Source organism: Lathyrus oleraceus, chromosome 1 (genome assembly GCF_024323335.1).
Source record: "Lathyrus oleraceus cultivar Zhongwan6 chromosome 1, CAAS_Psat_ZW6_1.0, whole genome shotgun sequence".
In the NCBI taxonomy this organism is placed as follows: Eukaryota; Viridiplantae; Streptophyta; class Magnoliopsida; order Fabales; family Fabaceae; genus Lathyrus; species Lathyrus oleraceus.
Window position 1 is genome coordinate 460,444,243 of NC_066579.1, and position 72,089 is coordinate 460,516,331.

A 72,089-nucleotide genomic window follows, 5' to 3' on the forward strand; every position below is an offset into this window, starting at 1 on the left:
ATAAGGATAGGAAATGCCCGTAAAGACCTTGGGTCGGTATAACTCTTAATTGCTGGCTCACAACTTAAAACATTTTTTTTGCACCTCACACCTTTCAAAATGCCTTTAGAAAATCACCACTTGGTATACATTCATACTAGAATCATTACCGAGTTATATTTTCCTAAACAATTTTCAAAACTAAAACGGGATAACCACTTTGTATACATTCATACAAGAATCATTACAAAGTTAAATTCTCTTTTCAAAACAATTTTCCAAACAATTCATAAACACTTTTTTTTTTAGACAAAAATAATATAAGTGATCGAGCAATTAAGAGCTCATGGATAACCATGGATACAAAGGGTGCTAACACCTTCCCTTTGTATAATGTACCTCCCGAACCCAAAATCTAAATTAAGGTTTTTCCTGTTCTTTTCCACCTTTCCTTATTGGATAAAAGAAAAGTCGGTGGCGACTCTTGCTAACCGCGACATTGCGATTAAAACCACAAAAAGTCCAGTTCACCGTATGACAGAACTGGCGACTCTGCTGGGGACCTTAAAAAGAGAGGTTACCTTAAAAACAAGATCACTTATTCAATTTGTCTGATTTATTTTTAAGGGATTGCTTAGGTATGTTATGCTTGAGTGAAAGATCCTACACCCGGATCTAGTGTACCTTAGGTAAGTAGCAAGAGATCATCGCGACTGTCCGGCGTATACTGGAATGGTCAAAATGATGGCTACGGTTAATGTGGCACTTTGGATGTCCTGATGTTCCTCATGTTAGTTGAGGAAATATTTGGCATTCGCGTGGTGTCATAAAAGCATTAACCAGACCTTTAGAACCCTAATTGACTCATCCTGGCCATTAGAAAGTAGTGAGATAACTGGCTTCGGTTCCGACTGGAGTTGGTTGAGACTCGATACTACACTCTTTGAGATTGGACTTTAGGGAAGCTTCGGTCAACCACTTGGTGTTGCACTGAAGTGGACTTAAGGAAAGGTCAATGATTTGAGATCCTTCTAGAACCCGGTTACTATTCTAAGACAGGTTGAACCAACCAAACTTCAGTGGGGAGGGTATTTACCTATGGAACTCACGCAAGCCTTAAAACCTAGGAATGATTGTTGTGTGACTTGCTTGTGCTTGTTATTTATCTAACAACATAACATCATAACATCATAACATCATGGCATTGTACTAACCATTTCAAGGATTTAGGGATTTAACTCTGCTAAAAAAAACAAAAACAAAAGCAAAAACAAAAGAGAAAAGAAAAAAAAAAAAGCTCTTTTTGTTAGTTTATGCAAAGTTAAATCCCGAAAGTCCTTGAAAACATTTCATACATTGCATTGCATCGCATAACAGGTATTCTAAAGGATCAGTGTTCTCACGATTTTCCTATCAAACAGATTCCAGCAGATTCAAACAGATTGAACAATGGCTCTCGAACAAACTGTCAAAGATCTCCAGGCCCAGAATGCTCAATTCCAGGAAATGATGCTGAGCTTATCTAAGGGGCAGGAAGAACTGAAAGCTCTTTTGATGGAGAAGAAGAAGGACCAGAAACCTGTGGGTTATATCAACCCGGGGAGAAGGCTTAAGGGACAGGTTACAGGAGTCAAGATTAGAATTCTGAAGGATTCAGAAGAAGAGACCGAGAATGATTCGGAAGATGAGAATCCTAATCTCGTCAATTCTGAGGACGACGATGAAGATTATGAACATGAACAGTACTCTCCGAAGGATGATAAGTACAAGTTGCTGGAAGAACGTATGCTAGCTATGGAGGGGCAGAAAGTGCCCGGTCTGGATTTCGAAAACTTGGGTCTGGTCTCTGATGTGGTCATTCCCCGCAAATTCAAGGTTCCCATTTTCACTAAGTATGATGGTGCCTCTTGTCCTCAGATGCATCTAAGGGCTTATGTGAGAAAGATTCAGCCGCACACTACTGATAAGAAACTGTGGATCCATTTCTTCAAAGAGAGTCTGTCTGGCACACAGTTAGAGTGGTATTATCAGCTTGAGAGCTCTAACATCCGCACATGGACTGATTTAGCAACAGCTTTCTACAAGCACTACCAGTATAATTCTGAGTTAGCGCCTACTCGGCTACAGCTACAAAATATGACTATGGGCTCTAAAGAAAGTTTCAAAGAATATGCTCAAAAGTGGAGAGATTTGGCTGGCAGAGTCAAACCCCCTATGACTGATCGAGAGTTAGTGGACATGTTCATGGGTACACTGACTGGCCCATTCTACAGCCATCTACTGGGAAGTTCCTCGTCAGGTTTCACTGAACTTATCTTGACAGGTGAACGGGTTGAAAGCGGCATTCGAAGTGGAAAGATACAAGCAGCTACTTCTGCAAGCACCAAAAAGTCCTATCAGGGAAAGAGTGAATCAAATGCTGTGTACAGTGAGAGGAAGCATAACAAGAAGAATCGTGACCATACTGTTGGGGCAGTTACAATTGCCGCACCGCCATCTCAGAACTTCCAACACAGACAAGACAGGTCGAGAAGACAGTTTACCAAGATCAATATGACTTTAACCCAAGCACTGCAGAGTATGTTAAAGGCCAATTTGATTACCCTCAGAGGCCCTCCTGCAAATCCCAACACTACTTCTCCTCGTTATAATCCCAACGCCAGGTGTGCCTATCACTCCGATAGCCCCGGGCATGATACGAATGATTGCTGGTTGTTGAAGAACAAGATTCAGGATATGATCGACGCTGGAGAAATTGAATTTGATCCTCCGGCGACCCCCAATGTCATCACAGCACCTATGCCTAATCATGACCAGAATGTTAATGTTGTGGACGACAATTCTCACGTTACTGACGTTGCTGATTTAGCATCTCCTCTCCTGATCGTTAAGAAGAATTTATTGCAAGCTGGTTTATTTCCAGGTTGTGCTGAAGATTGCGATCTCTGTGTACTCCGACCCAATGATTGTTTGAAGTTGAAGAACGGCATTCAACGGCTGATGGATGATCGTACAATTCTATTTGAAAGGGTTCCTAAGGTGGACAACTCTATTGAAGAGGTATCTGTGATTGCTAGGTCCAAAGCTCCAGTGAAGATTACCGCTACTAGAGTGCCTGTGAAGATTACCGCTGAGCCCAAAGTGGCTCCCCTGATTATTACCGCACCTGGCCCCGTGCCATATTCCTCCAGCAAAGCTATTCCGTGGAACTATGGAGGCGACGTTTACATCCATGGCATAAAGCAGGTTGGTAGTTCTGCTAATCCTAATGATATTGTGGGGACTAGTAAAGTTACTCGAAGTGGAAGGATCTACTCCCCAGAAATCTCACCTCCCGCTCCCGAAATTCGAGGAAAAAGACCAGTCAATCCTCCTCAGTCAGAGACATCGGTCGAAGTTACTTCTGAAGATGTTGCCAAACAGGAAATGGAAGAGATGCTGAAAATCATCCGTAAGAGCGATTTTGATGTAGTGGAACAATTGGGGCATACTCCGTCTAAAATCTCAATGTTGTCCTTGTTATTATCCTCTGAATCCCATGCCAATGCATTGATGAAATTCTTGAAGACCGCTCATGTGCCTCAAGAAACATCCGTCGATCAATTCGAACATTATGTTGCTAATTTGACTGTTGACAATGGCCTAGGCTTTTCCGATGCTGACCTGACGCCAGCAGGAAAGAATCACAATAAAGCTCTGCATATCTCCATCGAGTGTGAGGGGATCACCCTGGCTCACGTGTTGATCGACAACGGCTCTTCCTTGAATGTGCTCCCGAAAGCTGTACTCGATAAATTTGACTACAAAGGCATTGAACTGAAACCTAGTGATGTTGTGGTGCGTGCTTACGATGGTGCGAAGAGTGTTGTCTATGGTGAAGTGGTTCTCCCTATCAAGATAGGACCTCAAGTCTTCAACACTACCTTTCACGTGATGGACATTCGTCCCGCCTACTCCTGCTTGTTGGGGCGCCCTTGGATCCATGGGGCAGGTGCGGTAGCTTCGTCACTTCATCAAAAGCTGAAGTATCCAATAGCAGGCATGGTTGTCACTGTATGTGGAGAAGAAGAGTATATTGTCAGTAGTGTGCAAGCCTTCAAATACGTCGAGATGGATGGTGAATTCTTTGAGACTCCTTCTCAGTCATTTGAAGTGGTTCCTCCACCCAGTCCTGTCCTTAAGCCAACTCCCCTTGTGCCCAAGGTTGTTCGTGCTCCCCCTGTCATGATCTCTCTGAAAGATGCTCAAGCCGCGATTGAAAATGGTGATCGTGCTGGTTGGGGTCAACTGATCAATGTACCGTACAAGTCTGATAAAGCTGGCCTGGGGTTTAACTCTGGAAAGATAGTCAAAAATCAGATTAATGCTATGGAAGATGCTGATAGTGATTGCGACTTGGATAGCTGGATTTTCCCAACAATTGGTGACGGACTCAACAATTGGAAGACTGAAGACATTATCCCGATTTCCTTTAGTCAGGAGTAATTGTTATTGTTTATTCTAGAATTGCAAATTTTAATTTTCTTTTACAATCAAACTTCTTAAAGCATTGTGTCTATGCCCGAGGCACAATAGCTAATTTTTTAAGGGTTTGTCATTTTCATAAGCATATTCATATTCAATAAATCAATGGACTTTTTGCATTCAAATATTGCGCTCTTTATCTTTCCTGTCATTTTTCAAACAAGCTATGTTTCTTGTGCACACTCACGTAACAATTTGCCGATCCATATCCACTCTGGATCCTGTTGGTAATGACTCTGCTACTGTTCATTATGACTTTGAAAATCCGATCTACCAAGTCGAGGATGGAAGCGAGGAAGATTGTGAAGTCCCTGGAGAACTTGCCCGACTACTGCAAGAAGAAAAGACTATACAGCCGCATGAGGAATCAATTGAAATTGTAAATCTGGGTACTGAAATAAACAAGAAAGAAGTCAGAGGTTTCTTGGGGCACTCGAATTACATTGCCCGATTCACTCCACACTTGACTGCTATCTGCAAACCCATCTTCAAATTACTGAGACAAAATCAAGAGATGGTATGGAATGATGAATGCCAAGAAGCTTTTGACAAAATCAAGAAGTATCTCCGAGAACCTCCAATTCTGATACCACCAGTTGAAGAAAGACCTCTCATCATGTATTTGACCGTGTTAGAAAATTCAATGAGGTGTGTGTTGGGGCAACATGACGAGTCTGGTCGAAAAGAGCATGCCATATACTGCCTTAGCAAAAGGTACCGGCTGTGAAACAAGATACTCACAGCTCGAGAAAGCTTGCTGTGCTTTGGCCTGAGCTGCTCGCCGACTAAGACAGTATATGTTGAATCATACCACCTTATTGACTTCTAAGATGGATTCTATCAAATACCTATTTGAGAAACCTGCTGTCTCCTGAAAGAGTTATCACTGACAATGGTACTAATTTGAACAACAAGATGATTACTGAACTCTGCACGCAGTTCAAAATAAAACACCATAACTCTTCTCCGTACCGGCCAAAGATGAACGGCGCCGTGGGGACTGCTAACAATATCAAGAAGGTCATGCAAGAAATGACAGTAACATACAAAGACTGGCATGAGATGTTACCCTTTACTCTTTACGGTTATCGCACTTCAGTGCGCACTACGACAGGGGCAACTCCGTTCTCTTTAGTCTATGGAATGGAAGCCATCTTACTAGTGGAAGTTCAGATTCCCTCTCTAAGAATCATGAAAGAGGCGGGCTTAGATGAAGATGAATGGATTCAGACTCGACTCGATCAGATAAATCTGATTGATGAGAAGAGACTTGCGGCTGTTTGTCATGGGCAGATATATCAGAAATGCATGACCCAGGCATTTAACAAAAGAGTTAAGAGACAAGTGTACCAACTTGGCGACTTGGTGATCAAGCGTATCATTCTACCACAAGGTGATCCCAGAGGCAAATGGACTCCCACATACGAAGGGCCATTTGTGGTTAAGAAGGTATTCTCTGGTGGAGCCATGATACTTGCTACAATGGATGGCGAAGATTTCCCGCATCCCGTGAACGCGGACATAGTTAAAAAATACTACGCATGAAAGAGACCCGCTAGATCGACGTATCTAGGCAAAAGTAAGGGCATCCCGGCGAACCAAAAGGGTTCGGGCAAAAATTAGGGATATATAAAAAAAAATGTACACCCGGCAAGTCGAAAACCTGAAAAGGCGGCTTGGGCAAAAAAGGGTATCCTGGTGGACTGAAAACCTGAAAAGGCGGTCCAGGCAAAAATTAGGGATTAAAGCGTATGACTATGTCCCGTTCTCAGTCAACTTTCATCCAAGTTCGAGGGACTGACCAAGCCAATCACTTCTATCCGACAGCAAGGGATGAGATGCTCGAAGACATAATGACAGTAATAGGCTTAAAATCAATAGGACTTCTTCCACATAGCTTTCTCTTTGTTTTCGACAATTTCCTCTTACTAGGATTTCTGTCTCCTTGTACACAAATTGCCTGTTTATAGGCCTCCTTTCAAAATCAATACAACCCTCTTTCAAAAAAAAGATGCTTTTGTTTTTACTTTTCTGTTTTGGTTGCGTAAATGTCCATTGATTTAATTTGAATTAATATGTGCATTTGAATATGACTGATGTTTACCAAAAATACATGCATAGAATAGCAATAGCAATTACTACCCGACTTCAGGATCAAGGAAAAGGTCTAATCATGCTTCCAATGAATCCGCTACCAATTCTCTTCCCCAGCAAGCCTTTTTTTTCCCTCAGAAAATGGCAGTATCCCCAAGCACAGCTAGTTACTCCCCAACAGAGGTCGGCGTCACCAGACAGATTGATCATCTCATCCATCCCCAGCCAGGCTCTGTTGAATATTTCCACCATCAGACAGAAATCAAGCATCCCCAGCCGAGAAAGGGTCATCGACACAAATGTCTCAAATCAGTAGATGGGGATTTATTTTCCCCAGTAGAGTCCCTAAGCAGAACTTCTCATACGCATAACTCATTCATTACATCCTTTCACAGCATACGCATGCATACAACATTCACATTTATTTTAGCATAACACGAAACATCTCATGCATCATGACATAGCATGAAGCTAACTTTTCTTTGCAGGTTATTTATCCTCCTGATATAGTCAAAATAAAAGGTTCATTCAGACAAACACCTTTATCAATCACATTCAAGATTCAGATACATATTTCAAATACAGTTCATGGGAACATTCATTCTGACAACACTTCGATATCCTCCTAACGATGGCATCTTTAAGCCCATCCCAGACATTTATTGCAAGTACAACATATACAGGTTATCAGATACAGCCTAACGTACGGTTCATTCTGATTCAGCCCAACATATGACTCCTTCAGCAACTCCAATGCGGTCTAACGTACGACCCATTTGGACCTTCAAATCCTCAGATGCTGCCTAGCGTACGGTACATTCAGGGGTGTAGTCTAGCGTACGACTACTTTCTTTTTCAGATGCAGCCTAACGGACGGCTCATTCTACAACTCGGATACGATCTAACGTACGATCCATTCTGAACTTCAACAACCCCAACGCGGTCTAACGTACGACCCGTTTGGATCTTACAACCCTCAGATGCTACCTAACGTACGGTACATTTCTGAAGTGTAGTCTGGCGTACGACTACCGCTTTCATCATCAGATGCGGCCTAACAGACGACTCATTCTGCGACGGTCTAACGTACGACCCGTTCGGATGTCCATCCCCTCAGATGCTACCTAACATACGGTACATTTCTGAAGTGTAGTCTAACGTACGACTACCCCTTTCGTCATCAGATTCAGCCTAACGTACGGCTCATTCTGCAACTCAGATACGATCTAGCGTATGGTCCATTTTGATCCTTTATCCCCAACAGCATATGACACACTCCGACTCCCCAGCGAAGTCGGCAGCCTAATGGATGACTCATTATACGGTCTAACGTACGACCCAGTGTGGCACCCATGTCTTCAAATTGGCCTAATATACGGCGCGATCTGAAGCTTTCGTCATCAAACCTCCCGGATGGCATCTTTAAGCCCATCTCCATCAAGACCAACTGTCGATTCTCAAGTGCAAATTTTTGGGGCATTCTAGTGTTCAATAATCTTCCACCTCCAGACCACGAATGGCATACACGCCATCCTAACTCTCTCGGTTCAAGAATATTGAACAGGGGCAGCTGTCATACCCCAAAAATTACCCATCATTTTTCCTAAAAAAAAAAAAAAAAAAAAAAAAAAAAAAAACAAAAAAAAAAAAAAAAAAAGAAATTTTTTTTTTAATTAATTAATTAATTAATTAATTAATTAAATCATTAAAATAAATAAATAAATAAAATATAACAAATTATTTTGGACTTGGGTCTCCCTCATTCCAAGCCCATTACCCACGAAATTAGTCTATAAATACTGAAGTTTCAGTAGGGGAGTTACACTTGGAGTTTACACTGGGAGATTCACTGGAGAAAGAAAGAAGAGAAGCAAAACACTCTGAGGTTTCCTTGGAACAAAACCTTGAGGAAAAAGAAAGAGAGAGAACAGAGAAGGACGGATAGAAACTTTGGCATAGGAACCCTGCCTACCCGGAGAATTCAGAGTAAAGAAACCCTGAAGGCAGCCCATCTGCACCGAAGCCATCGCCGTCCAATTCCCGCTGCCTAACTTATTCCGATACTACAAGTGGTCAATCCCTTCAACCTTGAATTGGCAAACAGGTTTGCGTATCTCTATTGTTTATACTTTCAATTGGCCATATCAACATATATAATGCATCATGATTAAATGTTGATATATAATTTGCTTTCGTATGGGAATTTAAATATGCCTGAATACCCTGAATGTTTGACCATGTTATTCCTGTGATAAAATGCCATAAAATTCAAAGTTCCTAACATGGGGCTGTTTTCAAATTCAAAATCCGTGGCCTTCGCTAGGCGAGGCAGAGGCGAACGAGACAGTACCTGATTCTTCTAGTCTGTTTTTTTTATGTTTTTATCATAGCCATGCATTATTTATCCTATCCTATTTATTGTTGTGATATTTCTCCGGTGTAATCTTCGATTGCACCCTGATTTGGTGTTCTGACATGTTTCTTTTTTTGAGTTTCGTAAAGGTTCACATATCCCAGGAAAAGGTTATTGGCTAGGTATTCCACTTTATTTGTGGGATACCCTTGTGGAGTTTCACCCTAAATTAATTTTTTAATGTATTAATTTCTAATGTATTAATTTTTTAATATATTATTTTTAATAATTTTAATGTGGAGTTTCATCCTAGTTATATAATTAATTGTAAAACTTTGCCTTTGAATAAGTGATCTTGGACCTCTCTTTGTTGCCTTACGATTACGATATTACGGTCATGTCCCGCGAACGTGGGGATACCCTTAGCAAAGACCCTTCGATTAAATCATCATAAAATAAATTATAGTCCCTCGGATGTTGCCTTCGAATATACAACTTTGTCCCTCGATGACCCTCCGATGTTGCCTACGGTTAAATGATGATAGTCCCTTCGAATGTTAAGGTATCCTCATAACTGTTGCCTTCAATGACCAATCGATGACCCTACGATGACCCTTTTACATCCAAAGGATAAAACTACCTATTTCTCAATAATAAGGACAGTTTTACCCTCATAAGGATAGGAAATGCCCGTAAAGACCTTGGGTCGGTATAACTCTTAATTGCTGGCTCACAACTTAAAACATTTTTTTTGCACCTCACACCTTTCAAAATGCCTTTAGAAAATCACCACTTGGTATACATTCATACTAGAATCATTACCGAGTTATATTTTCCTAAACAATTTTCAAAACTAAAACGGGATAACCACTTTGTATACATTCATACAAGAATCATTACAAAGTTAAATTCTCTTTTCAAAACAATTTTCCAAACAATTCACAAACACTTTTTTTTTTAGACAAAAATAATATAAGTGATCGAGCAATTAAGAGCTCATGGATAACCATGGATACAAAGGGTGCTAACACCTTCCCTTTGTATAATGTACCTCCCGAACCCAAAATCTAAATTAAGGTTTTTCCTGTTCTTTTCCACCTTTCCTTATTGGATAAAAGAAAAGTCGGTGGCGACTCTTGCTAACCGCGACATTGCGATTAAAACCACAAAAAGTCCAGTTCACCGTATGACATTTACAAAGGTTAATTTTCATCATATCCCTCGAGATGAAAACTGGATGGCAGATGCTCTTGCAATGTTAACTTCCGTGATTATTGTGAATTTTTGGAATGAAGTCCCTAAGCTGACTGTGATGCACCTTGATAGGTCAGCTCATGTATTTGTTGTTGAAGAAATCAAGGATGATAAGCCATGGTACCATGATATGAAATGTTTCCTCCAAAGTCAGATTTACCCGCTTATCTTTGAAAGACAAGAAGACTTTGAGAAGACTAGCTAGCAATTTCTACCTGAATGGCGATGTGCTTTACAAGAGAAATTTCGATATGGTCTTGCTCAGATGCATGGATAGACACGAAATAGAACAATTGATGATTGAAGTCCATGAAGGTTCCTTTGGTACTCATTCCAATGGACATGTTATGGCAAAGAAGATGTTGAGAGTATGTTACCATTGGCTGATAATGGAATCTGACTGTTGCAAATATGTGGAGAAATTCCACAAATGTCAAATTTATGCGGATAAGATTCATGTTCCTTCGACACTTTTGAATGCCATTTCTTCTCCATGGCCATTCTCCATGTGGGGGAATTGATATGATTGGTATGATTGAGCCCAAAGCTTCGAACGAACATCGTTTCATTTTGGTGGCTATTGATTACTTCACGAAGTGGGTTGAAGCGGCATCGTATGCAAATGTAACCAAGCAAATTGTTGTGAGGTTTATCAAGAATCAGATCATATGCCGATATGGTGTGCCAAGTAAGATCATTACTGAAAATGGATCAAACTTGAATAACAACATGATGGAAGATCTCTGCAAAGACTTCAAGATAGCACTACATAATTCTTCTCCCTACATACCCAAGATGAATGGGGTTATTGAAGTTGCGAACAAGAATATTAAGAAGATTATCCAGAAGATGGTTGTGACGTACAAAGATTGGCATGGGATGCTCTCATTTGCTTTGCATGGGTACCGTACATCCGTCCGCACTTCGATAGGGGCAACCTTTTTCTCTGTTGTTTATGGCATGGAAGTTGTGATCCCCGTAGAGGTTGAGATCCCATCAATGCGTGTGTTGATGGAAGCCAAGTTAACCGAAGTTGAATGGTGTCAGAGCAGATATGATCAACTGAATGGTCTTGACGTGTGAAGTATGGTTGCCTTTCCCAAGCAGTGTTTGGCAGTGTTTGCTCCCCAAGCAGTTTGTTGTTATCCCCTGTAGGGTTGATGTGTTGTTCTCTTTGTAGTGCGTCATCTTTCTCCAACTGAGGCTTTCGTGAATTTTCATTCCCGGTTTGCATATTTTTGTGATTGAACCTTGGATCTTCGGTGAAACCTTTATTTGGTTTTCAGATCCCCACCACACCTTTATTTGGTTGTTGCATAGCCATGACATGGTTTCTCCCTTTGTGAGCTCCTACCGATCTGGATGACTTTTGATGCCTTAGGACTGATTTATTTCTCAATTTCAAAGAAGAGTCTTGTGACTGCTTGCTATGTTACTGATTGCATCCTCGTGCGACACATTATTTGTCCTGGTGGATTTTATTCTCCAGTGAAGTCCCCACAGAGTTGATCTTGATTGATAAAATATCCAGTTGGAGTTTGTCTTCTCACCGGTACCCCACTCAGAGTGAGGGATGCTAATACATTCTTCTTGCGTAGTCGACTCCTGAACCTGATATTGATTGCGACGACCATAATCTTAGTCGTTTTTTATGTGTTTTATTGATATTTACCGTTTTCCTCTTTGGGAATAAATAAAGTTCGGTGACGACTTAATTAGTTATTTTATGAGTGTGTTATGCGCTTCGCGATGGATGTATTTTTCAAGGTACAACAATAATTATTAAAACTAATAATTATTGTTTAGAAAAAAGAAATAAATTAATGGACTTTTTGTTGAAGATAAATATAAATTTAATTAATTGAAAATTTACAAAGTGCAATAATATGTGATATAAAATTAAAGCTATAAGTTTAGAAATAAAATTATTTTTTTCCAACTTAAATATAAAAATTATAAATAAAAAAAAAAACATTTTGATAGATGGTGATGATTGCAATAAAATGTGATTTGCCTAAATTGAAGGCTATGATAACCCATCTAAAATTAAAAGAGAAGAAGACAATCTAATTATAAGATTATTAATATATATGATTTTATTACCAACATCATAGAGTCGAAATTCATAAATTCATGGACCATCAAATTTCAAATGGAAAAATAAATAAAAATACAATTACTTGGTACCATCACAATAACTAATTGGTAAATATGGAATATTCTCTTCCTTCTCTTCATGGTGTTTGGGTTCTCTCTTGAATTTTGAAAGTCATACAATCTTTATTGCAATTTTTTAACATATGTGCATTCGTAGTAAATGCACTTCCACATTAAAGGTAATACTTTTAGACAATCAGCATCTGTTTTACATCTAAAAGATGCTGCAATGCAAAAGAGAAGAAAACAATGTTACTAAAATGAGATAAATGATTGTATGCTTAGTACAAAATAAAGTTTTTTTTTAAGGATGAAAAATAGCCTACCTTGATTATTCTTTGCAACAATAAATAGAGAAATAAATAATATCATAGCATATACAATCTTGAGAGTTTTGGCCATACTTTTTCTTTCTTTGCATGTAACAGATAAAATATGATATGATCAATTTATAGAATGTAATGTTCATGCTAACCTAAAAACAATTAAATATTTTTATTGCTTAATGACTTATGAAAAACATCTCTAAAATTATGATCATTGTTTAATGTCTCTTTAAGTAGATTTTTATTGCTTAAGGACTTATGAAAAACATCTCTAAAATTATGATCATTGTTTAATGTCTCTTAAGTAGATTAATGTGTCGTGTTTGCCTCTTTAGCATGCTTGTCATTAGAATCATTCTTTTTTTTATATAAAATTATAGGTATTAGGAGTGTATATGGGTTAGTTTAAATCGGGTTTGGCTTATCCCGTCATTCAATCCGTTCAAATTTTAATTGATTAAATTCTTCATCCGATCCACAATTTCATTGTAAAAAACGGACCTGAACCGACCAGTTTATTTATGAGTTGAGTTGGGTTGAGTTCACAGGTTGTGTTTCAAATAAAAAATATTTTTTTATAATTTTTTTAATTTAAGAAAAATTAATATAACTCAATACATTCATATTCATTTATAACACTCAAATTCGATAAAAACGCATCAGATAATACTTAATAAAAATCATCAACACGACATAACACTTGATAATAGTATAAAATTCAACAAGACAGGTTATTTATGTAAAATACATAAGTTGAGAATGATACAAAAGAAAAACATTTAATTTTAAAATTATGTAAATTTATTGGTCTAGTAATTATTATTGGAGAATAATTTTTTTTTAAAAAGATTATTATTATTAGTGAGATATTAATTTATATTTTATTTAAAATAATAATAAAATTAATAAAAAATTACTAAAATTATATCAATGAATTGGATCCACGGATCTTGATTGCAAAACTCAAACTCAATATCCAAATCAAAATTATATTGATTGTTATGAGTTGGTTTTGGAATATCCGTAAATAAATAGATTCGAGCATTTTATGAATTGATTCAATTTAAATCAGTGAATTCTTATATTCGTAGATCGAAATACATGCATAAACATCCTAGTAGAGGTTTGCCTCTTTAGCATACTTATACAATTATAACATATACTTATTCATTCTTTTTAATAAAATCATAGCATATACTTATTCATTCTTTTAATAAAATCATAATACAATCTTGAGAAGTTTAGCCATATTTTTCTTTCAGAAATAGAATATTGATATGATCAATTTATATAAAGCCTAAGATGAGCTAAAAACAATTAATTAGTTTTAGCCCTTAAGGAATTGTTAAAAAACATTCTTAAAATGATAATCATTATTTAATGTCTCTTCAAAATTTAATGTGTCGTGTATGACCCTTTAACATATGGAGTAAAGGGGTAACGTACAAAACTTCTTTTTTTTTAATAAGCAATGATATCAGAAAAAATGAACAAAATCAAGTACAAGGAGTCTTCAAAATCTATATAAACTACTGAATCAAACATTTGAAGTGGAATAAGATAGAGGAGAATAAAACCAATCAAAAAAAAATTAAGTGAAGAAGAGGTGTTATTCGCAACACGGAGCCATTCCCACGCATTAATCTTAACTCTCAACCAACACTCCTCGAACTTTCGAATAATTCCTTTGAAGATGACACCATTACGCACCATTTATATATTCTAGACAACCGCCAACCAAATAGCGCTAACCAATTTGCGAACCTCAGTCACCTTCACTAAATGGTACTTGAACAGAAACGAAGATGAATCCTCCAAAGACAACTCAAAAGCCGGACCTAACCAGGATACAATTGCTATCCAAATTTTCTGCTGAAATCACAAGAATCGAAAACATGTTGTTTTGATTCATCTACCTTAAAGCAAAGCACACAACATTTGTCTCTGTCATCATACAAAATCCTCATTTTCACGAGTTGATCTCGAGTAGGAAGCATGTTTAATATTCAACGCCAACCAAACATTAAGACGTTCGAAATGGCCAGAATTTTCCACACAAAATTTATTGCACTTCTCACCTCAACCGAAGTTGGTGCAACTGCAGACCTGAACATAAGTTCAACATAAGCAAATTTGACGGAGAAAATTTGCTCCTTATCAGGAATCCAAACAGTAACATCATCGACATCCTGAATCGACTTGAAACTCGCAATCAAATCCTACAATACTCCCCTAACCAACTTCCTTCAATGTTGCGATTCAGCCTACCTTGCGAGAACCACGACCAAACACCAAACTCCTACTGACCTGCATCAACGACACTATAAAAAGGATCAGCAGCCGATGCAAACAAATCGGGATACGCCTCCTTTAACGATTGATTACGTATCTATTTGCTATACCAAAAAGAAATATGTTTGTCATCCTTAACCCTGCAGAAAGTATTACCATAAAAACTATTATCGTCCTTAGAATAATCCACTATAATTAGATCTTTTCACCATAAAGAATCTTCTTGACTAGTCATTTTTTTGTCGCTAATAAACATTTTCACTTCTGACTTTTTGTATCTATGATTAATCAATCCTCTCTAAATAGCACCTTTATCATTAACAATCCTCCATTTACACTTCATTAAAAAGGCTTTATTAAAGACCTCAAGGTTAATAATTCCAAGTCCTCCGTCTTCTTTCGGTTGGCACACATGCTCCTAACTCATCCAATGAATAACTCTCTTGTCCTCTAAACCTCGCCATAAGAACTTGTCCATAATGCTATGAATCTCGTTCAACACCTTGCACGAAGCCTTATAAAAGGATAATGTGTATATTGGGATGGAATTCAGAACTGAATTAATCAAAATAACTCTCCCTCCAAGCAAAAGAAACTTATCTTTCCAAAAAGAAAGTTTGTTCCTAATCATTGGAATTTATTTATTTTTATAAAAATATCATCTTTTGATGACGGATAAAGGCTTATTTTAAAATAAAAAATTAATTGCAACATTTCAAATTATATGCAAGTATAGTGGTCCAAAATGAGTGGCTGAGATGGAGCAGGACCATTCAGCAACTGCAGAGGATCCAAGTCCGTGATAACGGATACAAATTATCTTGTGCTTCTCTCTCATATTTTTCATGTTGCTTCAATCTTAATCATCTATGAATTAATTAATATTATTTATTTTCTATATTTGATCAAAATGAATGGTTGAGATGGAGAATGATCATTCAGCCACTACAGAGGATCCAAGTCCGTGTGACAACATATTATAATATTTTTAACTATTTCATCATAAATTAGTTAAATTAGTTTAAAGATGGCATTTGATAAAAAAAAATACATGGCTGAAGTATTTTAAGATAAGTTCATTAAAAAAAACATAATTAGTTAAAGTTGTGTTCTAGTTTGGCTGAATATTAAAGCAAAAGAAAATTATATTTAGTTATGATATAAAGAATACAATATAAGCTTGGTATATCGTGTAATCAAAATGGGAATCAATGTGTGAGCAATTTTTTTAATGTACTTAATAAATACCTCCAAGTGAGATAAAAGAATTTGTTTGTAGACTACATTTTTTGTGTAGTCACCATCTTCTCCTTTCAATTTTCCTTCCCTAGTTAAAACTCTTGTTATAGTCTGTGAAACACCCCTAGATAAAGCCACATATAACTGTCCATGACTAAAATCATGTCGTGGAAGATATATTCCAACATTTGGAATGGTTTGTCCTTGTGACTTATTTATTGTAATTGCAAAACTTAGTCGCACAGGAAATTGCTTTCTACTAAGGACAAAAGGCAGTCCATCAATTACAGATGTTTTTATTTAAATTCTGGGCAAAAAAGCACGTTTTCCTGCGTTAGCTTCCTGGCAAGATTTCCACATCCAACATATTCATAAATAAACCACGACATAATAACCGCGTCTTATTACACAATCCATATCTAGGATCTAGATTTCGTAACAACATCAATGGTGCGCCCTTTTTTATCTTTAGAATATGTGGTGGCAAACTACCTTGTGCAATTGAGTTTAAGAATTCTTGCTAGTATAAATTATGATTATCTCCTTCAACCTCGTCAAACGACAACAAATTATGTTCTTCTCCTGGAAACTGGTCGATAATCATATCATTCAATTTTTGGACATCATCATTTGTTGGTGTCAAAATAGCTCTTTGTACCATATATGGGGCATCCCAACCATGCAATTCTAAATTAGGAACAATATGTTGGATAAGTACTTGTATGGAATGTTCACCTTCCCATGGGATTGCAATATGTAAAGGTAACCTCACTGTGTCATCTGGTTTGGTAGGTTCAACACCATCACCAATGCGAATAAGAAATTCTGCAAACTCTTGATCATGCAATGATCGCATATTTTGACGCAAACGCAAAATCTTGGTATGATTCCATAAATGAGACTGAACAATACACGCTGAAATCACTTGTGCCTTAGTACTTTTTCTTACAATAGGAAGAACTTGACGAAAATCTCTCTCCATGATCAGAACTTTTCCACCAAATGGAGCACTGTTGCTACAAATGTCTTGTAATGATCGATCTAAGGCTTCCAAACAATTTTGGTTTGTCATTGGTGCTTCAACCCAAATTATTGTGGCAGTAACTCTAATGAGATTTGCAAGATCTTTTTGCTTTTGAATAGCACAAATGGAACTCGGTTGTATATCAACAGGTATCTTAAATCGAGAGTGTGCAGTCCTACCATCGGGTAACAATGTTGCAGCTATACCAAATGATGCAGTTGCTAAGACAATTTCTCCTCTACTTCTTAAACTTGTCATTATTGTTCGATAAATGAATGTTTTACTTGTTCCTCCTGGACCATCAACAAAAAATACCCCACTGTGTTTTTGAACAATTACATTCATAATGGTTTTGAATGCAATCATTTGATCATTATTTAACTTAGCAATAGATTCAATATCTTCATTGGGGATATCGACCGCTAACTCCTCTTGTATGATACTTGGAATTGCATCTTTGTCTATTGTATTAGGGGGTAAAGATGGGAGATCATAATCTTCAATTTTTTTACCGTGCAAGTTTAAGAGTTCATTCAAGTCCTTCAACAACATATTAGTCAAGTTTGATTCACAACATTGTTAGTTGTTTGATAATCCTCTGCCATATCTGTAAAAAAACTCATTCCAAAGGCCTCTAGCATCAGTAGGTTCACAAAATAATAAAATCGTCACGAATAACCTTCATAAAGCATATGGCATTCGGAGACTCGTAGCCTTAACAAAACAATCACGAATACTATGACCAGTCTCTAAAAATCCCTTATCCTCAGCTGATTTTTTGAATGTATTGAAACTCGTGCCATTATTTGTAAGAAGATATTCCCAACCGGTAGGACCTGTGACATGAGATAACAACAGTCAAAAGTAAAACTTATTTCCCTCCGAAGGTGATACCGTATAGATTCTCCCAATAACTTTTCTGGTTAACCGTATGTGGTGTCATTCCATGTCCCACTTGTTCCAACAATAATGCTCTGGAATCTCTCTATACATATAATTCTTTGCTTATGGATCTCGTAGATTCAATGCAAAGAATTGTGTGAGCATTGTTTTGGAGTTGCATTCATTATTTAACATATCTGCAATTCGCTGATGATCATAAAAGCGCACTTGATGGCGGTTCGGCAAGTGGATCTGCAATCTTTCAAACGAAGGATATATTTGGTAAAGAGTGAATTAAAATATTTTTCATAATGCCTCGGGAGCACAAATCCATCTTGCATCAACATATTATTGAACTTCATCCATATATGATCCTTTATGAACCTCTGTAGCCACACGATCAGGGCCCTTGTACACATATTTGTATAGATACTTGATACTTTTAATGCTACTGGAAATCTCTACATTGATGTGACAGTCATACTTTAACAATAACCAAGGGTTATACGGAATCACTCATCTGATACCACTTTAGCGGACAATACATGAAGGGAATTATTGTTGGTGTAATGTGATCACCGGAAAAGATATATATAACCTGCAGCCTTCGCTTTTTTCATAATAAAAAATAGTAATTAGTATCATCATTTTTCAATAAATAAAAATATGTCTACATTGTAGAAATATTCAATGAAGTGCTAAAATATAATTGTGAAATATGTCTCCTTTACACTTTTTAAATATACTTAACAATTTATCTTTATTCATTTATTTACCATCATAAATTTATCTGTCTTTTATTGATCTATCATGCACCATTTGTTTTCACATATGAATAACATCATTGCTCTCCATTCCTCTTCTTTTTCTTCTTAAGATAGAAGTGATAAAAAAAAAATAAAAAAAAGTATGATTAATAAAAACATACATAAATAAGTCATTATTTTCTTTCGAGATATAGAACCAAATTTAAGACACGTGATGAAAGCAAGGAGTGAAAAAAATATACAAACAATTTTTTTTATAAATTTAAAATTATCTTGAAGAAACGGAATCATTTAAATATATCAAATATATCAAATATAAATTATAAATTTAGAAATATAAAAGATAAGTTTGAATGATAAAAGAAAAAAAATTGAATTCAATGTTAGAATTCTATAGTTATAAATTGCAGTAATTGTGTCAAAAAAACACAATAGTTAACCAACAAAATTAATCAATAAATTTTAAAATTCAATCATAACATACCAAATCAAGAGTTGTATCATTACTAAAGTTGTGGCTAAAACATACGTCTTAGCTGAAATGGTGTTTTCCTTTTTCTCCCGTTTTCTTCTCCATATCTATCTCCTTCAAAAATATTATGAAAATTAGCATAAAATTATTGGTTTACTTTTTCTTATGTTGATTGAAAACTGGAATAATAATGCATCCGAAGTGAACGTCTATCAATCTTTTATGATTATGTATTAAAAAAATAAAAAATATTGAAAACAATAAAAGTATTAGACACCTTGAAGCTATTTTATTGTTTGTGTTAATTGTAACATGATATCTATAATTATAAATATTAAACATTCTTTTATCTATTATAAATTAGTGTAGGAGCCAGATTATAATATTAAAAACTAACTTCACGTATAAATAAAATATAAAAAATTATATGCATGTTAGTGTGATAAAAGAAGTTTAAAAAAAAGAGACTTTATGTGGAGGGCAATCAATGTGTAATATATCATTGACCGTTTTAGTTTTCCGTCATTAGTAATTTTATGATGAGCAATAATTTTTTAAAATGCTTGCATAAATTTGCAAGTGAAAAAATATATGTAAAAAAAAAACAATCTTTATGAATTAATAATTATTGAATAAAATAATATTATTGATTCAAAAACATTACAAATAATTTAAGTTTTGAATTAAAAAACAATAAGAATAATGACAATAATTATCTTGATCAATAAGTGAAATGACACTAACTATTTACATACTTATTACATACTCTTTGTTCAACAAATTTATTCCAATCAATTCTTTGCATCTAAACAAAGGGAAGGTGAAGTTAAGAAACTTATATATTGACTTTGCCAAAAAGAAGTACATTGTATTTTTCTTTTAATTCTTGCAATATCACATCAGTTTCTCACATCAACAAAATTGGAAGTCTGTTGTAAAAAAATCAACCATTCATTTCTACACAATTTTTACACTACTTAGTTTTTCATAATGTAAAACAAAAATAATTTTATAGAAATTGTTTCAAAAATAACCATAAAAAAATTTATGAATAGGAAGACAATAAAGATGACAACATTGACTGTTTCATATTTGAAAAACACGATTATAAGGACAAAAAAGTCTATCCCATTTGAATCTTCATTCTATATGATGAAAATAGAAAGCGATTAAGATTTAAAAGCATATTAAAAAACTGCCAAGAGGATGAAGAGCAATTGAACAATTTCTGAGAGGATGAAGAGCAATTGAACAATTGTAAAAAAAATCTCGTGAAAAAAATTGGATGATGAGCAATGGTTGATTAATTGAGAAATAAGAAAACGGTTTTTTTTTTATGATAAACTTGTAACATTGCAACCACTACAACACATAGTCATTTATGATTAAAAAGATTCGTAAAATCAATTTAATCATTATTATTTATCAATTTAATATCTTGGAAATTTCTCCATCATCATTTTTAAAATATATCTAAATCCATTATATAGAAAATTTCATAGTTTCAGATAAAGGTATTTTATGATTTGAATCATTACTTAGTAAATTAAGTTTTCACCCATCCCCGAATAGATTGGTAGACAAGCTTTGAACCAATTATTCATTAGAACAATCGTGCATAACTCACACATGAAATCTCGGTATCATTGATCGAATTATCAATATAACACATTAAATAAGGTCGTGTGTCTCATATCCTTTTCATGAGAATTTAAGAGTCAGGTCCTTGAACTTTATGAAGCGACGCCACTTCATTCTCATATAAGTAGACTATATCAAAAATGCACCCATAATTATGCATTTCAGCAAACATGTGTTATATTCCTATTAAGAGGAAAACCACATCTTATCACATATATTCTTTTGGTTCAAGTACTTTTACTCATTGGGATTTATCTATCGTCAATTACTTCAATCACTCTAATAGTGTACTTTTATCATTAAACTCTAGACTTAATTTTAATAAAGTGTGAGTTGAGTTTCCACTATCAATGAATAATTAGATATGGGTTTGTTCCACATCCTTAATGATGTCTTTATTGTTTTTAAATATATCCGAAGACATCATATCATTTTCAATCATTTCATCAAAGAATTGCAAGATTTTTCAAACTTTAATAAATTTCAAATATTCAATTTTTCAACTAATCATGTACATGATTACTTTATGTATTCTTGATAGTATTTACCATTTATCACCAAACCATGATATTTTTTCTATTTTAGTATAATTATCATATACAAAATAAATCTATATTCTTTATAGTTTTGACAAACTATCACCATGACACTTTTGTCATTCTTTTTGCCATATACACAAGTTTTATGTCATTATTCATTTGCTAACCTTTTTATTTTGAAGTTTTACTTCTACTTAAATACATCTAAAATATACCTAAACATTTATAGCAAGTGACAACCATGATCATACAAATTTGTCATGACTAATATTTATTTCACGAAGTGGATTCAAATATATGTAATTCATAAACTCCATATAAATACAACAACATAGAACTTATTTCTATTCTTTTAAAATAAAGAATTTTCTTTCATAACTAACATTTGCATAACAAGTTATATATGATAAATTCAAGTTTCATATTTAACAATATTCTATGGTATATTCAAATAAAAATTACAATACAAAATAGACAATGAGTTCACATCATTAATATTTTTTATAATTTTTTTCCATAAATATTTGTCAACTTACAATAATTTAAAATACACATAAATTACTTTTAATATCAAGATGAACAAAAAATAATATTTTCATATGATACGCATATAATATGAGATAAATCATTTTAAACTTAATAAATTCTTACACAAATAAAATATACAATTTAAACGTGTTCTTTTGATTGGCTGCTTTAGGTAAAGCAACGCGAGAAATACAATATGTAAATTGTGAAGAGGCATCATGTGGGACAAGATATTCCAATATGTGTTCAACATCTGGCCTCAGTCTATAGCCAGGGTTTGTGGGTAAATCTGGGTGAGATTCTATTTGATTCCAAGGAGATTTAATGTTGCATCTTTTGGCAATTTGTTATTTAGGAAGATTTGCTAAAAAGATTTTTTTAATCAAATAAAGTTAAATAAGATTTAATTTGCAAATCAAAACAAATCTCTTGATGGAGGTTTTTGAAAAATAAATTAAATATGCATCTGAATTAAATCTAGTTGTTCTTAAATCTAAAGCCCATTGGAAAAATCCCAATATATGGTTTGCTATATAAGAAGACTCATTCCTAACAAAGATAACATGTGTAAAAGTCCAATATCTAGTGTGTTAGGGTTTGTTTTTTGAGTCTTTATTTTTGTTGTTATTTGTGCATCTCTATAGCGCATAAGTTTCATATCAAAGGCATGTAGGTTTTTTCTGTTAGTTGAGTTACTACAACAAATAACACTGAGGGTGTATGTAACGGAAGCGCCTTGTTTTATTTATAAATAAAAAAAATCAATTTGTTACCTTGGTTTTATGAAAAAATGACATAAATATATACTCAAGATTTGATATTTGGTTCCTAGTTCCTACAATTTTATGCTTTATATGGAACCAAAAATGCGCCTTTAATTTTTATAGATTTTACGTCGGATATGTTACCTCGATTTTCATTAAAACCGAGATAAATACTCTCTAATTTTATATTCTTTTTGAAACCAAAAAGACGCCTTTATTTTTTATAGATTTTATGTCGGATATGTTACCTCGGTTTTCATTATAATTGCGATAAATACTCTTTATATTTTATATTCACTCAGTGCCTACCTCATTCACTTCTCAAGCCCTAACGAAAGAGCATTTATTCTCCAACCAAGAAAAGAACATTTATTCTCTAAGGAGCCCTAGTGAACTAAAAAACTCTTTCACCATTATTCTCTAGTATATTGTTGTTATTGTTGTTGTTCTTGTTGTTGCTTTGGTCCATTATTGTTGTTCTTGTTATTCTCCATTACTGTTGTTTTTATTATTCTCTTTATATTCTATATTCCTTCAGTGTCTACATCATTCACTTCTAGAGCCCTTGCGAAAGAACACTTCTTCTCTAGCCAACGAAAGAACACTTATTCTCCAAGGAGCCCTAGCTAACGAAAAAACTCTCTCACCACTATTCTCTTGTATGTTATTATTGTTCTTGTTGTTGCTTTTGTCCATTATTGTTGTTCTTGTTATTCTCCATTATTGTTGTTCTTGATGTTCTTGTTGTTGAGAGGCTTTATTTTTGTTGGTTGTGTACTATTTTTATTTTATTCTCATAAGCTTTATGTGATTATGTATCGTAGTTTGATGAAAGTCAATATATTAAGTAAAGAGTATGAGAATGGAGTGAAGCTTCATTTTTCTAAACAACATAAACAGAACCCTAACGAATAACGCTAAACAACGAGAGCCATAAACACATATCATCTTCAATACAAAGATGTTATGTGTTTAGGGCTCTCTTTTCTTCTTCAGAGATCCAAGTCATTTTCTTTTACTTCTTCTTCAGAGATCTGGTACGTCAAACATCACTACTAATACTTTTATCATATTTGTTTAATTAGAAGAGATCTAGAAGAATGTTTAATGCCAAGGGTCTGAAGAATATGGGTATTATTCTTGAAGTAATAAACTCTCCTGCTGAAATTCTCAAGGAATACGTCTACAACAAAAGGATCCCTTTGGAAGATTTTCCAATTTTCTCAAAGCCAGGTCCTCTGGACGTTATGGTAGGATTTCTGGAGAAATGCCATGCAAGTGTTATTCTTGCAGCTTCTAAAACTACTTCTAAGAAGAAGAGGAATATTTCTAAGAAGCACTCTAGGAAGATGGTCGTAGGAGTGATTCGGGAGGAAACATAGGAGCTTGCCTCAACCATATGAGTGATTCAGGAGGAAACATAAGAGATTACCTCAACCATCACAAGCATAGAGAAGGAGATTTCATAACTAAATTCCTCCCAACTAGAAAACTTGTCTCATTCTGAAAGTAATTTGATAAATAGTTCAAGTATACATGATGAAAAAATAAAGATTTGTGAGTTGTCCATAGATGGGAAGCGAATCAATGATGGGACGAGCATGGAAAATAAAAAATAAGAAGATTCTCCCAATGAAGATTGTTATTTCCGAAGAGAAGATTGGAGTTCTGAGGTTGGAGCACATGTTAGAGCATCGTGCGCATCATGTACACCCCATCGTATGAAGAACAAGAAATATCCTCTGATATGCCACCACTATAGTAAATATGGACATACAAAGCCTTATTATTTCAAATGACTTAAGTTAAAGATCAGAAGATGCAAGGAAGTCCATGTTAAGAAGAAGCAAAAATATAATGCTACATCAAATGGCTTTATAGCTCACACATAACACATAAGTTACTCTAGTAAAGATAGGTATTTTAATAGTGAAAGTACTAAGAACATGACTAAATATAAGTCAACTCATGGAAATCGAGCAAAAGGAAGAATCAAGGGATCATGGAAAGTGGTTAGTTCTGGTCTAGAAGAGATTTTAATGAGAAAAGACTTATCTACCAATATGAACCAACTGTGTGATCAAAGGAGGAATATGAACTTCAACATGTCTGACCATTTTGTCAACAAAAATGGTAAAAAGTTCTTATAAAGAAGGTCATATCTGAGAAAGACTTCAGGGGTTTGCAAGACCTCGAGATTGATAAATTATTTATGTATAAAGAGGGAATAGAACGACCAAGATGTCTCAACATCTTTCTCAGAAGTCTGAATTATCTCATGTGCATTGGGTCATTAAAGGGAAGGTTGGTGGTCAGGCTGGAGATCCTTCAAAATTTTTACAACCTATAGTGGTTCAGAAGAAGAAGTTGAAGAAGAGTATTGAATATGACATAATTCATTTTCATGTGTCTAGATGTGTGAATAACCAATAATATGATATGATGGTTTCAATCACAAGGTGTATGTATTAGATAAATCTAATCTAGCTACTAGTGGAAGTGTGAGTGGGGTCCTACAGTAGTTCAGAAGAAGAAGTTGAAGAAGAGTATTGAATACGACATAATTCCTTTTCATGTGTCTAGATGTGCGAATAATCAATAACATGATATGATGGTTGGTGAAGCAGAAACTGGTGCGTTGAAGTTCAGCCACAAGGTGTATGTATCAGATAAATCTAATATAACTACTTGTGGAAGTGTGAGTGAGGTTCCACTCAGGTCTGTATCTATAAGAAAACATCATGACATTTTAATGTCTTCTAGTGAAGATTTCCAAAAAAAGTAGATTGAGTAGTCCAGATGGTGATGACGATGTGTCACATATTTTGTCCAACATGTTGATAAAATCTCAAGTGCATAAGGAGAATGATGATCAACTTCATAAAGATGTTGAAGTTGATGCAAGCAAAGCTAAGAATATGGATAACCATGACCAGACTCTGAATGAAGGAATGATACGTAAGAATGAGAGCAATCTTTTGGTTTGTGCTACAAATAGCAAAACCCCAAAAAATAAAATTCTGCAGTTTATACATCATATCAATTTTTAACTATATATGTTGATTCAGATTTGTATGAATGATCTTACTATCACGTCACGTCACCACAATTTAAAGTTTTTTTTTGTCAGAAATTGACAGAAGAAAACAAATATGATAACAAAAGTGAAGTTAATCGGCTAATTTGTAACATTTTTTAGTTAAGGAATTAGAGCAGAACATTAAATTAAATCAAATTAAGGGATAAAACGTATATTAAATCAAATTTCTATTATTTTATTAAAAAATTATCATTAAATTATATATATATATATAAAAGGGTGAAGTTGGTAATTTTTCTTACATCTCCCCCTCCTGGAGCCCAGGAATCATATATACCTCCAAAATAAAAAGCCTTAAATATTAGAAGAAAAGACCCTATATCTAACAAAATTAAGTGAATACCTAAAATAGTAGTCATTTTATTTCTATCTTTCCATATATAACCAAAGAATGGAAAAGATTCTTCAAGAGTCTCAGGTCCCAAAAGTGCATGATAAATACCGCCAAAGTCCAATACTGCAGAGAAAATTAAGTGAAGTACTCCACACAAAATATGGAAAGGTGGTCGATAACTTTCCCTCCTGGACCTACCCCAACCTAGAGTTGCTAGATGGGGAAGTAAAATTAAACCTTGTTCATACATGGGCTTCTCGGATATGAAATGAGCAACTTCAAATAGGTTCATTGCTCCGACCCAGAATACTATTAATCCGGCATGGGCTACATGGGCCCCCAGTAGTTTACCGGATAAATTGATAAGTCGGGCATTCCCGGCCCACCAAACAAAACCGGTAGTTTCTGGTCACAACCAGTTAAAGCTAAAGTTCCATTAAAGAGCTTTTCCACGCGGTAGAACCTCCTCAGGGAATATAAGGTTTTCATGAGGCTGATCTTGAGTCGCCATCACGAATCCCTGGTTTAATAAGCTTTAGCACTTTGAATGAAAAATGGAGATAACAACTGCTGCATTAGGTATACCTTTTCGCCATTCAACAATTTCTGCTTCTTCTGCGTCAATAACTGATTCATCTTCTCAAACACACTTTCCTTCAAAATCCATCAAATTTGTAAATTCCAAACCCTTTTCCGCAAGAAAATCACCCAAGCTCCAAATTATGCATGCTTCCGATTTGCCTTCTACACTTACAAGGTACTCTTATTCTTCTTCATCTTCTTCTTCCTTTCCTGCTTTTATAACTACTATTCTTCACTTCAAAATTTATATTTAGGGTTGGAGAAATGTTGACAGTGAAAGAACTCAATGTCACTTTGAACCATTTCGGTAATTCAAACAAATTTAACAATATCTCTCAGGTAATTAATTGCTTACTTCATTTGTTTGTTACTAACTCCCTCTTTGGATAAACATTTAAGCTAAATTAAGTGCTTACGATGTAAGCACTTGTCTATGTTTATGTATAAGCTCCTTTGGATAATCAACTTAATTTGTAGCTTATAGCATAAGAGTTTATCATGATAAGTGTTTATGTATAGGGTATTCATACAACAAAAGATAAAAATATATGTATTATCTTGGAGACTATGAAAATAAATTGAAGTGTGTGTTTGGTTCTGAGGTAAGAAGAATTGATTTTGAATGAATTGATTATGTAAAATTGATTCTAGCTAAAAGTGAGTTGAAGGTAAAGTGATTTTATGTTTGGATAAATTTATGTAAAAGTGAGTTGAACAGTAAATTGCATTGTAAAAATCATATTTAAACTCAAAAGCTACCGATTCTAGCTTCAAGTAGAATCAATTCTAGAGACAGAATCAATTCTAGAGACAGAATCAATTATACTTTAAAAGAACCAAATACCTCAAAATCATTCCAAAATCAATTATGCACCTCTAGAATTGCTTTTGGCTTTTCCAAAAGTTAAACCAAACATATACAAAAAACGGCTTACAAACAAGCCATAAGCCGATTTTATAAATTCTCTCAAGAATTTCATAGGTGTTTCTGTCTTTAGATAACTTCAAATAAGTTAATCTAAATAGGCCCCAAAACAAAGTCAAATTGTTTTCATATAAGGCTTATAGGTATTTCTATTAGCTCTTTTCATAAGCTATTTCTGTTGGCTGTTTCATAAGCTCTTTCAAAAAGTCTGGTAAGTGCTTATATCAATAGTTAGTAGATAAGGTCAAATAAGTTAATTCAAACATGCTTTGAATCATTCATTCATTCATACCGAACTTATTTACCACGACTACTGTATCTGCTGCAGCTTTTTTTATGGATGCAAGAGAACAAGAAGATTGATGCATATTCTTATTCGCATTATATAAAGTTCATGGCCAATAAACTTGATGCTTCCGCGATACTACAACTGTATAACAACATTCAAGATGCATCGGTCAAAGACAATGTTTATATATGTAATTCTGTTCTCCGTTGTCTACTCCGGAATGGCAAGTTTGATACCACCATTAAACTCTTTCGCCAGATGAAAGAAGATGGTCTAGTTCCGGATCTTGTTACCTATAGCACCGTATGTAATTCTTTCCTCCATTGTTTTGCTGTGTTTTTGTTTCACCGTAAATATGTACCATGTCGAATTTAGGTTTGAATCTTTCTTGCGGTCTAACTTTTGTTCACATTGCCAGCTTATTGCAGGCTGTGTTAAAGTAAAAGATGGATATTCTAAGACACTAGAGCTAATTCAGGAATTGCAGGATGATAATCTGCGAATGGATGATGTAATTTATGGTGCAGTTCTGGCAGTGTGTGCTTCCAATGGTAAATGGGAAGAAGCAGAATGCTATTTTAACCAGATGAAGAGTGAAGGTCGTTCTCCAAATGTTTACCACTATAGCTCTTTGATCAATGCTTATTCGGCATGTGGAAACTTCCAAAAAGCTGATGTGCTGATTCAAGATATGAAATCAGAAGGGTTAGTACCAAACAAGGTTTGTTTTCCTTGTCTTTTTTACAAATTTTACAAAATTTCAGACGAAAATCTGTGACAAGTAGTTAATCATACATGTGGCGTTATATTGGTTGCAGATCATTTTGACAACCTTGCTGAAGGTATATGTTAGAGGAGGTTTGTTTGAGAAGTCAAGAGAATTACTAGTCGAACTAGAATCTTCGGACTATGCTGAAGATGAGGTAATAGTAATCTCTCAATTGAACAAAGAAGGTTTTTCTTTTGTTTTTTCTGCATCTGAAATATTTGTAAACCATTTCATAGCATTATCCAGACTATGTTAATAATGCCTAAAGTTTATTTCATATCGTAAATTCTATATCCTTCTTTAAACGCTTTCTATGTCTTCTCTTTTTGAGTGTCTTATCTGAATAGTTTGGATCTGTACGCAGATGCCGTACTGTGTTTTGATAGATGGCCTAGCTAAGGCAGGACAAATACATGAAGCCAAAGTAATTTTTGATGAAATGAGGAAAAAACAAGTCAGGTCTGGTAAGTTAATGTTTGAAGTTTCCTTCAATGAAATAAAGCACTGTGTGTGAAGAAATCTACATAAATGTTTAGTTATTTTTAAGGGATTTACTGACTAGTCCATCTATTTTATCCATTAAGAATATTATACCGCTGCTGGGTCTTTATTATACAATCTTTAGTTCTGGTTACTCTCCAAGATTGGGATCCTTAACACAGTAGTAATTTACAAATTTAATTCCTACTTGCAGATGGCTATGCTCACAGTATCATGATATCGGCATTTTGCCGAGCCAAGCTTTTTCAAGAGGCAAAGCAGTTAGCCAAGGATTTTCAAACTACCTTAAACAAATATGATGTAGTTATAATGAATTCAATGCTCTGTGCTTTCTGCAGAGCAGGTGAAATGGAAAGTGTGATGGAAACTCTAAGAAAGATGGATGAATTGGCAATCACTCCTGATTACAATACCTTCAATATTCTAATCAAATACTTTTGTAGTAAAAACATGTATCTATTAGCTTATCGAACAGTGGAGGACATGCATATTAAGGGCTATCAACCAATAGAGGTACGCCGTTTCGTTTACGTACTGATGTTGAATGGTAGGGAGAAAAAAAGAAGATTTTAAATGTGAAGTTGCAGTAGATTAAAAGAAACCAAGAAAGCTTCATTTAATAAATTTTGATGTGATTGTGTTCTATCTATTATTTGTTTAGTCACCAAATAAAAGTTCTTCTCTTTATAGGAGCTCTGTTCTTCTTTAATATTCCACCTTGGTAAAGAAAAAGCTTATTCAGAGGCGTTTTCTATTTACAATATTCTGAAATATAGCAAGAGAACAATATGCAAGGCACTTCATGAGAAGATTCTGCATATTCTTCTAGCAGGAAAGCTTTTGAAAGATGCATATGTAGTATTCAAGGTATTCTTGTAGGTTTTAGGAATATATAACTTTTTTTTCCAAGTACCATCGTGGTTTCATTTGACGGATCTTATCGTATTCAGGATAATGCATCATTTATTTCTGGCCGTACCACCAAAAAATTTGCAAGTGCGTTTATGAAGTCGGGTAACATCAATTTGATCAACGATGTTATGAAGACACTCCATAGTTGTGGCTACAAGATTGATCAGGTAATAATCTTTTTTTATAAGATAATTAGTTCATGGCTTAATTTTCTTTTTTTGTTTTTAAAATAACCACATCCACACTAACATCTACAACTAAATATCGTGTTACAAAAACCTAATATTAAACCTAATTGTTTCATCTGTTCACTATAAAATTAATTATATCCTCCCTGGTTGCAGGATTTATTTGAGATGGCTGTATCACGCTATTTAGGTCAGCCCGAGAAGAAAGACTTGCTTCTGCACTTACTAAAATGGATGCCGGGTCAAGGTTACGTGGTTGATCCATCAACAAGGAACCTAATCCTCAAAAACTCACACTTATTCGGTCGACAGCTCATTGCGGAAGTATTGTCCAAGCAACGAGTTAAGTTAAAAGCCCAAAAACCTGAGTAGATAAAGTATGTGAAATTTTGCCATTGATAATATAATTCTAGTCTTTGTTTGTACTGATAATTTGATCCTCTTTGGTTCCCAAGATCTATAGGACCATGCACCATACATTGCCTCACTCATTTTTTTCCCTTAACCTTTTTAAATTCTAATGTTACAGATGGCCGATTGTATATAAACAGATGTAAGTGTAACATGTCAAATAAATCATTTACTTTTTTTAGTTCTCGTCAATAACATCTTAGTTTACAAAGTGAAACATCACTTCAAATGCTCATGTTGAAATTCAAATGCGCAATACCTTAAGATTTTGAATGAACATACCTTCAGTTTTGAATGAACATACCTTCAGATTGTGGTATTAGTATAACATACCTAATGCATAATGTTTATGCAATGCCTGCTGTTTATTATTGTTGACAGAAAAAGTAACTTAGTACTGATTATGCTGGAAAGACAATAAGGTAAGGTATAAACAAGAAAAATCATAAATCATAAAGTGCCTAATTTTCATCTTTGTTGGCCCTGCTAATACTTCTTGAACCTACAATAACTTCAACAGTCAAACACAGGTATGTCAATTGGATACAAATGGATTCTATCAGACCATGCACTCTTTACATTTGGATCAATATCAGAAAGGCACTTCCACACTGCACTGTTACACTTGAATCCACTTCCAAACCCAATTTGCCAAACTTTATGTCCTTTCTTTACTCTTCCTTTTGCTTCCAAATAGCTTAGTTCATACCACAGAGAAGAAGATGAAGTATTTCCAAATCTATATAATGCCATCCTTGAAGCTTCTCCATCTTCCCTTTGCAGCTTCAGATTTTTGACAATGCCATCTATTACTGTCTTACCACCTGCATGTATACAGAAATGCTCAAAAGCTTTCTTGAAATTTGGTACGTACATTTCTTTATCCTCGGCTGCCCATATTTTTCTGCGAATCACTGACAGCCCGTATCGAAGTTGCTCGGAATATGGCAAGACAAGAGGGCCTAAGTTTATTATATTGATCCTCAAAGCTGAAGAAGCTACACTTAACAGCGATCGCGAAAGCGAAACGCCTACAACATTGTTTTCGTCAGGTTCCTGATAAACAGACTGATATGCTTTGTCTTTTGATCCCAAATGTGTTCTCACAAGATGTTGAAGCTTGTACTTGGCTATTCCTTTGTCTTGATTTTTGTTGGATAGTAAAATGGCTGCTCCTCCCATTCGGAACAGCGCGTTTGCGATAAGTTTGGATTTCGTATTGCCATTATATCCATTTGGAGCTACAGCTTCCATGCTTAGAATTAAAGCCAGTGAGTTTTTGTGAACTTTTAGAAGATCTTTCACCAAGCTTACTGACAATAACCCAGCACTGCAACCCATTCCACTTAAGCTGAAACACTTTACATTACTTCGAAATCCAAACTTGTTAATGATGGTTGAGGTAATGCATGGTGTGGGACAGAAAATGCTACAATTTGACACAAGGATGTCAATGCTCTTAGGATGCACATTGTGTTTCGAAAGAAGATCTTCGACGATTGTAAAAAGAACCATTTCGGTTTCTGCTTGTGCATGCTTTATAGAATTACCAGGCGGGAGCTCATGAACCGATTCTGGCATGCAAGCCTCGACTCCAATACCGGATTTCTCTAATACTTTGGTATGAAATTCTATGTTTTCTTTTTTGAAGTTACACCATTTAAAGTGTTCTATGAAATGGGAGTGAGGAACTCTCAAATTATCAGGAGGTAAATAACAAACATAGTCAATAAGGTAGACACTAGTAGATTTGAAACAAATGTAAAGTAATGTGAGAATTAATGCTATCACTGCAATGGATTGTGTCACAGAGATTGAACCTTTGGATATGGCAGATAGGTTTAAGAAAGAGAAGTAATTGGATAAAAGAGCTTTCATGATCATGAGCTTGAACTTAACCATTTGATGTTTGGATTTGGTATATTAGTTTAAGTAGAAGGAAGTTTTCAAATGCAACTTTTCTATCCCTTTCTCATGCAGTGTGTCATTCCCTTTATGTAACAAAAATTTTGCAAACCAAAATATAAAACTTGCTTTTGCAATCAAAACACTTGTTGTTTTGTAGTTCCCCTTTCTTCTCCCCCTAAATAAATGCATTAATTTGGGAAATGCAACCAAGCACGAAGTTTGTGTGTTTTTAATTGGCCATCATCACAAAGTTTGTGTGAAATAACAATCCATATGAACAACTTTGAATTTTCACTCAAATAAATGAATGTTTTTAAGGGAAATTTGCAACTTAAATTGGCACTCCCCTATAACGATATATAAACAAAAAAGAAAAGCAACAGAAGACAACACTGTTATATTTGTGATTTCTGAATGGTAAAAGCACAGTAAATGTAACATAATGCAAATTCAAAATCAAAAGGAAACTCTTGTAATTTCTCTTATTTATATTCTAGTACACATTGTTTGCAACAAATTCCATACAATGAAAGAATAAGTGACCAAAAACTGAAATATGTACTTTTCATAAATAAGCAAATACAAACTTAACTTCACCCGCTCCAACAAAAATGGTTTCCTTCCTCACTTTTACCTCAGAATAATAATCACTGTAATAAAACAAAAGACAGAGCCGTGATAAGCATGCTCATGCTGCTCTTAGGCTCTTCCTGTTCTTAGGCTCTTCGACAAACGCTCATAGTACTGCCTTTGCTGCTCCAGAAAAAGAAGGGGGAAAAACAATGTGAATTTGTAAAACTAATTTATCCAACATAAGATATTAGATTCCATGTGTAAAAGAAATTTCGCATAATGAACCATACCTTGTCCGACACAGACGGAGAAAATTTACTTAGTGCTAGCTCAAAATGACTTGTCTTAATGGTCAATGAGGTTGTCTCACTTGAGCTCAACTTCTCATCAAGAGCAGTCATTCCTGCTTCATTCATCTGAATACACAAGAAAATCAGCAAATCCCGAAATGTACTCTTTTTCTTAGAGCAAAGACGATACCAAAAGTACAAGGAAAAAGAGTAGATACATACCACTTCTGCAAGATCGGCACCACTAAGATTTTCGCATGATTCCATTCTTCCAATGGCATTCAAATCCACACTAGAATCAATATGGTTATTCCTTGCAAGAGCTTTCAATATCAAAACCCGGCCATCTGGGCTTGGAAGAGGAACATAAAGCAGTTTACCGAACCTACCAGGCCGCAAGAGAGCACGGTCCATCACCTCGGGCCTGTAGAACGAAACTACGTGAATACAGCATGATGTGGAAGTCAAATGACTAATTAGAGATTCGAGAAGAAAAACTACATGTACCTATTTGTTGCACCAATGACAAATACACCTCTCCGATTCTCAGCACCGTCTAACTCAATAAGCAACTGCAGTTTTATATAATTGTCTCATTTTGTTATAAAGAATAAGTCAGTATGATAGAATTTTTTCGTTCCAAAAACTAGAAATTGTTTGACCTGGTTCAATAGTCTTTCAGTAACCCATCCACCTTCTTTACCACGTTCGGTAGTCAGAGCATCAACCTGAAAATGGCAAAAGTTGAATCGCACACGCATTGAAACTTATGTTTCCGTTGCAAACTATTTTACAATAACTTAGGTTTAACGGGCATTCAAAAAAGCCCTTCATAGACAAATGAAATAAATCATAGATAAAACCACAAAGGCCTTCATAGACAACATTCTTAGGATAAGAGAACTACAGACCTCATCAAAAAATAGTACACATGGTGCACAAGTCCTTGCACGAATAAACAATGTCCGCACCGCAAGCTCGCTTTCCCCGACATACTTATTTAGAAGCTCGGGTCCCTAAGGATTCAATGAAAACAGTTCAAATATCCAAAAAAAAAACGCTTTATTAAAAACAGAAACACTTTCTGTAAACCAAAGTTAATGATAAAGGATGGAATATTTAGACCACACCTTAATATGAATGAAATTAGCTCCCGCCTCATTGGCAACAGCCTTGGCAATAAGTGTTTTACCACATCCTGGAGGTCCATATAGTAAGAATCCAGACTCGAGATTCATCCCGATTCCCTGAAATGGTTAAATCCAATAACACTGATCAGTGATTGTCTTGTGAAGCTGTGATATACAACTTACCATAATTTTTCATTAAATAGTTAAGACAAAATCAATTGATTAATTTTTAAGATAATATTTAGTATGAGAATTGGAGAACATAACCAAATTATTCATGGAGATTTTTGAAAAATAGTAAACATAAAAGGAAAGTAATGTAAAATGAGATAGATTTTCTTCATTTAAATTTTAACATAATTTTGGCTGACTAGTTCAATAGAGAAAAAAGAAAAGTTAAGAAAAATATAAAAATTGATCGTGCTGCAATTTGCAATCGTCTTGATTGTACAGTTGTACAACAACAACCAAGCATTGTACCACTAAGTGGAGTCGTCTACACGGATCAAATTATACCATGATGTTCTATCCTAAACCATGTTTCTATCCAAATCATTAATCTCGAGATCTATCTTAATAGTTTCTTTTATAGTTTTTCTAGGTCTTACTTTACCTCTAGTTTTTTTACTCGTCTCCATTTGATCTACTCACAACAGAATCTACAGGTCTTCTCTCTACATGTCCAAACCACCTAAGTCTATTTTCCACCGCCTTTTCTACTATAGGTGCTACCCAAACACTCTCTCCAATAGTCATTTCTAATCTTATCTCGTCTAGACTTGCCACACATCCAACGCAACATCCTCATCTTTGTTACGCTTACTTTATTCTCGAGTTGATTCTTAACCGCCAAATATTTTGTCCCATACAACATCGCAGGCCATACCAATCTCCCATAAAAAATTTCCTTCAACTTGAGCGGTACTTTTGTGTCACATAAAACTCCTGAGGCTCTCCTCCATTTCAACCATCCAACTTGAATTCGATGGTTTGTATCCTCTACTAATTCTCTATCATACAGACCCAAGATATTACATACAACAACAAACAAATAAATAAAATATATTGGGTCCTGCGTTCCTCAATCCCTTCCCTAAATCACACTTCAGAATAATTACATCCAAAATCACTTCAGAATAATTACATCCAAAAATCTATGTTGTTAATCCTGGAGAGCAGCGCATAGCACCTACCCCCTAAAATGCTTTAAGGGATAGCAAGACAGACAGAATTGCAAAGACTAAAAATCAGTATGCACCCCGCTATTGTTGACAGCGGCTCGCAGGCCAAAAGCGCCGCATTGAACCCTACCACTGCTACGGTATTCCGCTATAGCACTCTATTAACAACATAGTCACAAATGAATTAAATAGTGATAGAAAACAAACTTAGAGCAAAACTCAGTCGAGGAGTTGAATTGCTGAAATTGGGTAATTGCAATTTACATCAAGACAGAGATGACCGGAAGGTCTGGCATCCGAAGGACTACCACCCCTAGATGTAAGAAAAAAATGTTTCAAACCCAAGCCTAGGCTATAATCCTCAACACAAAACGGACTCCCTAACTCAGCTCACCCATTTCCTCGAAAACCTATGTGCACTACTGCCTCACAATAACAAATTGTGTCTCTTCTAACAGTCTTGGGTCCAACAGAATTTCTTTCTCACATTTAACTTTCCCCTGTAGATCTGGGATCATTCCTATGGTTTGGAATTACATAAATCCAAAACATGCAATGCACACCCCATTTCCTCAAAAACTTATGTTCACTACTGCTGCCTCACCATAACAAAGTATCTCTTCTAACAGTCTTGGGCCCAACGGAATTTCTCTCACATTTAACTTTCACCTGCTGACCTGGGATCATTCATATGGTTTGGAATTACATAAATCCAAAACATGCAATGCACACCCCTTAATTCATTCAACACCTTTTAATTTACGACTACATATTTCTATTTATATAACACACAGAAAAACTCAACTGAATGATTTGACTATATAATGGAGACAATCACAAAGATATAAAAAAGACAATTTGACTTGATGATATTTTATTTTCTCTAAACTGTTCGATCCACAAGTTGAATTTACTTAATAGAAATAACATTAAAACGAGTAGATTTAAGAATTACCTCATACAGCTCAGGATATTTAATACGCCTTACAATATAGCGATCAAACTCATGCCTTAATATATCAAGCCCGCCAACATCTTCCCATTTAACATTAGGAATGGAAGAGAACCCTTCTCTTCTTGCTGAAGGCTGCACCATTTTGGCTGCTTCCTGTATAAATTCCCAGATATACATGATTATGTTTTTCAGGCATATAAATGTTCAAAGGAAAATCAAAGACAAAACTTACAAGACTATAACAGAATTTTTATCTTTGTATAGAGAGAGATGTCAGTTGGAGAGAATAAAAAGTAGAGGATAAAAATAATACTGATTTAGAAAAAGGCTACAGGGGAATAATAATAATAATAATAATAATAATAATAATAATAATAATAATAATAATAATAATAATGAGTAATAAAAGCACCTCAAAATCAGACATTTTTATAGCAGACTTATTTATTTCTTCAGGCAACCAAGGTTCTTTCCACCAGCCTTGAGTATCCTCATCCATGCTATCTTGAGATAATTCACGCTTCCTTTCATCAAGTATCCTCTTCATTGCCAGAATACCAGCTTTGTTAGCCAGAGCAGTCAAATCAGCACCAACAAACCCTGGCGTAGACCTGGCTATTTTGTGCAGATCAAACGAACCATCAAGTTTAAGATTGCGAGTAAGCACTGAAAGGATCTCCACCCTGGCAGATTCATCGGGAACGCCAACAAGAAACTCACGATCAAACCGACCAGGCCGTCGAAGAGCGGGGTCAAGAGAATCAGGCCTATTTGTGGCCCCGATTACAAGCACATAGCCACGAGGTTCATCAGAACTCTCTGGTTCATCCATGGAAGTCATTAACTGGGTCACAATTCGTTTCTCCATCTCACGCTGTAAATTCTCTCTTTTTGAAGCAATTGCATCAATCTCATCAATAAAGACAATTGATGGAGCGGTCCTTTTTGCTTTATCGAAAAGCTCTCTAATATATTCTTCAGATGCACCTAAGTAAGAAAGGAACAACTATTCAAGAAAACAGTTCTAAATCATCCAATAGTATATACGAAGCAATGACAGTCACTAGTTTGAAATGAAAAATGCAGAAGCATTCTGCAGTTGCCAGCTAAATAATTTGAAACTCCATTCTATAATGAACAGACTTGTAGAAAAAGAAACATTAAAGAATCTCTCAATAACTATGAGTTTATTAAACAATAACCTCACATATAATATAACTCAATTGATTCAACAACTCTCATTTAACCTATCTATAAACACCGATTTATAAGGACTTTCATAACCAAAGAATCATAAATCTATTTAAATTGAAAACTCTAACAAACTAAAAGCTAATCCAAACTAAGCGTAAGAGTAACAAAAATGGCAGAAACTAAAAGCTAATCCAAACTTATCCAAATAGTAACAAAAATGGAATTGAAGTATCCACAAGTAATAATTGATACATTGAAAGTCAATTCTATAATGGACAGACTTCAGTTTACTTTAGGTTAAGAGTGATCTAAGACTACGCACCAATTGGGATAAAGTCATTCACAATTACTTAAAAAAAAAATTAACATTAGAAGAATCTTGCAATAACTATTGAGCTTCTTAAACAATATAGTATAACTTAATTGATTCAAAAACTCTCATTGAACTTGTCTATAAGCACTGACTTATAAGGACTTCAATAAGCAAAGAATCATAAATCTATTAAAATTGTAAAAGTCTCACAAACAAAAACCTAATCCAAACCAAGCTTAAGAGTTACAAAATTGCCATAAACTAAAACCTAATCCAAACTGATCCTAATTGAATTATCCACAAGTTAAAGTTGGAAGGTTGCAGCAATACCTGAGACTCCAGAAATCACCTCCGTAGCTGAAATATGATGAAAAGGAAGACCAGTTTCATTGGCTATAGCATGAGCAAGTCTAGTCTTTCCACAACCAGGTGGTCCATGCAACAAAATTCCAGTAACTGGTTTCACCCCTAAATGTCTAGGCAATTGAGGATTGCACAATGACACAATATCCATTATCAACTCCTCTATAATAGCCTTCATTCCACCCAAATCCTTAAACATCGGCCCCCCTTTCCCTTTCATCTCAACATCACCGCCGCCTTTACCGCCACCAGTATTAGAAACCGAACCCTTGCCACCAGTATTAGAAACCGAACCCTTAGAGTGTTTCCCTGTTGTCGCGCACGATTTGGATTTACCACCATCTGCATTCACAGTAATAGCGGCCTTACTTGTATTACCGATATCCAATTCAATGTTCTTTTCTTTTTCTTCCACCACAGGTACTGACTTTGTTGTTCCTGTATATGAATGTCGCAGCATATCCTTCATCAAGTCAAAAGCAGGTTCAACTTTCTCGCTGTAAATCCCGTCTTCGGATGTCGAAACTGCACCGTCTTCTTCACCATCGTCACTGCTAGCCGAAGCAGAACCGGAGGAAGTTGATGGAGCCTGCGAACTCATCCTTGCTTTAATGTGAAGTGCTTCCATCTTTTGCAATCTATCTTCAGATTCATCGTTAATTTTCTTGCGTCTCTTTCGAGAAGCACTTCGATTCTCATCTTCGTCATCGTTGCCGTCGGCATTGTTGTTTTGGTTATGGTTCCTTGTGGGAGTATTGTTGGAAAATTGAATAGCATCCTCAACAAGTCGAATTAGGGTTTGATACTTGGTTCGGTGGTAATCAGGGTAATTTGAGCGAAGATGATCGACGATTTCTTCGGCGGTTTTGTACATTGATTTGCAGGATTCAACTCGACGGCGAAGAGCGAACTGCAGAGACCCTCCTCCTCCACCGCCACCGCCGCCGCCACCACCACCGTTTCTTCTTCCCATGTTCTTCTTCTTCAATCTCATAAACACAAAACAGTGTGGGAAGTTAATTCGTTATGTCGCGTGTTAAGTAAACTAGGGTTTGGGGCTGCCGTTATGTTTATTATTAAGATTAGGAATTAGGTAGATACTTTTTCATATTTGTATATGCTCGCAATTTCAAAAACTTTTGTTTTTTTTATCATCAGGGTTTAGGAGCAGTTTTTAAACTTAAGATTATCTACCGATCAAAATAGTCGTTTCTATATGTTTTACTTTTAAGTTTTTTTAAATTATTTTCTAAATTAATTTTAAAAAACTGTTTAAAAAAATATAGTTGAGAATAAATTTATACGAGGGAAAAGAAAAAATATTTATAAAATAAAAATTCTTTTATGCATTTTATGGGTTACACACCACGCGAAAATATTAAAATATTCTCAAATTTCGAATATACATCTTTAGACGCACCAAATTCTAATTGAACGTTGAAATATTTCGAGATGCATCTCCGTTTATTTTACGGAGTTTCATTTCTTTAACGTATCAGAACAAAGTGTTTCATGTTATGTTTTGTTTACGTGTATTCAAATACAGATTTATAAGCGTCAAGTACCATGTTATGGGACGAGATTTAAATCATTCAATCGATATACAAAAATTACATTCATAAATTCAGATTATCCAAAAATGTCATATATAAATAAAAGACTCATAAATGTCAAAAAAGACGAGAACAACGATAAAGTAGCATGATGTCAAAATAAAATACAATTCATAGTACTGCTATTATATACTAATGCATTATTATGTATGTCGGGCTACATCTCATTTGCCTCCTCTGACTCTCTTGCCTCATCGGACTCCTCGATCATTAATCTTCCACCCTTGGCATTGTCTCTGATACATCAATTAATACCCACACATGTCTCCGCCATGATGGCATATATGACTTGCCTCTCATCAGACCCATCAGGAAAGATACATATGTTAACGCCTGCTTGTGCAATATCCATAATGTGACGGCATCTAGGCTAAACATCCCCAGCATGGTCTCACTATGTTTGTTCCTATTTTAGTATCTTCTGATGACCTGGTCTCGGTGGATCTCTTGGAGCAGTCTACACATATACGGATGTGATATACTAAAGAACCACCTGATATACCCGTTCACGTATCCCAGTCGCTCGGGGCTATGGTACTTTGTGCCTCCTCTGATATCAGATGACTCTCACAATCATCAAACATGTCATTCATTTGTCTATGTGTCAAAGGAGAAGGAGCAGATACAACAAAGTGTTTGGGAATTGTCTGAGTGTAGTTGAACTGTCGCATGACGCGCTCGGGCATATAAGGAGCAGTCAGACATGATCTGCATACCAACCATTCAGAGTATATCATTATCTCGTTAAATTGATGCGTCTTACGGTGATCAAAATAGTTATTGAAATGCATGTCCTCAGCAACCAAGCAGTTAAGATACACTTTGAACGACTTGGACGCCTGGTTTTCTCCGAGTGGGGCAAATGTAGTAGCACGCGACATATTCTTAGAGTAAGTTTGTACACTTGCCCAGTCGGAGGTGCGTGGTGTAACACCCTATTTTTCTAGAAATTATTTATATTAATTATTTATAATTTTATGCGTGTTTCTAATTATTATTTGTGTGATAATTGAGATGTGTTAAGGCAACAATGGTGGGTGGTCATTGGGTATAGGGTGCGGAAAGTGATTAAAGGTTGGCAGATTTATTTATAATTATTTAATTGATTAAAATAATGTTTTAGGGTTATTATTTAAATGAAATAATAAAATAAAAGGAAATAATGAGTTTGGGGTGGAAAGTGCGAATTATTGAGAATTAAAATAAATAATGTAAGTTAGTAATAAGTTGGGTCTTAATGGAATATTAGAAAGATAGAAATTAGGTTTTTGATTTATGAGGAAAGAGGTGAGGTGAAAATTTTAAAATTGGAGAAAAAGAGACAAGAGAAGAGAAAAGTAAGAAAAATCTAAGGAGAGCTCTAGGGAAGATAAGTCATAGCAAAAAGCTTGAATTTTTCTGAAATTATAAGGTAAGGGTGGGAATTTTGTTCAATATTAGGGATATGAAAGGAAGGATAGAAGGGAGTTTAATTTTCTTTCGATTGATGATAAATGTTGATATTTGTTGAATGAAATTTATGTTTTAAAGTGTTCATGTATGTCTGTCATTTATGTTTTACAAGTAGTGGTTGATATATGTATGTTTATGACTGAATTTAAAACTATAAAATATTTTTGGTGATGATTTCATGAACGTTTTTGGGGTTGGAGTAGATGAAAATTATGCTGGAAATTTCAGAAAAACAACAATGTTTTATTAACGCCTTCATGCACGGTTTTGATCGTGACTTTCAACTCGTAAATCATTTTGGGATGAGGTTTAAAGCATTGGGTAGCTGAACCTGGGGGTTATAACTTTGTTTCAGAGGTAAAATATTTTTGGTGATGATTTTATGGATGTTTTTGGGGTTGGAGAACATGAAAATCGCGTTGGAAATTTCAGAAAAACAACAACTTTTTAGTAATGCCTTCATGCACAATTTTGATATAAACTTTCAACTTGTAAATCATTTTGGGACGGAGATAGAAGCGTTGGGTGGCTGAAACAGAGGGTTGTAACTTTGATTCATGGATAAAATATTTTTAATAATTTTATTAGAGGTTGGCAGTAGGTGGGAAAAAATGCATGATGTGACGAATATGGACGAGATTTATATTGACAAATTATCTAATGTGTTATGAATGATTGGGATGGTGTGTTTGATTATATTGGTGGTAGTCCAGAAGTGCAGATTATGTTACGCATGGTTGCAATTGTGTGATTGATTGTGGATCATTAAATATTATTATAATTATTGTGTTAATTGCATTATTACCATGTCATACATCCATTGTTGATATGTTGAAGGAGATAAGTCAAGGTACGAACGGGAACGAAAGACTTATCCGGAACTCAAAAAAGGGAGTTCGGGATTCCGAAGGGGGAATCAGGTTCGTAAGAAGAACCAAATGTTGAATCGGTACCACATGCATATGAGTCGTTGTCGTGAGTCGCATAACATGAATGAATTATGTAGGTGCTTAATTGGCTGCATTATATGGTAAAACACTAGCTGGTTACTAATGTCTTGACTGATGTCATGACATGGTATGTATGTGTAACTACATTGTAGGTTAGGATATCTAACTGTACTCTGATGTCTTGACTGATGTCATGACACACTTGAGTAGTTACTGCAGGATTAGCTAACACAGGATTTATTGAATGTCAAACTGGATGTTGTGACATTCATACCTGTCAGCAAATACTAAGGAATAGAACAGCTGGTGTTCTGTTAGAACTTAGTATCTATTTCCAGTCTGGTTATCAAGGAAAGACCAGACCTGGCATAAGGCCTACTGACTGAATGTCAAACTGGATATTATGACATTCATCATTGACAGCAGCTACTGAACATTAGACAGAGTGGTGTTCTGCTATACTTCAGCATGTTACTTAGTCTGTTCTTCAAGAGAATAACAGAACTAACTTAAGGCCAAATGTGTAAATGTTAAATTGGACACTTTGACATTTATTAATGTAAGCTGTTACTGTAGTATGGTCATTTTGATCTTGTACAGGTCAGCAAAATTGTACAGTCTGTTTTCTGGAAAAACAGACTCAGCATATGGACCTTGATGTCAAGCTGAATGTCGTGACATTCATTCCTGACAGCATATGCTATATTGTAGGTTGTTCAGTTTTCTGTTTCAGCTTTTTCTCAGGCTATTCTTCAGGGATTCAACAGCTGAGAGAAAATCCAGGAAATCAACAACCAAGCTACATTCAATGAACCTAACAAATAGCCTATTTGTTAGTAACCTAAATGTTGAATTTATGGGAACTCGCGTGACCTTAAATTCAGGAGAATACAGGTGCAAAAGCCCAGGGTACTGCAATATAAAAGGAAAGCGTTCCTTCATTCAGTTTCAGGGATTTTGAGGCGTGAAGATTTTGTGTGTCCATCATACTTCACTGCTGTATTTTTGTGAGTCTTGTATTAGACGTATCTTGTAAGTCAAGCCATTATCAAGTAGATGATTGTTGTGGCATAGGGTGTTCATTGAGTTATAAGTGTTGTGTCGCTCAAAGCTTTTAAGCGTGAGTGTTGTGTATCTTGATTAAAGCTGTGAAGCACAATCAAGAGTTGTTTGAAGTGTGACTTCAAATTGTCTTTAATATTGATTAAAGGTAGTAATCACTGAGGTGATTGAGGGGGAGTGAGTAGGAACTCTGATCTTAGTTTAAGATTGAAATTGCATTGGGTAGGGATTAAGTGATAAGTTGTAAACGGGTGAGTTTAGCTTTGAATTGATACTACTAATAGTGGATTTCCTCCCTGGCTTGGTAGCCCCCAGATGTAGGTCATGTTGGACTGAACTGGGTAAACAATTACTTGTGTTATTTACTGCACTTACGCTTAAGTTCTGCATAATTCCTGTCTGTGCAGAATTGGATGTCATAACAACCCTTGTGACATCTAAAGTCTGATAACTAGAATTTCAATTGGCATCAGAGCAGGCACCCTGCCTGTGAATTTCTGGGTGAGATTTAGGGAAGTTACTTTCTAGTACCATGGACAAGGATATAGGACACTCAAATAGACCACCCATGTTGGATGGCTCTAATTATGATGACTGGAAGCCTCGTATGATAGCCTTCTTAAGGTCTCTAGATAGCAAAGTCTGGAGAGCTGTCAACAAAGGATGGGAACATCCAACGAAGACAGGTGAGGATGGAGTCAGTGTGCAGATTCCTGAAGAAGAGTGGGACAAGGAGCAAGAGGCACTAGCTCTTGGAAATTCCAAGGCCTTGAATGCATTGTTCAATGGAATCAGCAAGAACATCTTCAGGCTGGTGCACCACTGTGAACTAGCTAAGGAAGTTTGGGATACCCTCAAGGTAACTCATGAAGGTACTTCCAAGGTGAAGATGTCCAAAATTCAGATGTTGACCACCAAGTTTGAAAATCTGAGGATGAAAGAGGATGAGACTATTCATGACTTTCACATGAATATTCTTGAAATTGCAAACACCTCTGGTGGACTAGGTGAGAAAATGGCTGAAGAAAAACTTGTAAGAAAGATTCTCAGGTCCCTGCCTAAAAGGTTTGCTATGAAGGTCACAGCCATAGAGGAGGCACAGGACATCTGCAATATGAAGGTAGATGAGCTCATTGGTTCTCTCCAAACCTTTGAAATGGGCTTGTGTGAGAATACTGAAAAGAAGAACAAAAGCGTAGCTTTTGTATCTAATGCTGAAGAAGAGTCAGAAGCAGGATATACTGAAGGTGATGACAGTATATCAGAAGACTTAGCCATGCTTGGGAGGCAGTTCAACAAGTTCGTGAAGAAGATTGATCAAAGAGGGAGACCTAATGTCAAGAACATCTCGTCTGACATCAGGAAAAGATCAACTTCGGATGAAAAGTTCAACCAAGGCAAGAGAATCCAGTGTCATGGTTGTGAAGGGTATGGACACGTCAGAGCTGAATGTCCTACTTATCTCAAGATGCAAAAGAAGGGGCTAACTATCACATGGTCTGAAGGAGATTCTGAAAGTGAATCTGAAGGAGAATCTGCCAAACATGTCACTGCACTAACCAGTGTTTGTGCCTCTGATGATGACTCAAGTGCAAATGAACTGACCTTTGATGAACTTGCTGCAGTCTATAAGAAGCTGTGTACCACCAGTGCAGAAGTGCGTGCACAAGGAGAAAAGCAGAAGAAACTCATCAAGGAACTGGAAGATGAGAGACAGAAGCAACTGTCTGTCATAGAGGGTCTAAATGGTGAGATAGCCCTGCTGACCTCCAAGCTGAATCAGATGACTAAATCCATCAGAATGATGAATAAGGGAACTGACACCTTGGAAGAGATTCTAAAGGTGGGACAGCAGTCTGGAACCAAATCTGGCCTAGGATTTGGGAAAAGATCCTCAGCTGAACACAAACGCCCAAAGGCTAAAGTTCAGAAGTTCAAGCGGAAGTCAAAGCCAATGTCTCAACATCGAGGAACTAGGATGAATGATCATCAGAAGAGGAAATACCAGGAGTGGAGGTGTCACCACTGTGGTAGGCTTGGTCATATAAAAGCCTTCTGCTACTGGATTCATGGTTTCCCTAACCAAGCCTCGCATGTCAGGCTTAAGCATAAACCATATAAGCCCTATGTTCCCATCAAGAAGCAAAAATGGTATGCTAGGATAGCACACACTGCTCTAAGGGCTTCTACCAGAGAAGACTGGTACTTTGACAGTGGATGCTCAAGACATATGACTGGTATGGAAAATCTACTGGTGGATATTCAACCTCACACTACCAGCTATGTGACCTTTGGTGATGGTGCCAAAGGAAAAATAAAAGGTGTGGGTAAGCTGGACTGCTCTGGAGTTCCAAAATTGAATAATGTGTTGTTAGTAAGAGGACTAACTGCAAACCTCATCAGGATAAGTCAGCTGTGTGATCAAGGGTTTCATGTTCAGTTTACTAAGGAGCTATGCATTGTGACTAATGGTGACAATCAGGAAGTTATGAGAGGAACCAGGTCCAAAGATAACTGTTATCTGTGGGAACCTAAAGTCTCTAACTTTTCCACAATATGCTCCTCAGCCAAGGAAGAACAGGAGGTGAAGTTGTGGCATAGACGACTTGGACATCTCCACTTACGGGGAATGAAGAAGATTATATCCAAGGAAGCAGTCAGAGGGATCCCAAAGCTGCTTATTGATGAAGGAAGAGTCTGTGGAGAATGCCAGGTGGACAAGCAAACCAAGATGTCACATCCGAAGCTGGGACATCCTACAACTTCCAGAGTTCTGGAACTGTTGCATATGGACTTAATGGGACCTATGCAGGTTGAAAGCCTTGGTGGGGAGAAATATGCTTACGTGGTGGTTGATGACCATTCCAGATACACGTGGATAAGCTTCATCAGAGAGAAGTCAGATACATTTGATGTCTTCAAAGACCTGTGCATAAGACTTCAAAGGGAAAAGGACAGTTGTGTGGTCCGGATTAGAAGTGATCATGGTACGGAGTTCAAGAATTCCAAATTTGATGAGTTTTGCTCTTCTGAAGGAATAAGTCATGAGTTCTCCTCCCCTATAACCCCCCAGCAGAATGGAATAGTTGAAAGAAAAAATAGAACTATTCAAGAATCTGCCAGAGCAATGATTCATGCAAAGAAGCTCCCCATGCACTTTTGGGCTGAAGCAATGAATACAGTGTGCTATGTTCACAACAGAGTCACCTTGAGAAAAGGAACCTCCTCCACTCTGTATGAAATATGGAAAGGCAGAAAACCCACTGTGAAGTACTTTCATATCTTTGGAAGTAAATGCTACATTCTCTCAGATCGTGAACAGAGAAGGAAGCTGGATCCCAAAAGTGATGAGGGTATATTTCTGGGATACTCCACTAACAGCAGAGCCTACAGAGTGTTCAACTACAGGACCAATGTCCTGATGGAATCCATAAATGTCATTGTGGATGACAAAGAGGAAGGAATCGATGTCATAGAGGATGTTGAAACATTCCTCGATAGTTCAACTGACATTCCAGTCAAGCCTGAAGAAGTACAGGAACCTCCTCCTGAATGTGAAGTAGATGCAACCTCCAAAATGCCATCTATCAGAATTCAGAAAGACCACCCTAAGGATCTTACCATAGGGGATCCTAATAGTGGTGTGACTACCAGGTCACGGGGAATAAGCTCAAATTCCTGCTTTGTATCCAAAGTTGAACCAAAGAATGTGAAAGAAGCCCTGACTGACGAATACTGGATCAATGCCATGCAAGAGGAACTTGAGCAGTTCAAAAGGAATGAAGTATGGGAGCTAGTTCCAAGACCTGAAGGGACCAACATCATTGGTACCAAGTGGATCTACAAAAACAAATCTGATGAGAAAGGAGTAATTACTAGGAATAAAGCAAGACTAGTAGCTCAATGTTACACTCAAGTGGAAGGGGTTGACTTTGATGAAACGTTTGCTCCTGTGGCTAGACTTGAGTCCATCAGATTGCTGTTAGGTGTAGCATGCATTCTGAAGTTTAAACTGTTCCAAATGGATGTGAAGAGCGCATTCTTGAATGGCTACTTGAATGAAGAAGTCTATGTGGAACAACCCAAAGGGTTTAGTGATCCCAACCAACCCAAGCATGTGTACAAGTTGAGAAAAGCCTTGTATGGGTTGAAACAAGCACCTAGAGCATGGTATGAAAGGTTGACCGAATTTCTGACCTCAAATGGATACAGAAAAGGTGGAATAGATAAAACCTTGTTTGTGAAGGATGAAGAAGGAAAAATCATGATAGCTCAAATCTATGTGGATGATATAGTCTTTGGTGGAATGTCAGAACAAATGGTTCAACAATTTGTGCACCAGATGCAGTCTGAGTTTGAAATGAGTCTAGTTGGAGAACTGACCTATTTCCTTGGAATGCAAGTAAACCAAATGGAGGACTCTATGTTTCTCTCCCAAAGCAAGTATGCCAAGAACATAATTAAGAAGTTTGGTATGGATAATGCTAGGCACAAGAGGACTCCTGCACCTACTCATCTGAAGTTAACCAAAGATGATGGAGGGCCTAGTGTTGATCAATGCTTGTATAGAAGCATGATAGGCAGTCTGCTATACCTAACTGCAAGTAGACCTGACATTTCTTATGCAGTTGGAGTGTGTGCTAGATACCAAACAGAGCCTAAAGTGAGCCACTTGAATCAAGTCAAAAGGATTCTCAAGTACATCAATGGGACTTGTGACTATGGGATGTTGTACTCACATGGGTCTGAGGCTGTCCTATCTGGGTACTGTGATGTTGACTGGGCTGGGAGTGCTGATGACAGAAAAAGCACATCAGGAGGATGTTTCTTCTTGGGAGAAAATCTCATATCTTGGTTCAGCAAGAAGCAGAATTGTGTATCTCTGTCCACTGCAGAGGCTGAATACATAGCTGCTGGAAGTAGTTGTTCCCAACTGGTTTGGATGAAACAGATGCTCACTGAGTACAATGTCACTCAAAATGTCATGACATTGTTCTGTGATAATCTCAGTGCCATTAATATCTCCAAGAATCCCATCCAACACAGCAGGACCAAACATATTGACATTAGGCACCACTTCATCAGAGATCTGGTGGAAGACAAGGTGATCACTTTGGAACATGTAGCCACTGAACTTCAACTGACTGACATATTTACAAAGGCTCTGGATGCTACTCAGTTTGAAAACTTAAGGGGCAAACTGGGAATATGTCTCTCTGAGACCTTATAGCAATCACTGATGTTTGGGATGTATTGTTTAATATCTCTGCCTATTAAACAATTGGGACTATGCTCTGATTGGTCAACAGATCATAGCTATGCCACTTGCAACAAGTGTGGCAACAAGAGGGTAAGGAGACACCCTATCGTGAGAAGGCCAATGGACCTGCAGGAATTCAAGGATGCTGTACATGCAAGAGTGGTTCTGGATGTCAGAAACAAAGTCATGGCATCTGATATGGTGGTACCTACTGTAAAGCAAAAGTGGGTGATTACTTGATCAAAGCTAACTTGGATGCTAACTTGGTTGAAACTGTGGAGTAAAACCAAGTCTGTAACTCTGTCATTGTTCTCTGGTTTTGTTGTTGGCTTTGGCAACATTTTGGACAAAAAGGGGGAGTAATAACCACCACCCCTGACAAACAGAGTGGGTCTCTACAACAGACTCTCGTGACAGATTCCCTCCCCTGCAGCTGCTGCGTGTTGAAGTTTAGATTTAACTTCTGTATGTGTGCTGCTTTGTGAAGTTTTTATTTAACTTCCATGTGTGTGAGTGTGTTGCCACTCTGAGTGTATTAGCTAGGCTTATGTCCTGCTAGGTGTGTGTTTCCGCTGCTATGAACTCTGTTATGGGGATCAAAGTGTTTTAGCCAAAAATTTGCCAAAGGGGGAGTTTGTAGGTGCTTAATTGGCTGCATTATATGGTAAAACACTAGTTGGTTACTAATGTCTTGACTGATGTCATGACATGGTATGTATGTGTAACTACATTGTAGGTTAGGATATCTAACTGTACTCTGATGTCTTGACTGATGTCATGACACACTTGAGTAGTTACTGCAGGATTAGCTAACACAGGATTTATTGAATGTCAAACTGGATGCTGTGACATTCATACCTGTCAGCAGATACTAAGGAATAGAACAGTTGGTGTTCTGTTAGAACTTAGTATCTATTTCCAGTCTGGTTATCAAGGAAAGACCAGACCTGGCATAAGGCCTACTGACTGAATGTCAAACTGGATATTATGACATTCATCATTGACAGCAGCTACTGAACATTAGACAGAGTGGTGTTCTGCTATACTTTAGCATGTTACTTAGTCTGTTCTTCAAGAGAATAACAGAACTAACTTAAGGCCAAATGTGTAAATGTTAAATTGGACACTTTGACATTTATTAATGTAAGCTGTTACTGTAGTATGGTCATTTTGATCTTGTACAGGTCAGCAAAATTATACAGTCTGTTTTCTGGAAAAACAGACTCAGCATATGGACCATGATGTCAAGCTGAATGTCGTGACATTCATTCCTGACAGCATATGCTATATTGTAGGTTGTTCAGTTTTCTGTTTCAGCTTTTTCTCAGGCTATTCTTCAGGGATTCAACAGCTGAGAGAAAATCCAGGAAATCAACAACCAAGCTACATTCAATGAACCTAAAAAATAGCCTATTTGTTAGTAACCTAAATGTTGAATTTATGGGAACTCGCGTGACCTTAAATTCAGGAGAATACAGGTGCAAAAGCCCAGGGTACTGCAATATAAAAGGAAGGCGTTCCTTCATTCAGTTTCAGGGATTTTGAGGCGTGAAGATTTTGTGTGTCCATCATACTTCACTGTTGTATTTTTGTGAGTCTTGTATTAGACGTATCTTGTAAGCCAAGCCATTATCAAGTAGATGATTGTTGTGGCATAGGGTGTTCATTGAGTTGTAAGTGTTGTGTCGCTCAAAGCTTTTAAGCGTGAGTGCTGTGTATCTTGATTAAAGTTGTGAAGCACAATCAAGAGTTGTTTGAAGTGTGACTTCAAATTGTCTTTAATATTGATTAAAGGTAGTAATCACTGAGGTGATTGAGGGGGAGTGAGTAGGAACTCTGATCTTAGTTTAAGATTGAAATTGCATTGGGTAGGGATTAAGTGATAAGTTGTAAACGGGTGAGTTTAGCTTTGAATTGATACTACTAATAGTGGATTTCCTCCCTGGCTTGGTAGCCCCCAGATGTAGGTCATGTTGGACTGAACTGGGTAAACAATTACTTGTGTTATTTACTGCACTTACGCTTAAGTTCTGCATAATTCCTGTCTGTGCAGAATTGGATGTCATAACAACCCTTGTGACATCTAAAGTCTGATAACTAGAATTTCAAATTATATGCGGAAAATATGACTATGTGTGATGATGGTGTTGTTATATGTGATGTTGATGATAATTTGTGTGTGAGAATGTGATATGTTATTATGCGTGATTGTAACATGTTGTACTCTATTTTAGATTCTATTTTGTTATTATTAAAATGAATTCTCATCCCTTCTGTTTGAATGTTGCCTTTACATGGGCATCGTGCAAATACTCAAGAGTATAAACACTATTGTGGGTGGAAGTTAGCTCTTGGAGCCATTTCTTTTAGTTTATTTGTGTTATCTTTGGTGATGCTCAAATATGTAACACTTGGGAACAAATTATTTATTTTATATTGAAATTTCCTTAGAGACAATGCATACTCTCGTATTTGTTTTATGTTTTGGTGTGATAACACTTGGAGAAGACTCACGAGTCGGTGCTTAGTTTTGTTATGAAAGTTATTATGAGATTTTAAATTGGTATGTTTTTTTATTATGATTTTGCTGAAAAGATATTTAGATGAGTTGGATGTCGTGTAAACATCCTAAGTGTAAATGTATGCACTAAAATGTTTTGTTGTAACCCGTGTTACGGAGCAGACTAAAATTATTGTGAGTGATACCCTAAGTGATTGTATTTCATTAATTACATTCTTTAATAATTACACACGGTTTTTTAGGGTGTTACATAGTGGTATCAAAGCAGGTTGGTTCGTCTGGTCAGGTTGTTTAATTATGTTTGTTCCCTAGTATGCGACATGTGTGTGAAAACACTGTCGATGCTTATTTTGTTTTCCATTTGCATGTTGGGAATGAAACAATTGGGGGAGAAGCGTCAGATTCTCTTGGATTTTCCAACTGTAGAGAGTTTGGACATCATGTTGCTACATGCGAGAGTGTTGTGTTGGCTAGTTCAACTATTTTAAGAATATTGTGTTTTTCCTGAACCAAAAGAGAGGTCGGATTCGAGGATGGTGTCCGTTAGCAAAATGGTGTGATCCTTGAGGGGAAATGGTCAGGTGTTCTCGTTGTTCGATTCCTTGTGAAGGGAAAGGTTGTGTTTTGGCTAGAAATGAGCCAGTGGTGTGTTAAATATGCTGATGTGTTTCTTAAGGATGTGTACGGTTTTTCCTTCGTTGAAACAAGTTGATGTTATTCTTGGAATGAATTGGTTGGAGTTAAACCAAGTGTTTACCAATTATTTTGATAAGTTGATGCAGTTTCTTGAATCCAACAAGGATATGGATTTGAGATTCTTGTCTGCTGGTACAATCTGGATGTCTTTGAGGGAGAACGATCAAGTATTGTTGAGATTTGCTTCTCGGAGAGTTAGGAGAAATATGACAGCTAGTGATATACAAATGGTGTGTGATTCCAGATGTTTTCCTGAAGATATTTGTGACTTGCCTCTAGAGCGTGAATATGAGTTCAATGGGGGTGAAAAGTTGATGTTTGTATTTGTTAAGAAAGTGAGAGAGAGTCCGTGAAGAATGGGGTGCAAGAGTTTGTGATTTTAGCTTCATTGGAAGCCAAAAGCAAGGGAGTAACTCGTGATCTTCCTGTAATGTGTGAATTTCTGGAAGTGTTTCCTAAAGACATCGGTGATTTACCATAAGAGTGAGAGTTTGGGTTTACTATTGACTTGGTACCTGGTACTAATCCTATTTCTATGGCTCTATACGAAATGTTTACTTCTGAGTTTAGCGAGCTGAAGAAACAGATGGAAAAGTTACTTGAGAATAGATTTGTTCGACCAAGTGTTTCTCCTTGGAGTGTGTTGATATTGTTAGTAAAGAAGAATGATGGTAGCACGAGGTTGTGTGTTGACTATCGACAACTGAACAAGGGGACGATTAAGAATAAATATCCTCTTTCGAGAATCGATTATTTGATGGATCAATTAGTCGATGCTCGTGTTTTCAGTAAAATTTATTTGCGGTCGGGTTACCATCAGATTTGAGTGAAACTAGAAGATATTTTAAAGACTATGTTCATAACGAGATGTCATCACTATGAGTATTCTGTGATGTTGTTTGGTGTGACCAATGCACCGGGTGTGTTTATGAAGTATATTAATATGAATTTTCATCAGTATTTGGATAAGTTCATGGTGGTATTGATTGATGATATTCTAATTTATTCGAATACTGATGAAGAGCATGTTGAGCATCTGAGAATTGTGTTAGAGTTGTTGGAACAGAAGCAATTATATGCTAAGTTATCTCAATGTGAGTTTTGGTTAAGATAATTGAGTTTTATTGGCCACATAATTTTTAATGGTGGTATTGTGGTTGATCATTCGAAGGTTGATGATGTGTTGCAATTTGAGACTCTGAAGTTTGTTACAGAGACTAGAAGTTTCATTGGGTTAGCTATTTATTATCACAAATTCATATAAGGTTTTTCGAAGTTGGCAGTGCATTTGACTCAGTTGAATCGAAAGGGTCAAGCATACGTGTGGGATGTTGCTTGTGAGGGGAGTTTTGTAGAACTCAAGAAAAAGTTGACGATTATTCCGATGTTGATTCTTTTTAGTGCAACTGAACCTTTTATTGTGTATTGTGATACTTCCAGGATGGGTTAAGGTGGTGTGTTGATGCAGAATGGACAAGTTGCGACTTATGCATCAAGATAACTTAGAGTCCATTATAAGAATTATCCTACGTGTGACATAAAGTTGACCACTGTTGTGTTCGCACTTAAAATTTGGAGACATTATCTATTTAACTCTAGATTTGAATAGAGCTTGAAGTACTTATTCGATCATAATGAGTTAAATATGAGGCAGATGAGGTGGCTTGAATTGTTAAAGGATTATGATTTTTGTTTGAATTACCATCCTGGTAAAGCCAATGTAGTGGTTGACGCATTAAGTCAGAAGACGTTGTATATGTTGACATTGATGGCTAGAGAGTTAGAGTTAATGAATAATTTAGAGATTTGAGTTTAGCTTGAGAAGTCACGTCGTAGATTATGAAGTTAAGTATGTTAAAGCTTACCAGTGGTGTTTTGGAAGGGATTAGAGAAAGTTAAAGGATTGATTTAGAATTGGTAGATCTTTTGGCTTTAATCAATCAAGGTCTAGGTGGTGATTTCAAGATTGATGATAATGGTGTTATAAAATTTCATGACAAAATTTGTGTTTCGGGGGGTGGTAGATCCTCGGAAAGTCTTAGATTCAATTAAAGTATTTTTCCCTTGCTGGAATATTTTAATTCTATCATATAAGATGCTGTTTCGACTCGATACGGAGAATCTCGCTTTTACTGTTTGAGATGCTGCTTCATCAATATGAAGAGTCTCATTTCAGATATTTTTTAGAGATACTGCTCTAAGTATCCTCGGAAAGTCTTGGATTCAATTAAAGTATTTTTCCCTTGCTGGAATATTTTAATTCTATCATATAAGATGATGTTTCGACTCGATACAGAGAATCTCACTTTTACTGTTTGAGATGCTGCTTCATCAATATGAAGAGTCTCATTTCAAATATTTTTTAGAGATACTGCTCTAAGTATCCTCGGAAAGTCTTAGATTCAATTAAAGTATTTTTCCCTTGCTGGAATATTTTAATTCTATCATATAAGATGTTGTTTCGACTCGATACGGAGAATCTCACTTTTACTGTTTGAGATGCTGCTTCATCAATATGAAGAGTCTCATTTCATATATTTTTTAGATATATTGCTCTAAGTATCCTCGGAAATTCTTAGATTCAATTAAAGTATTTTTCCCTTGCTGAAATATTTTAATTCTATCATATAAGATGTTGTTTCGACTCGATACGGAGAATCTCACTTTTACTGTTTGATATGCTGCTTCATCAATATGAAGAGTCTCATTTCAGATATTTTTTAGAGATACTGCTCTAAGTATCCTCGGAAAGTCTTAGATTCAATTAAAGTATGTTTCCCTTGCTGGAATATTTTAATTCTATCATATAAGATGCTGTTTCGACTCGATACGGAGAATCTCACTTTTACTGTTTGAGATGCTGCTTCATCAATATGAAGAGTCTCATTTCAGATATTTTTTAGAGATACTGCTCTAAGTATCCTCGGAAGGTCTTAGATTCAATTAAAGTATTTTTCCCTTGCTGGAATATTTTAATTCTATCATATAAGATGATGTTTCGACTCGATACGGAGAATCTCACTTTTACTGTTTGAGATGCTGCTTCATCAATATGAAGAGTCTCATTTCAGATATTTTTTAGAGATACTGCTCTAAGTATCCTCGGAAAGTCTTAGATTCAATTAAAGTATTTTTCCCTTGCTGAAATATTTTAATTCTATCATATAAGATGTTGTTTCGACTCGATACGGAGAATCTCACTTTTACTGTTTGAGATCCTGCTTCATCAATATGAAGAGTCTCATTTCAGATATTTTTTAGAGATACTGCTCTAAATATCCTCGGAGAGTCTTAGATTCAATTAAGGTATCTTTCCCTTGCTGGAATATCTTAATTCTATCATATAAGATGTTGCTTCAACTCGATACAAAGAATCTCATTTTTACTGTTGGAGATACTGCTTCATCAATATGAAGAGTCTCATTACAGATTTGTTTTCAGAGATATTGCTCTAATATCCTCGGAGAGTCTTAGATTCAGTTAAGACATCATTCCTTTGGTCTGGAATATCTTAATTCTATTGTATAGGATGCTGCTTCGAATCGACACAGAGAATTTCATTTTTACCGTTGAGATGCTGCTTCATCAATATGAAGAGTCTCATGCCAAGTTTTCTTGATACTGCTCTAGCATCCTGGAAAAGTCTTGAGATTTAGCTAGGGATGTCACTCCATTACTAACATATCTCGACTGCGACGTCCAAGATACTGTTCTCACAATTCTCAGAGAGTCTTGACTGTTTCATTTTACCTTTTTGATAACTTTTCTTATTGTATTTCTCACTGCATTTTCTTTCTGTATTTCTCCCTTGCATTTCAAAGGACAAAATTCGGGTCTTTTCGTATTTAATTATCTTCCACCACGAATGTATGAAGCCTGTTGTCATTCATACTTTCTGGTTCAAGGTAATTAAATAGGGGCAGCTGTCATACCCCAATTTTGTCCGGGCATATTTAAATTTTCATAAAATTGATTTCATTTTTAATTCGCATCATATGCACATCATGACATGCATTCCATCATGAATAATACCTAAAATATCAGTCAGGATAAATTTATTGAAAATACAGAAAAATTGGTTAATTCGTTTCTCAAGAACATACAAAATCAGCGGGTAAAAAGTTTTAAAATTAAAATTGCAGACGCCAGTATTATTAATCTACAATTCATATAGTTTAATTTGATGTGCTCGTTGTATTTTTCAGCGGCTGTTTCGGTTGCATTTCGACCCGCCTAAGCCGTTTAACCAGTGAAAATTTATATCGAAATTAAAAAAGACGCTGTTTTTTTTCAATAAGTATATTTTGTGCTGATCATTTTAGTGTGCCCGATTTATTTATTTATTCGATCAAATTTTTATCCTGTTTCTATTTATAATCGGTCACTATTTTGTTTTCTTTTGTTATTTAATTAAAACAATTAGAATTTATTTAAATTAAATATTAATTAGAAATTTTATGAGTTTACTTTCTTAAATGAATATTAATTGTATGCAAAAAAAAAATATTTTTACATTGGATTCTATGGACAGCTCATCAATCTTATCCCAACAAAGTCCCACTCATAATCCACACACGTTTCTCTTATGCACTTGATTTCCTCTTCTCTCACAACACTCCCCAACGGTCACACGAAAGACCTACTCACTCTCACCTCTCTCAACCTCACTATACAATACTCTCTCCCTCTCCTTCAACCGAAGACAACACTTCCCTCAACATCTCAGCCGCATCCACCAAAAACCCAACCTCTTCATCATCTCCCTCTTCCCACCATCGTTGTCGGTGACCACCATCCACGCACCCTCCACCGTGCACCCAACCTCCACCATATTTATCACGACATCCCTTTCACCTTCACGTTGCGCTCACCACACCGGCGAATCCTTTCCAACACACTTTCGTCATCTCCTTCACACCAACGCCGTCACCATCCAAAACCATCTTCATACCAAATCTGCCTCCATTTTACTTCCCAAAACCACCGCGCCTCGCGCCGTCGGCGAGCAAACTCATTCAGCCTCGACAACAACAACTCTACCGTGAAACACATCTACGAAGAAGAATAACAAAACTATCTTCTCACTGTTTCTGATCAACCTTCACCCCCTTCCTCACCGGATCGATGCTCACCTGTTACCATAACAATTATTAGGTACTCCCATTTTGTCATTTATATTTTCACTCATTTTGATAAATGAATATGGTTATCATGTGGATCTTGTTTTTTACTGTGTTTTAAATAGTGGTTATAGTTATTAGTGCAGGAGCATTGAGGCTTCTTATGCCAAAATTAATTAAGCTTGCTATTGTTGCATAGCGTATATAATTTGTTGTTGGCCGTTTTCCGACATCGCACCGTATCTACGGTAGAAGAGAGTTGATGTTTTGTCTATAACGTGAAAGTTGCGACAAATGCTTGTTGCATAGAATGGAAGTATTGATATGAGTTTCTTTATTTTATTTTTATGCTACTGTTTACTCAAAATGGTTGTTGTGTGTTATGTCGTCAAAACCGAAAAGAGAGGATTAGAATTTCTTTTGGGAGTTGTTTTGAAGCTTAGAGAGAAAGAGACATGGTTGTCTATGCTAGTAGTATTTTGTTGTTATCCATTGCCACATGTCCCGTCACCATTCATTGATGTTTAGTGTTGTAAGGTCAAAACTATTTTTCTTAACATTATTTCTCACATTTTACTATATACTTTTTTTTATGTGTTTTCATTGTTATAAAAATGAATCTAATTATGGTATTATAAAAATGAAGTTAGTTTAAGTATTAGGCCTTCATGTATGTTAAGCCCATTAACTTTTATTTTTACACCTCCCGCATGTGTGATAAATAGTTCTTGCAATATTGTATATAAATATGCGTTGCTACTATCTTAATCTTGTTGCGTTTAAAATAAGATGTTTTTTTTATTCGGGATTCGACTTCTATATATCGTTATACCATCCAAATCTCAATACATCAATTGTACATTTTCACCGCGTTTCGATATCACATACGACATTCCAATTTCATGGCCGTTATGTACAAACCGGTTTGAGCACACCGATTCCATTAAATAAATTGCAAATTGTCACTTATATCCTTTAATTATAATTAAAAATAATTGATTAAATTTTGACTAATTAAGTTATTTTGGATTAATTAATTTTAATTAACTTAGTTATTTGATTCAATTCAAAATTTTTGATAATTAATTTTAATTAGTTTAATTAATTGATTTAACCAGTTTTTAATAAATTATTTTTGTTAATTAAAAATTAATCGACTTATTTCGATATTATTTTCCATTATTATTTCATAATACAAACTCAATTCCATTTCCAAACCATCAACCTCACATAACTTACTCTTGGGCTTTCTTACAATGAGACCTATTCGATTTTTATCGAGTAGAAGAATAATACACTAAAATAAAATTCACTTCATTCAAAACACAAATTTAAAACCTCGATCCAATGTCGAGTATTTCTATCCAAATCAAATTAAAATACCCAATCACAATCAAACACCATTTCATTTGGAAATGAAAAGGGGGTGGCTTTGAGTTTTCAATTCCTCTCCTCGATTATTTGAATACGAGTTCTCTTACTCGGTTAGTCAAATAGTCGTCATTTCCATCCACCTAAGCACAAACAAATCAAACTATTTCATAATAACAAAACAAAAAGGGAGATGACTTTGAGTCTTCAATTTTTCTCCTCGATTATTTGAATACAAGTTCTCTTACTTGGTCAGTCAAATAATTGTCGTTCCTCTACAAATTTCCAAACTCGATTAAACAAATTATTTTCATGATAAGCTAAAATGAAAAAGGAGATGACTTTGAGTTTTCAATTTCACTCCTCAATTGGACGAATACAAGTTTTCTTACTCGGTCAGTCGAACAATTGTCATTTTTTACCAATTCATACTTAATCAAATCATTTTCATAACGAACTATACGAAAAGGGAGATGGTCTTGAGTCTTCAATTCCTCTTCTCAAATTCTTGGATATGAGTTGTCTTACTCAGTCATTCAAGTATTTGTCGTTCATGCTAAAATACGTCATGCTAAAATACGTCAACCATATACAACTTTATTTTCATAAATATTCAGATGAAACAGAAATCGGTCTAGAGTCTTCTATTCTCTTTCCCGATTATTAGGATACGAGTTGTCTTACTCGATTATCCGAGTATTCGTCATCCGTTAAAAATACCTTAATTATTACCAAATCCTTTCTATAATTAAGGATGAAAAAAGATAGTGGTCTAGAGTCTTCTATTCCCTTTCCCGACTGTTAGGATACGAGTTGTCTTACTCGACTATCCAAGTAATTGTCATCCAACCAAAAACATCTCAACCAAACAAAATATCCAACATATTAATCCAACTTATCACCATCGGGTGATCAAAACTCTTTTCAAAAGAACACTATTTAATCCTTTCTGATGCGCACGACAAACTAGTGCTTAAGCCTCCGCCGAGAGTAGACAAGCCAACATTTAGCCTTTAGAACGCGATCTAAACAGTTGTTCATTAAAAGACACCAACCAACCGTAGTTCCCCGAACTACGAATGCTCTGATTTCCTTATTATGCCATAAGGATACGCAGGCAGGAGATTGCTATATCTTCGCGAGCACACTAATAAAAAACCTCCATTTTCCCTTTCAGGGGTTCCCATCCATTTCTATTTTTAATAATTTTATAACCTAAAGATAACAAACAAACATGAATTAACACTCGAAACACAAATTAGAACTAAAAGGTTCCCGTTGAGTACAACGGACGTAAGGGGTGCTAATACCTTCCCCTTACATAATCCACTTCCGAACCCGAATATGGTTGCGACGACCATTATTCCATTTCCTAAAGGTTTTATCGATATTTTCCTATCCCTTTGTTGGGATAAATAAAGTTCGGTGGCGACTCTGTTCGAACATTAATTTTTTCCGCGACCATCGCGAGGAATCGTATTTTTCGAGATGCGACAGGTACGAAGGTGCATCTGAGTTCTGCTTATCATCTGCAGATAAATGGTCAGATTGATAGGACTATTCAGTTGCTAGAGGACTTGTTAAGGGCTTATGTACTTGAACAAGGAGGTGCTTGGGATAGCTTTTTACCATTGATTGAGTTTACATACAACAACCGTTTCCATTCGAGTTTGGAATGACACCGTTTGAGGCATTATATGGTAGAAGGTGTAGGGCGTCTTTGTGTTGGTATGAGTCAAGAGAGGATGATATGATTAGATCTGAGATTGTCCAATACAACACAAAGAATATCAGAATTATTCAGGAGAAGAAGATAGTTTCTCATAGTCGCCAAAAGAGTTATCATGATAGACGAAGGAAAGCACTTGAGTTCCAAGAGGGAGATTATGTGTTTCTAAGGGTTACTTCGGTAACTGGTGTTGGTTGAGATTTGAAGTCTCGAAAGCTCACTTCGTGTTTCACCGATCCTTTCCATATTTTGCAAAGATTATGAGAAGTGATTTATCGGATTACTTTGCCACTATCGCTTGCTAATCTTCATATATGTCTCAATTGAAGAGGTACGTTCTTGATCCGTCTCATATGATCCAAGTGGATGATGTACAAGTGAGAGATAACTTGATTGTTGAGGCATCACCCATGTGGATATAGGATCGGGAAGTGAAGCAGTGACGTGGTAAAGATATTACCTTGATTAAGGTAGCTTGGGGGACCAGCTGGTAGAAATGTAACTTGGGAGCTTAAGAGCCAGATGAGGAATTTATATCTGAGTTTGTTTACTTGAGGTAATTTTCGAGGGCGAAAATTCTTTAAGTGGATGAGAGTTGTAACATCATATTTTTCCAGAAATTATTTATATTAATTAATTATAATTTTATGTGTGTATCTAATTATTATTTGTGTGATAATTGAGATGTGTTAGGGCAACAAGGGTGGGTGATCATTGGGTAGAGAGTGTGGGAAGTGATTATAGGTTGGTAGATTTATTTATAATTATTTAATTGATTAAAATAATGTTTTAGTGTTATTATTTAAATAAAATAATAAAATATAAAAGAAATAATGAATTTGGGATGGAAAGTGTGAATTGTGGAAAATTAAAATAAATTATGTAAGTTAGTAATAAGTTGGGCCTTAGTGGAATATTAGAAAGATACAAAATTAGGTTTTTGATTTATGAGGAGAGAAGTGAGGTGAAACTTTTGGAATTGGAAAAAAAGAGAAAGGAAAAGAGAAGAGAAAAGAAAGGAAAACCTAAGGAGAGCTTTAGGGAATAGAAGTCATAGCCAAAAGCTTGAATTTTTTTGGAATTACAAAGTAAGGGTGAAATTTTGGTTCAATAATAGGGATATAGATGGAAGGATAGAGGAAGGTTAAATCTATTTGGATTGATGATGAATGTTGATATTTATTGAATAAAATTTATATTTTAAAGTGTTCATGTATCTCCACCATTGATGATGTTTGAAGGTTTTAGGGATTGATATAGTATATTGATGGATGATTATATGAATATAAGTAGTGGTCGACATCTCTCTCTCTCTCTCTCTCTCTCTCTCTCTCTCTATATATATATATATATATATATATATATATATATATATATATATATATATATATATATATATATATATATATATATATATATATATATATATATATATATATATATATATATATATATATATATATATATATATATATATATATATATATATATATATAAAGAGAAGAGAAAAGAAAGGAAAACCTAAGGAGAGCTCTAGGGAATAGAAGTCATAGCCAAAAGCTTGAACTTTTTTGGAATTACAAGGTAAGGGTGAAAATTTGGTTCAATAACAGGGATATGGATGGAAGGATAGAGGAAGGTTTAATTCTATTTGGATTGATGATGAATGTTGATATTTATTGAATAAAATTTATATTTTAAAGTGTCCATGTATCTCCACCATTGATGATGTTTGAAGGTTTTAGCCTTTTAGGGATTGATATAGTATATTAATGGATGATTATATGAATATAAGTAGTGGTCGACATCTCTCTCTCTCTCTCTCTCTCTCTCTCTCTCTATATATATATATATATATATATATATATATATATATATATATATATATATATATATATATATATATATTTGTTTATGACTGAATTTAAAATCATAAAATATTTTGGGTGATGATTTCATTGACGTTTTTGGGATTGGAGAAGATGAAAACCGTGCTGGAAATTTCAGAAAAATAGCAACTCTTTGTTAATGCTTTCGTGCACGATTTTGATTGTAGTTTTCAACTCGTAAATTATTTTGGGACGAGATTTAAAGCGTTGGGTAGCTGAAACAGAAGTTTGTAACTTTGTTTCAAGAGTAAAATATTTTTAGTAATGGTCTAGTGGATGTTTTTGGGGTTGGAGAAGATGAAAATCGTGTTGAAAAGTTCAGAAAAACAACAACTTTTTGTTAACGCCTTCGTGTACGATTTTGATCGTAACTTTCAACTCTTAAATTATTTTGGGATGAGGTTTGAAGAGTTTGGTAGCTGAAATAGAGGGCTATAAATTTGTTTCAGCGGTAAAATATTTTTGGTGATAATTTCATGGACGTTTTTGGGGTTGAAGAAGATGAAAATTGTGCTCGAAATTTCGGGAAAAAAAATAGCATTTTTTTGTAGTGCTTTCATGCATAATTTTTATAATAACTTTCAACTCGTAAATCATTTTGGAACGGGGTTTGAAGGGTTGGGTAATTGAAATAGAGAGCTATAACTCTGTTTCAGGGATAAAATATTTTTAATGATTTTATCAGAGGTTGGTAGTAGGTGGAAAAAAAGTGTATGGTGTGACGAATATGAACGAAGCTCGTATTGACAAATTATTTGATGTGCTGTTAATGATTGAGATGGTGTGTTTGATTATATTGGTAGTAGTCCATAAGGGTGGACTACGTTATGCATGGTTGCAATTGTGTGATCGATTATGGATCATTCAATATTATTATAATTGTTGTGTTAATTGCATTATTACCATGCCATACATCCATTGTTGATATGTTGAAGGAGATAAGTCATATGTCCGAAGGGGGATGAAATACTTATCCGGAACTCAGAAGGGGCAATTTGAAATTTTGAAGGGGGAATCAGGTTTGTAAGAAGAACCAAATGTTGAATTGATACCACATGCACATGAGTTGCCGTTGTGAGTCGCATAACATGAATGAATTATATGCGTGAAATATGACTATGTGTGATGATGATGTTGCTGTATATGATGTTGATGATAATTTGAGCGTGGGAATGTGATATGTTATTATGCATGATTATGTAGATGTACTTTATTTTAAATTCTATATTGTTATTATTGAAATGAATTCACACCTCTTCTGTTTGAATGTTGTCTTTACATGAGCATCGTGCAGATACTCAAGAGTATAGACGTTGTTGTGAGTGGAAGTTAGCTCCTAAAGTTATTTCTTTTAGTTTATTAATGCTAGTTTTGGTTATGCTCTGATATGTAACACCAGGGAGTATATTATTTATTTTATGTTGAAATTTTCTAAGAGACAATGCATGCTCTCGTATTTGTTTTATGTTTTGGTGTGATAGCACTTGGAGAAGACTCACGAGTCGGTGCTTTTATTTTTGTTATGAAAACTATTGTGAGATTTTAAATTGGTATATTTTTTATTATGATTTCGCTGCGAAGATATTCAGATGAGTTGGATGTCGTATAAACATCCTAAGTGCAAATGTATGCAGTAAAATATTTTGTTGTAACCCGTGTCACGGAGCAGACTATGATTATTGTGAGTAACACCCTAAGTGATTATATTTCATTAATTAAATTCTTTGATAATTACGCGCGAGTTTTTAGGGTATTACACGCGGGAAGTGATGGAGGATCCAAGCCTGAAAAGTTTGGAACCCACGTATCATAAGTAATGGCGTTGTAAAGATGAAATGAAAAGGACATTGTAAAATTAAAAGAACAATAAATATTATCGTCAATAGTGTGATGTTGCATGCAACCTACTTTTTCTTACATCTACAACCCTCTAATAACTTTGAGTACAAGTAGAGCAAACAAGCGCCCCCCCCCCCCCCCCCCCATTTGTACGCGTGGATTTGCTTGAAATCTTGGAAGTACCGTAGATAGACGACATTTGTATAATTGACACTCTTGTCCATAAAAATCACAATGTCAATAGAAAATTCTATATGGAACTCCACTTGCTCGTCATCACTTGTAGTCTGATGTGCTATTTGGAGCTCCTCTATATATACCTTTTTAGGTATTCAAATCTAGCATGAGCCCCATGGTCATATTTGACTTCTATTTCGTCTCCCTTGGGTCAGGCCCCAGATGGTCTACCATCATCTCGAGTGCCTCGTCTTGATCGAAAGATGTAGCAAACACCACAAATCATCGAGTGTGATAGACAACTCACCAAGTGGTAGATAAGATGACGAGGTATTTGAGTGACATCTTTCCACAAATGCATTAAGCATCATGTGGTTGACTGTAATATAACTAGTCATGCACAAGTCCTTCAGGCTAGATAAGGACAAAGAAGTTTGGAACCAATCCTCATTCAAATGAGGCTAGCTGGTAATCTTCCACACGTCGTTAATAAACTTTAGAGAATCATGGTTCTGAAAAAAATAAAAACCAATCTCACAAACTTGTTAATTAAAATAAACTTAAATTAAAAAGAATGAATCTAAATAATGTTACCTCTCCATCCCATATATGCCTGACAGTATGGTCTGGGTACAAAGGCAGTAGTGACAAATCTACATGGCCTACTCCAAATGCCTTTGGCTCAGCATCCGCAACAACTTCACCCTCCGAAGGTGGCACTGGCTCAATAGCATCAGCAATATAAGGTGGAAGTGGTGCCTACGACACCACTAGCGACTCTGTTAATGGTGAGAAAATACACAAGAAGGGGAAGTTGAATTGTGTATGCCCAAAAATCGATTTCACTTCTAAACCAGCAAGTTCAGATTCTGAACAAAGTTCAAACTCTGATACCAGAACTAATTATAGCAGCGAAAATAAAATGTTCAAAAGAAAAAATAAGTAACACACACAAATTATCCTAGTTCATCTCCTTGCCCCAACAAGAGCTTTTCACTAAACCAAATAAGTTACAAATTGCTCAATCACACTTGCAAGAGACTTCAATGCTTAATCAAACTAGAAAGAGACTTTTGCTCAAGCAACCTTGCAAGAGACTTTTGCTCAATCAACCTAGAAAGAGACTTCATTGCTCAAGCCCTCAGATAAGAGACTTCATCTACTTTAAACAAAAAGTTTAGTAGACAATGGTAACCTATATACTTATATATACAATCAGAAGTATAATAGTTAGGCAAGAATCACAAATGTTTTATAACCTCTTAAGGTTTCTAGTATAAACAAAGATAATAGATCTCAAGATCTTAGGCAATAACTGTTACAAGAAATAACAACTCATAGTTATGAACAAGATCTTTCAAATGTGTTACGATGTTGTGACCTTCCTTTGAATCTTCAGCTTCCTTTTATAAAGATTGAGAAAGATTCGTTAGAGGGTTTAAACATAACGAGCAACCTTCATGAAGGAGCATGCCAAGAGATACGTTGGAGAATGCATCTGGTTTGAAGCGTTGTCCAATAAATAATATCATTGTTCACAACACCTTTCGAATTACTATGTATCTACCAAAAGGTAGAACAAATTGAAGATGTCACATCATTATTCCTTGAAGTTTGCAAAATGAAACCCTAGTTGACTTTATCCATAAATTTGGGGCTTTGATATGACAAGTCTGCTTTGGTATAGTGTACAGATCAAATGTTCTTTAACCTTTCAGAATATGAGTTGTCATCAGAAGATTGGTCTTGAGACCAGAGTCTGAACCTTCAAAGTCTGATGCCTTTAGATGCTGATAAACCAATTCAGATTCTGATCAATCAAATTTAGACTAACATTGCTTATTCACATATGCTAATAATCATGATTAATTATATTCCAATGATCATGTACACTTAAACATATGTTAGCATACTCCTTTATTCTTTAAATACTTTGTTATCATTAAAACCTAAGATATATGAACACTCTTGTTCCAATAATTTCTCCATTTTTTATGATGACAAACAAATGTATTTACGAACAATGGTTGGTTAGTTTTAACTAACTTGACAACATCAAAGTCAGAGGTTTGTAAGCTTTCTAGGAGTCTAATATTCTATAGGTTGAATTTTTTAAGCTCCCCTTAAGTTCTATCCAAGTTAATTTAAACTTATTTTTACATAAAAATGTTCAGAAGAAATTAATATCAAAATAATTGAATAATTAAGGTTCAAGATTAATTAAAAGCATTAAAAAATACTTTTAACCTTCTTAAATATTCCCATAAATTTCTCCCCCTTTTGTCATCAACAAAAAGATAATAAATACAGATATTGATGAGTGATAAGCATATGAATCACCATTTTCAAGGATGGTCAAAGGTAGATTGTGACAACATGGATTCCAAGAAACAATAAGTTCAAATGCAGAAGACTCAAAGACACAGTCTTCAAGATATATGATATTTTAACTGAACCCCTACAAAAACAGATGCATAGCCAACACCAAATCACACAGCTCACAAGAATAGGCAAGAAGAAGACATTCAAAGCAGATAAGCGAAATTTTGAAAAAGAAATCGGCAATGTGATGAGAGACGACGCGAGAAAAAATAAAAATAAAAAGAAGAAGAAGAAGGTTGAGGAGTTAGCAAGAAATCAGATAACCACACTAGCAGATGAAGAAAACACAACAGGTAGAGTTACTGAGAAAAGCAAAATTCTAGTAGCACATGAGGAATGAGATGAAGACTATATGACTTTTTTGGAGACTTCCAAGGGAACAAAAGAGAAGACAGTGTTTAGGAACTGTTATTGTAATGTATTATGAATAAGTTTCCATTTTTTCCAATAGCCACACACATCCTTTGATATCTTTCAAAATAGGATTTATGCTTAAAAACTAGTCAATACGAAAACCAGGAAAGATTAAATTAGAATGAGTAAATAAAGAGCTTTTCATTTAAAATAAATATGAGCTACAAAGATAAAACATAAAACAAATAAAAGATCTAAGCAGAAGAAGAACATCCATCCATATAGATCACTTTGACCTTAAATAGGTCAACAACTTTCAAAACTTCTACAAGCTTTAACTTATCTCCCCAAACTCCTCAATCATATTTAACTCAACTCTTTGTTGAATGAAGAGTTCATAAAGAATCCTTCCATAAGGAATGGAATATGACTTTCCCTCTTTAAAGGAAGTGAGAGTCATTTTCAAGTAATCAAATATAACTCGAAAAAAGGTTAATCTTTATATTTGACTTAATAAGTAACAAAAAAGCTTGTTCATAAATATTTAACGAATTCAGATCCTTGTTCTTTGGCAGAAAGTTTGAGACCAGCAGGTGATATCAGATTAATGCCTTGGAATCGAGATTTGAAACTTTGGATTGGCCGGAGAGATCATCAAAGATAAGATAGTGAAACAAATATGATTCCAAAAAGATCATATACAGAACCACACCTTCATCCTCACAGTTTAATGCATTAGCAATATTTATGGGGATGATGGTGATAGGAACACTAGATACAACTGAAAGAATAACAGATTCTAGATTAAGATCCTGAATGAAAGCATTTACCTAAAAATACTTGATCAGGTTAGGGTAAGTAGGACCATATGTAACACCCTTCTAAAATACCCCAAATATTTAATTAAAATAACAATATATCAATCAGAGTAAAGGTGCAATTAAGGGTGTCACACAATCACTTCACACCATTCATCAAAATAACTGTCATGTTCTTTATTAATTCAAAACATAAAGCATTTGCACAATACGCAGCGGATAGAAATCAAATCAATCAAGCAAAACATGTAACACATTACATGTAAAATTATTCAACAAGGTAAAACATCCCGTCCCGATGTTACATCTATCAGAGCATGACCCACTAAGGAGACTACACTAGACTCCAAGCACTAGCTTCTACTCAATCACTGCTCGTTACCTGAAAAATAGTTGTAAGGGTGAGTTCCTCAATCGATATAATAAGCATTATAAATTATCATGTAATGTTAAGTAATTTAACACATTAATCACCCTAATCACATCACACATTCAGTAACGGCACATCAACTCAAACATCATACTCAATACCAATACAACTCATACTCATACTCAATATCAACACAACACACGTATAATATTGGAATACATCCATTCATATTATACGCCATACATATATTATGCAATGAGACTCCATGCATGCGGTACCGACTATTCGTGAACATATAGTTCAACCTCACCGATCAAATCCAGATACGGCTACCAAGCTCACTAGTCCCACTCATTTGAGACCTAGTGACTCACTCACTAATTCCTCACCATGGGAATTAGCTACCACCCTAAGGGCTATGCTATGCACGCTAATCACCTAGCACGCAAACATCAACAACAATTCACAATACTCACTCACTAATTCCTCACCATGGGAATTAGCTACCACCATAAAGGCCATAATATGCACGCTAAATCACCTAGCATACAACTTCAACAACAATCTACAATGGACATATGCTCACACTCTAAGCCATAAAACAGTCCATTCCACATAAGACATACATTCACAACATTATGCATACAATCATACATCATCAGCATATTATCACAAAATCATATCATCTCATGCCAATTAATAATCACAGTATTAGCACACTCTACTAATACCTACACTGCTCGAAACAACGGGAAATGATCCCTACTATATCATACATCAGCTAAATTACATTACTCAGCTGAACAACCAAAAACTGCACAACAACAGCCCAGAAAAATCACAAATCTGCCCATACGCGTATTGCCTAGTCCCATACGCGTATCGCCCATTTCTCAGCCAATCCCATACGCGTATTGCCTGCCTCATACGCGTATGCTACGCGTACCACTTCCTCATACGCGTACCAACAGAGCCAAAACCACGTTCAAAACATCATCTTCTTCATCCATACGCATATTGCCTAGTGCCATATGCGTACCAGACCATCTCATACGCGTATTGCCTAGTGCCATACGCGTATGACCAGAAACCAGAATTCCAGATCTGCTATGGTTTTCTCTGCTATGAGATTCCTCAGATCCAACCTTCCACAGTCCAATTTTACACAATATTCGTTCATATCATCTAACACAATTCATACTCTATTCAATTTCACAAATTCTAACATTATTCCATCTAATCCTTACGAATTTTCCTTCAATTATAATCCAAATTTCGTTCATCCAATATTTCACAAATTTCAGTATACATCATTCAAATCAGAGCCAAATCAATGGTTTATCACTACCCATTACATGTTATCCCATAATACCCATTAAACGATGATAAACCCCCCTTACCTGAGTTAATCTGGCAATCCTTCAGCTTCAAGCTTTTTTTTCCTTTCTTCAACCCTTGTTCTCTTGCTCTTTGCCCTTTTCCCTTTTCCGCTTTTCAGTCGTTTCTCTGTTTTCACGTGAAAACCTCTTTTTACCAAATGGGACCTTTTCTAATTCCAACTTTTATTCCAATAATAACAATAATAATAATAATCCAATAATAATAATCCAAATTATTTAATTAAATTAATAAATATATTATTAACTTAAATTAAATAATTATCATATTTTATCGGGGTGTTACAACTCTCCCCCAGTAAAAGAGTTTTCGTCCTCGAAAACATACCTCAAGCGAACAACTCAGGATAAGACTCCTTCATCTGACTCTCAAGTTCCCAAGTCACATTGCCACCTGCTGGTCCTCCCTAAGCTACCTTTACCAAAGCAATCTCTTTACCCCGCAACTGCTTCAACTCTCGATCCTCGATCCTCATAGGTGATGTTTCAACAGTCAGGTTATCTCTCACCTGTACATCATCTACTTGGACTACATGCGACGGATCAGGAATGTACCTCCTCAACTGAGACACATGAAAAACCTCATGCAAATTCGCAAGTGACGGCGGTAAAGCGATACGATAGGCTACCTCCCCTATCCTCTCTAAAATCTGATAAGGACCAATAAATTGAGGTGTCAACTTCTTCGACTTCAAAGCTCGACCAACCCCAGTTATCGGAGTAACACGAAGAAACACATGATCTCCCTCTTGAAACTCAAGTGACTTCCTCCTCTTGTCGTGATAACTCTTCTGACGACTCTGAGCAATTCTCATCTTCTCCTGAATCATCTTAATCTTTTCCGTAGTTTGTTGCACAATCTCCGGTCCAACCACAACACCCTCACCGGACTCATACCAACATAAAGGTGTCCGACATCTCCTACCATACAAAGCTTCAAACGGTGCCATACCAATGCTCGAATGAAAACTATTGTTGTAGTTAAACTCAATCAAAGGTAAATAACAATCCCAAGCACCTCCTTTTTCCAAAACACAAGCCCTCAAAAGATCTTCCAGTGACTGAATCGTCCTCTCAGTTTGACCATCAGTCTGCGGATGATATGCAGAACTCAATCTCAGCTTAGTTCCCAAAGCCCTCTGCAAACCTTCCCAGAACTTCGATGTAAATCTAGGATCTCGGTCCGAAACAATACTCGACGGAATACCATGCAAACTTACAATTTTCTCAATATACAACTCAGCTAATCTCTCTAACGGATAATCCATTCTGATCGGAATGAAATGAGCCGATTTTGTCAACCTGTCAGCAATCACCCAAATAGCTTCAAAATTCTTAATTGTCCTCGGTAAACCAGAAACAAAATCCATACTGATACTATCCCACTTCCACTCTGGAATAGCCAACGGTTGCATTAGCCCAGACGGCTTCTGATGCTCAACCTTTGACTTCTGACAAGTCAAACAAGAATAAACAAAACTCGCAATTTCTCTTTTCATTCCCGGCCACCAAAATAACTTTTTCAAATCATGATACATCTTCGTATCTCCAGGATGAATACTCAAGCCACTACGATGTCCTTCCTCAAGAATACTCTTCTTAAGTTCGGTAACATCCGGAATACACACCCGATTACCAAATTTCAAAACACCATTCTCATCAACTCTGAATTCACCACCTTGACCTTGACTCACTAGAGTCAACTTATCAACCAAAAGCACATCGGATTTCTGACCCTCTCTAATCTCATCCAGAATACCACTCGTTAACTTCAACATTCCCAATTTAACACTATTGTGAGTACTCTCACACACCAAACTCAAGTCTCTAAACTGCTCAATTAAATCCAATTCCTTAACCATTAACATAGACATATGCAATGATTTCCGACTCAATGCATCAGCCACTACGTTTGCTTTACCCGGATGGTAATTCAAACCAAAATCATAATCCTTCAGAAACTCTAACCATCTCCTCTGTCTCATATTCAGCTCTTTCTGATCAAACAAATACTTCAAACTTTTATGGTCACTGAAAACCTCAAATCTTGACCTATATAAGTAATGCCTCCATAACTTCAGAACAAAAACCACAGCTGCCAACTCTAAATCGTGCGTCGGATAGTTCCTCTCATGAATCCTCAGTTGTCTCGAAGCATAAGCTACAACCTGTTTATTCTGCATTAACACACCACCCAAACCCAACAATGAAGCATCACAGTAAACCTCAAACGGTTCCGACGGACTCGGTAATATCAGAATAGGAGCAGTAGTTAACCTTCTCTTTAACTCTTGGAAACCTTCTTCACATTTTGAGTCCCAAACAAACGCTTGCCC

General features: G+C 35.7%; 4 protein-coding genes and 1 long non-coding RNA gene across 5 annotated transcripts; 2 read left to right on the forward strand and 3 right to left on the reverse strand.

Moving 5' to 3' along the window:
- Window positions 1–16,738: 16,738 nt before the first annotated feature.
- LOC127115320 (ATP-dependent DNA helicase PIF1) lies at window positions 16,739–17,794 on the reverse strand. The gene has a single exon (XM_051046900.1). The coding sequence runs from the start codon at window positions 17,792–17,794 to the stop codon at window positions 16,739–16,741; it is 1,056 nt and encodes a 351-aa protein (XP_050902857.1).
- Window positions 17,795–26,526: 8,732 nt separating this feature from the next.
- On the forward strand, window positions 26,527–31,027 carry LOC127085536 (pentatricopeptide repeat-containing protein At1g10910, chloroplastic). Its single transcript, XM_051026057.1, has 10 exons — window positions 26,527–27,026; window positions 27,106–27,190; window positions 28,105–28,368; window positions 28,484–28,786; window positions 28,884–28,988; window positions 29,199–29,298; window positions 29,529–29,848; window positions 30,026–30,202; window positions 30,286–30,414; window positions 30,592–31,027. The coding sequence occupies exons 1-10, from the start codon at window positions 26,824–26,826 to the stop codon at window positions 30,805–30,807; spliced, it is 1,902 nt and encodes a 633-aa protein (XP_050882014.1). The 5' UTR covers window positions 26,527–26,823; the 3' UTR covers window positions 30,808–31,027.
- A 332-nt stretch (window positions 31,028–31,359) lies between these two features.
- LOC127085547 (3-ketoacyl-CoA synthase 7) lies at window positions 31,360–32,996 on the reverse strand. Its single transcript, XM_051026065.1, has one exon. The coding sequence runs from the start codon at window positions 32,746–32,748 to the stop codon at window positions 31,360–31,362; it is 1,389 nt and encodes a 462-aa protein (XP_050882022.1). The 5' UTR covers window positions 32,749–32,996.
- Window positions 32,997–33,203: 207 nt separating this feature from the next.
- On the reverse strand, window positions 33,204–39,900 carry LOC127085525 (cell division control protein 48 homolog C). Its single transcript, XM_051026046.1, has 10 exons — window positions 38,721–39,900; window positions 37,296–37,870; window positions 36,884–37,036; window positions 34,748–34,864; window positions 34,529–34,633; window positions 34,280–34,345; window positions 34,125–34,189; window positions 33,840–34,041; window positions 33,618–33,743; window positions 33,204–33,507 (listed from the first exon to the last, which is right to left on the reverse strand). The coding sequence occupies exons 1-10, from the start codon at window positions 39,745–39,747 to the stop codon at window positions 33,454–33,456; spliced, it is 2,490 nt and encodes an 829-aa protein (XP_050882003.1). The 5' UTR covers window positions 39,748–39,900; the 3' UTR covers window positions 33,204–33,453.
- A 16,938-nt stretch (window positions 39,901–56,838) lies between these two features.
- Window positions 56,839–58,006, forward strand: LOC127085559 (uncharacterized). Its single transcript, XR_007789177.1, has 2 exons — window positions 56,839–57,461; window positions 57,562–58,006. It is a non-coding gene; the product is annotated as an uncharacterized LOC127085559 (long non-coding RNA).
- Window positions 58,007–72,089: the final 14,083 nt, after the last annotated feature.

Bases quoted from the DNA above. Each gene is read 5' to 3' on its own strand.
- LOC127115320 (XM_051046900.1), bottom strand. From the start codon at position 17,794: ATGTTGTTGAAGGACTTGAATGAACTCTTAAACTTGCACGGTAAAAAA.
- LOC127085525 (XM_051026046.1), bottom strand. From the start codon at position 39,747: ATGAGATTGAAGAAGAAGAACATGGGAAGAAGAAACGGTGGTGGTGGC. The intron at 37,871-38,720 runs GTATTGCTGCAA...TTTCTTACTTAG, and splicing joins GGTGATTTCTGGAGTCTCAG to GTGCATCTGAAGAATATATT. The intron at 33,744-33,839 runs GTATGTATCTAC...TTGTGTATTCAG, and splicing joins GTGCCGATCTTGCAGAAGTG to ATGAATGAAGCAGGAATGAC.
- LOC127085547 (XM_051026065.1), bottom strand. From the start codon at position 32,748: ATGGTTAAGTTCAAGCTCATGATCATGAAAGCTCTTTTATCCAATTAC.
- LOC127085536 (XM_051026057.1), top strand. From the start codon at position 26,824: ATGGAGATAACAACTGCTGCATTAGGTATACCTTTTCGCCATTCAACA. The intron at 27,191-28,104 runs GTAATTAATTGC...TATCTGCTGCAG, and splicing joins AATTTAACAATATCTCTCAG to CTTTTTTTATGGATGCAAGA. The intron at 29,299-29,528 runs GTAAGTTAATGT...TCCTACTTGCAG, and splicing joins GAAAAAACAAGTCAGGTCTG to ATGGCTATGCTCACAGTATC.